The sequence below is a fragment of the Lissotriton helveticus genome, chromosome 5_1, assembly GCF_964261635.1.
Source record: "Lissotriton helveticus chromosome 5_1, aLisHel1.1, whole genome shotgun sequence".
Taxonomy (NCBI): domain Eukaryota; kingdom Metazoa; phylum Chordata; class Amphibia; order Caudata; family Salamandridae; genus Lissotriton; species Lissotriton helveticus.
The window spans coordinates 1578565175-1578637263 of record NC_136065.1 but is presented as its reverse complement, the minus strand read 5'-3'; the positions used below and the strand labels follow the sequence as shown (position 1 = coordinate 1578637263).

At 46.7% G+C, this 72089-nt stretch overlaps 1 protein-coding gene across 1 annotated transcript; it reads left to right on the top strand.

Moving 5' to 3' along the window:
* Nucleotides 1-37820: 37820 nt before the first annotated feature.
* LOC144755614 (gastricsin-like) lies at nucleotides 37821-67799 on the top strand. Its single transcript, XM_078644731.1, has 9 exons — nucleotides 37821-37954; nucleotides 50661-50808; nucleotides 51946-52063; nucleotides 52279-52409; nucleotides 62726-62925; nucleotides 64775-64882; nucleotides 65906-66053; nucleotides 66841-66939; nucleotides 67463-67799. The coding sequence occupies exons 1-9, from the start codon at nucleotides 37899-37901 to the stop codon at nucleotides 67613-67615; spliced, it is 1161 nt and encodes a 386-aa protein (XP_078500857.1). The 5' UTR covers nucleotides 37821-37898; the 3' UTR covers nucleotides 67616-67799.
* Nucleotides 67800-72089: the final 4290 nt, after the last annotated feature.

Here is a 72089-nt window from a genome sequence, read left to right as displayed (position 1 = left end):
CGGTCCAGTGGAGTTCGGTGGGGTGGTTGAAGGCGACGTGGTTGCCTGTGGAGAAGACGGGGGTCCAGCTTGTTGCCGGCGTGGGTGGGTGCGGTGATGAGTTGTCTGAGGCTGAGGTTGGTGATCAGGGTGGGGGAGTTGGCGTCGTTGTTGTTCTCGAGGTGGAAGTTCAGGTCCCCGAGGAGGATGTAGTCCATGGAGGCGAGCGCGTGGGTGCTGGCGAGGTCGACGATGGAGTCGCTGAACTGAGCTCGGGGCCCGGGGGGTCTGTAGATGAGTGTGCCTCTGAGGGTGATGTTGGGGTCGGTGTGGATCCGGAAGTGCAGGTGTTCGGCAGTGTTGAGGGTGTCGTCTACGTGGGTGGCGACCTTGAGGGTAGACTTGTGGACGATGGCTATTCCTCCTCCGATTCCGTTGGCGCGATCCGTGCGGGTGATCTTGTAGCCGTCCGGGATGGCTATGGCGATGTCGGGCGCCGAGGAGTCGTTCCACCAGGTCTCGGTCAGGAAGGCCACGTCTGGGGCGGAGGTGTCAAGCAGATCCCAGAGCTCCACGGCGTGTTTGCGTGCGGAGCGGGTGTTGAGGAGTATGCAGCGGAGGTGGTTGGGTTCAGTCCTTGGTGGTTTGGTGGCTCTGTTGCAGGTGAAGCTGCAGGTGTGGCAGGAGAAAGGTCCGTGGGTCCGTTTCGGGGTGGTCTGGAAGCAGGTGTGGTTTCGGCCGGCGTTGAGTGTGTAGAGGGTGCTGGTGTCGTAGCGGAGTCTGGTATTGTGGCGTTCACGGGGTCCAGGGGTTCTGGCACTGGGCACGGTCCAGGCGCGGACTGGCGCAGATGGGCTTGACTTTGGCGTGCCATCGGCGCACCAGCGGCACGCCCTCTGCGTGGTCGAGCAGCGGCCTCCATAAGAAGGTTAGGTGGGAGGTAGGAGCAGCTGGGAGGGGGGAGAGCGGCGAATGGGAGCGAGGGGGGCGGGGCCGCAAGGGACGCAGCGGCGGGAAATGGTGGAAGTGACTCGGGGCAAGGGGGCAGGGCAAGGGGGCAGTGGCAGGGTCACAGGGGACGCAGTGGCAGGTGAGCAGATGAGCAGATGGCAGGGGCAGCGAGGGGAACAGGGCACAAAAGAGGCAACAGTACTAACAAGGGCAAAGCAGTACAGTACCAGAACCAGTACACAAGGCAGGTGATAGGCAACCAGAACAGGTACAGCCGGGGCCGGACTGGGAACTAAAACCGGCCCTGGCAAAGTGCTCGGTCGACCCCCCCCTCCCCACTCGGGGGGGGGGGTGGAGGGTGGAGGTGTCGCCGAGCGCTTCGCTAGGGCCGGTTTTCGGCCGATTTTGTTGCAGGGCCAAAAATGGCCCTGTAACAATATCGGCCCCCAGTGGCTCAAAACCGGCCCCTACCCTTGCGGCGCACCGGGGGATTGCCCGGTGCCCGCTATGGCCAGTCCGGACCTGGGTACAGCAAGGCTAGTGAGCAGGAACAAGCAGGAACGAGCCTTCCCAGCAGCAGCGATCAGCTGGGAGAAGACACGGGCACAGTCAGGTGGAGCTGCGCGGCGTGGGGAGCGGCTGCCCTGGCAACGGGATCATGAAGTCACATTGTTATTTATCTTGTTCTTTCTAACTGCCTTTCTAATTTCTTTCCTTAATGTTAGTACATTATTTGACAGTTTCGCCGTCTCCCTACTTCTTTTATTTTATATGTGCTCCTGTTTGGGTGCGAGCCTCAGGAACTTTGTAGTGAAAGTTGCCTAGTTTCAACTTGGTTGTTTTCTGTAGCTGTGTTTGATTCTAATACCTCCTTTGCTAGCTTTGTTATCTCAACCAAATTTCCTGCCGAACATCTTATACGCTTCAAATTAGCTGTTGATAGATTACCTATCCTTGTGGGGGCTCACTGATGCTTATTAAAATTAATTATTATTTCCAGATGCTGAAATGAATGGTCACTTTGTGCTGTAAACTTATCCATGAATTTCCTCACTTCATTCCGTAAGGGTAAAGACAGAATTGTAAAGTCTGTTATTGACTGGGCATTTATTCCGTGACATGTCCAAGATGGAGGCCTGTCATCTTGCGTTCGTCCATTTATTATTCTTAGACCTAGATGTTCCAGGGCCATAACTGTTTTTGGCCAATTAAATCCCTGCATTTTGCCATTGAAGATGTTTGTGCTGGTACCGACCAGAAAACATTTTGAGCAGTTATTAACTCATCTTCCTCCAGGGTGTAAATAAGGTTGGTATTGAAATTCCCAGTTATTATGATTTCCCACTATGGGTGCCTCAGTCTGTATTCTGTGATTATCGAGAATAGTTTATCCAACTGCTGTTGTTTTTTCCTACATTTGGGTGCAAATAGACATTTATTTATAATATTGTTGTTAAATCATGTGTTGACAAATTGTCTAATTTGATAACCTGTATGTCTGGAGTGGTTGTATTAAGTTGCTCCGAACCTATGGCAAATGGCGATGAAATATATAGTGCTAGGCCTCCCTTTGCTCTCCCATAGCGTTTTGATCTTACAGCGTTGACGTAATGAAGTTTATAATTAGCTACTTCCTGTAGTATTAACAACCAGATCTCTTGTAATACAACAATAACATATTTACTTCAATATGTTGGTACAGCATCCCCCTGAATTTCAGTTTTAGCCCCCGCTAGATTCCAAGACAGAAGCTTTATACAATCGTGACGGAGACTATTATCTTGATTGACAAGTCATTCTCTTGTCGGAGCATTAAGTGTCGCTTCTAACCATCTCCATTGCATTGGACCCTGTCCCCGTGTTTGTTTAATAGTACCATTACTGAAGACATCCTTTTTACCTCTAGCATTTTGTAATACTGAAAACACCTGCCTTTTTTCACTCTACAGTGAACGACCCTTCATGAGCTTCATCAACGGTGATGGGTAACAAGGTCTTAGGGGTTTGTCCAATAAGATACCCCATGCTTCGAACTGATGTCTGGCATTTATAATGGCTTCCACTATTTCCTCATTTCTCCATGTCACAAGTGTTCTTTCCATCGGTTTCTTTTTGTTATACGTTCTTTCAATCTGGTTCTTTTCTTCTTGCCGAATAAATTTAATGGACAATAAGTCACATTGAGACAGGTTTTTTAGCGCCGGAATTTCCACCAGTAATGGCATTATATTTTCTCTATTGAGAATATCTTGCTGTCCTTGTGAGATGTATTTAGATGTTAGGATAATCTGCTTGCTCCAACTATCCTCTTGATTTGATTCTGTATATGATGACATATGGTTTGTTCTATGTTGTGGTACTGTTATTACCATTCTAGAACTTGCCCCTGCTTCATTTGTATTTTGTATATCAATTTTTATTTGCACTTGTTCTTTTGATTCATATTCCATTTGTATATACCTTTGTGAAACTTCAGCTGAAACTTTTAAATCTTGAGGATCATTGTTTGTTACCGACTGTGTTGATCTTGTATCTTGGGAGATAGGCGAGCCATTATTTTTTTCTGTCCTATCCTTATTAGTTGAACGTGGTTGGCCACTAGAGATGTTTAATTCTGGACTTAACTCTTGTCGGAGTTCCTGACCCATTCCTATACTGTCTTGTGAGGCTACCTGTAATTCTCTTTGATCTTTTTCTGCTTGTATTACCCTTTGATCTTTTTTTACAGTTGCTGTTACATTTTTGTGTGGGATGTCTGTATACTTTATTTGTTTTGTTAACTTCTTCTTTTTAATTATTGTAGTTTTTTTATTTAATATTTTCTGATTTGTTTTGCTTGAAATCGATGACTCCTCTAAATTTATACTATGACTCGTTGAACTGCACAAAGGGTGTGGCTCGTTGATTAAATCATTCCCATCTTCCCTTTCAAGGTTTGTAGATTTGTTTGTTTGTACTAATTGTTTTTTATCGAAGATGTGGAACAATATTTTTTCGCCGTTATTGTTCTTCCTGGCTTTCCTTGCCTGTTTTTTTTTTGCCTCTTTGTTGGTTTACTTAACTTTGAACCCTCTTGGACAATTGTCATTGATTTTTGTTGTTTTAAGTGTTTCATATTATTGTTTTTGACTTCTAGATCCCCCTCGGGGAACTTATGTACTTTATTTGATTCCCATGGTTTTGATTGCTAATCGATTGAAGTTCGCTGGATATCTTTAGCTGCTTATCTTTATGGATCACATTTTTCGGTTGCTCCAGGTCATTAGTTTGTTTTGCTATTAAGATGTTTTGTAAAATTGCTAGTACGGTGCTCAATTTGTCGCTTATGGGTCCACATGCACACTCGCTGAACATTGCTGCCTTTGAACTTTTTCCAGCAGTTATTAGATTTGTAAGATTTCCCAATTTGGAATTTATTCCAGTGATGTAGGTGGCTATTACATGCATTAAATCGATCTGAATGTCTAATTCGTCTGACTGCATGTTAAACGCAATTATTGCTGTTTCTAGCATTTTTAGCAGCGAGGCAGACACAGCTGTGTAGTCCCCTCTCTTTGTATCTCCCCTTTTTTCGGGGCGGTCCTCCCGAAGTTCTTGTATTGGTATTTCATTTTCCTTTATTTTTTCCGTTGTTTCTGACACTGTGTTACTTTTTTGCTTTACACTATAACACAGCTCTGTTGCTGCCTTAATTTCATTTTCCTATCGTTTTCTCTCTATCCCTTGTGCAAGATGCTCCAGCGTACTAGATATTTCTATTATCGGCTGACTATGTTCATGTGTTATAGTGCTCTTTGAATTTTCCATCTGTTTGTTTGATAGGTTTATGGTTTTTACCTCCAATGCTTGAAGGAGATCCCTATTTTCTGAAAGAGATAAAGAGTAAAGCCATGATTTGTTCTGCTCTTCCTGTGGGCCATGGGTAATATTTGAGACAATATTTGAGACGTCGCAATGATATTCCTCCTGTTTTTACAAGGTGCTAGAAGATCCCTCTCTTACTATACATTTGGGGGTTGAATGTGAGCGATCCGGGACATGTATTTGTGCTTGAATTGTTATCTGCCTACTGGTTAATGGATCTTTTTCCATATCCTGTGATTTTTTCATAATAGGATCCTGAAATTTAGATGCTCCTGTCTTTTGTGGGGTCAATGGATTTGGTAATCCCACTGTTTCACCTGTCTCTGAATAAATCGCTGCAGTGAGATTCTTTAGGAACCTACATTTTTTACTAGGCCAACCTTTACCAAAAATCGAATATGTTGGTGAAATTAGTGTACTTGTGGATGCTTGGCTACTTTTTCCTGGTGAATCCAATACCTTCTTGGTTTTCCTAATGAATTTTTTCCCCGTTTTTCCACCACTTGTTTACGGGGTCTACCTGTCTGAGGAACTGAAATCTGAATTAGGCCCTGTGAGTAAGTCGAAGACACACAGTATTATTTAGAAATTAGCGTGATGTACCTATTCAGTTCAGTATAGGTGTCTGTGCGTTAGTAGACTTTGCATACATAGTAACGTAGGGATTGCTACACACCCTATATGAATTTCTGTCTTCTGACGGGTATTATAATTTAACCCGACCAGCGCCATTTTGTGGCCTAGCCTGCTTGTAGCATTAGCAGAATCCAACCATTATAGTCGGTGAGAGTCATTCTCTCGAGAAATAGCATGACAACTGTAACAAGCCGCTGCTCCTGCATGTTAGGCCTGTCAAGGTTATAGGTGGGAGTAGGCCCGATAAGCACATTCCAGGAGGTGTTGTGCGAACCCTCCTAAGACAGGCAGAAAGGAGTTACCCTCATCGACATTGCTTTAACGAGCAGAGCTAAACTGAAGTTGCTTTGTTTGCCATATATGGTCTTTCCTTTGCAGCAACCTGTACCAACTTGTATTTTTCCTTCTTAGGTAACGGTTTCGAAATGTAACAGTGTATATGTGATCTCTTGATAATGTGCCAGCAGTCTTCTCGGCGGACCTCGAGGGGTTAGGCCGCGAGAGGCTCCTCTGGCAGAGTTGTTGTTTAATAAACGATTGAACCTTCTTCACTGCCAACTGACTGGTTATTGGTAATTGGTATTGGGGGCTATTAGTAAGTATAGCTCTATATGGTTTTATTTATTTTTTGGTACTTCAGTTGGCGACTCCGCCGGGACTCCGCGTTGGGGTCGTCCCTCCGTAATCGGAAAAGAACGGGAAATTGAGAGGGGTAATCTTGGTCAAGGGGGAGGACTGACCGAAGTTTGAGGGTTACTCCGCTCTCCCGATCAAGAGAGCCTCAGCTGCTAGTGACCCCACGCCAGAGTCCTACGGGTGTAACCCAGCAGCAGACCGTGTTGGTCTTCAGGAGTTGGCAGTGGGGAAACTTGCAATCGAACCTGAGTGCACCAGGTGAGTGATTCGTCTTGTTTTGTGTTGGATATCCTTTTGATTTTGGTTTGGAGTATTTGGTGGTTTGAGACCACGGAGAACTTGGAGGGGGTCTGACGGGGCAGTACTGAGACTGCACGGGCAGACGCTCCTGTTTTGGGCAAACTTGGTGAGTAATAGAGATATGAACCTGACGTGTGACTTGTGAACGAGTTCACATCCGGCCGGACTGCTCTCGGAAATGCTGGCAGTCACGATTGGGTAGCCCTTGGACAGATCTGGAGCAACGCTTGAAAAGCGGGCTAAGCCTGAATAGTCCGGGAGGTGAACCAGGAAGGCTGACGGATGGTCCGTAGGTCGGTCTGTGGTTTGAGAACCTGTGTGGCTATCTCTAGGTAGTCTAAGGACAAGACTACTTGATTTTGGACTTTTGTTAAAAACTTGGAAAGTACACGAGTTCTCCATAGGCAGGAGTCGAGGGCTCTTTTTTTTGTTTAGTACAAATTTGTTTTGTCCTTTATGTTCTCTGAAGATTGTTGTATGTTTATTGTATGTGCATAGTTTGAAGTCGTTTTGAACATGGCCATGTGTATGAGAGTATTGTAAATAACCTTTTCCCTTCCAGCCAAAGAAATTAGACTATAGAAAGATAATGCCGTGCTTCAGTAAGCTATGTTTCGGCTGTATTTGCCGGAGAGGTACGAGACTGGACGAAAGCCAACCGGCCCCTCCAGAAGGGAGCCATAGTCATGATATGTATTGCAAACACGGGATTGCACCACTTTTGTTTAATACCTTATGGCATAAATATACAGAGGATAATATAGAGCTACAATGGCCGTTTACAGGGTCTTTTGATGAAAAGAAGATCCAATATTTACAAGATCGTCTGTTAGCTAAACGCAGCAGACAAGCCATGTTTGACACCCTTAATACATGGCAGAAAGAAGCAAAGCAAAGACGCATCAGAGCAGAGAAATTAATAAAGATAAAACAAGGACACTGTTACTCAGAAAGCCGTCGCCTATGATAAAAATCAGACTGAACAGAATATTAATTGTTTGGATAGACAGTTTAGATTGCAGGTAGACAAAAGTTATGTTACTCGAAATGAAGCTGAAGATGAAATAGAGGATTTATTGGACGTTCGACCTTCCCCACCGTATGCACCGCAACGCATATACCCCGCTGTCCCCCTCCAGTCGGCCACTGCTCCCTTTGCCTCGGCCCCAGAGATAGCTGCGTCTCTAGCACCTGCAGGTACATCGAGTGCCACACCTACCTCACTAAGAGACACGGCTACCCTAATTCCTGATACACGGCAACCCATGAGGAGTTCTCATGTAATTTTGGCAACTCCGAGTCCCATATGGACCTCTCAATCGGCTGGTGCGACACCTGAAGCAAGGGACCGTACTCTGTTAGGGGATCCAAGTGGGCTAAACGCTAGGCGACTATTCACAAGGGCAGCATTGGGATATAGTGAAAAGGAAGCAATAGCAGAACAGGCGGTTAAATGGATGCGGAAAGATGTGTATACTGTGACTGACTTATGGAGTACCATAAGGGATCTTCAACCCGTTATGCAACAGCATGCATTGCATCAAATGTCTCGTTACCTTATTGGAATTTGGGAGAAATGCTTTCGAGACGGGTTGGCTCCTCAGATATTGTATGATATTTTGGATTGAACTCATAACTTCGATTTAAGTCCAGAAGAAGTGTATAAGAACGTAGAGACGTTGGTAAAATATCGAGGTAGAATGTTTTTGAAATGTCCCAATTGGGATTCTCAACATCCCATGAGGGAACTGCATCCCATTTTTCATCCTGAAATACCTGAACTACGCAATGCCCAGGATATAGTCACGAGAGACAGAGTAGAGGCTCGGTTTCAGGAGCAATGGGTATACACTCCATGGAAAAGAAGTGAAGTCCTAGCTCTAAAATCACAGCATTCTGATCCCCGTAAGAATCCCACAGCTTACTATAAGGAATTAACTGAAGCCGCGGCCTCAGCCGTAATGACATTAGCTGATGTTGAATTGTTTTTCGGGTTATTGGTCCCTGTGGATATATGGCGACAGGTACATGACACTGATCACGCGGCTGAATTAGGGGGAACATGGGAACAGCTGAAAGAATGGGATCAGGACCGCAAACTCGGGGACAAGCTGAGGAATGAAATTACTACCCTCCCAGCCAACATTATTGCTTACATGCATACCTTGATTCCCCCTCGTAAGGTCGATTGGGATAAACTGACCGCCTGTAAGCAAAAGAAAGATGAAAGTGTTTCCGATTTCTTCACTAGATTTGAAGGTACATTTATTGATTTTAGCGGACAGGACCTAGCTACAGAGGGTGAGATCCGGTTGTTTGTAAATCGTTTCATGACCAATCTATTACCAGAAGTCTCTACCCGGCTACAAGCCACCGAGAGCACTTGGACTACATCCACCCCTTCTGTTATACTGAGTATGGCCCAGTACTATGAGCATAGGGAAAATGAGAGTAAGGATAAAATAGAAAAGAAGGCTAAGGACCTCAAGACTCGGGTGTTATTACAGCAAGTTGTTAGAGGATGAGGAGGAGGAAGAGGCGTCCGAGGGCCCGTGTCCAGAGGGGTGGGGACAGGAAGGGGTGGAGGCCCAGTCCCGTCATTGGGGATAAATCAGTGTGCGTTTTGTAAACAGGAAGGACATTGGAGAGCCCAGTGTCCGCTACTGTTAGCACAAAACGGAGCTGTCCGAGGGCGGGGACGTAGTCGAGGCGGCCTAGACCGAAGTGACATGCGTAGAGAAGAAGCAGCGCAAGGACAATTCGAACGAAATCATTTTGATAATCCTCAAGGTAGGCAATACTTTAACGAGGACTACGCGTTTGGAGACCAAGATGGGTATGTTTATACATAGGACAGCCAAGGACATAGTGGGGGCCCAGTGTCGATACCAGTCAATCAACAAGGACCCTATGTGAAGGGGGAATTGATGGGGACTTCCGAAAATGTTCTAATTGACGCAGGAGCAATGAATAGTTCTGTTGCTCGATCATTGGTCCCAGAGGCTGCTCTGTCCGGGCAAAATAATGTTTCAGTGGGATTTTCAGGAGTTCCGGTGGTAAGCCCCATCTCTAGACCACTCCCATTCTCTATTGGTCCAGTTACTATTGACTCCCCCTTCCTGTTGACTTCGCATTGTGGTAAAAATCTATTGGGTCTGGATATGTTAAAGAAATTTAATGCGAAAATTCACTGCTCCCCGGATGGTGTTTACTTGACGATACAACCCCCTAATTTAGATATGAAACAGTACTTTGCTAAAAATGAACCTCTTCCACCCGAATTCGACACCGTCCCTTCTACGTTGTGGGCAACAGGGGATGCAGATGTCGGTAAGCTAGACATCCCACCCGTCCATATCACATTAAAACCTGGTGTAAATTTGCCACGGATACCTCAATATAAGATTTCGCCGGCTGGTGAGCGAGCTTTACTTTCCATTATACAGGACTTAATTGATAAGGGCGTAGTTGAGGAAACAGCTGCAAATGTCTGTAACAGCCCTATTCTCCCGATTTTGAAAAAAGGCTTCTGATTCTGGGAATTCAGAAAATGTCGATACATATCGTTTTGTAAACAACTTGCGGGAGGTTAATAAAATTGCAGTACCTCAGTATCCATTGGTATCTGACATAACTACCATACTTACTATGATCCCTCCAACTGCAAAGTATTTTTCGGTCATTGATCTGAAAAATGCTTTCTTCAGCATCCCAATCCATCCCGATAGCCGTCAGATCTTCGGCTTCTCGTTATCTGGCCGAAGCTTTAGATTTTGCCGCGCACCTCAAGGCTATACTGAGAGTCCTAGCATCTATAGTCAAGCCCTTAAAGCAGTTCTAGACGATTTCATTTTGCCTGTAGGTAATGTGCTCTTGCAATATGTAGACGATTTGTTAATTGCGTCAGACACCGAAGAGGGTTGTAAAGACGCCACTGTCAAATTGTTGCACTACCTAGCTGCAAAAGGTAATAAGGTATCCCTGTCTAAGTTTCAATATTGCCGACAGGAGGTGACCTACTTAGGTCATCTACTATCGAAGGAGGGGAGGCGTCTGACTCCTGAACGTATTACTACTATCTCTAACATGTCTGTGCCTTGCACCCAGCGTGAGTTTCGTGCTTTCCTTGGCATTACCTCCTACTGTCGCCAATGGATTCCTAATTTTTCTCTCCTTGCTAAACCTTTGTTACATTTAACCACTAAAGATGTGCATGAACCTCTTCCGTGGACTGATGAATGTCAGCATTCTTTTGACTCTCTGAAATCTGCTCTTTGTTCTGCACCCGTCTTGGGTACTCCTGATTACCGTAAACCTTTTGTACTGTACGTGCATGAGGTCGACGGTTGCTCGCTTTCAGTGTTAACACAAGGATTTGGTGGTAAGCAAATACCTTGTGCTTACTTCTCGGCCACATTGGATAATGTTGCCAGAGCGCTTCCTAGCTGTCTGAGGGCCACTGCGGCTCTGGCCATCTGACAGTCGGAGGGGCTCGTTCTAAATTCCAGCCTAACGGTAATGGTGCCTCATGCTGTGGATGCATTGTTAAATAAAACAAAAACACAGCATCTTACAAGTTCACGCCTTACTGGTTATGAATGAACTCTGTTTTCCCGCATATCACGATTAAGCGATGTGCCACTTTAAATCCTGCCACATTGCTACCTCTCTCTTCGGGTGAAACTAAAAACGATGTACATGATTGTATATTTCGGACAGAAGAAGAAACGAAGGGGAGAATTGACCTCACAGACATTCCTCTATCTGACCCCCAAGGGGAATTGTATGTGGATGGTTCTTGTTTCAAGTTAACAGATTGCACAACAACAGCTGCGTATGCAGTCACAACGCTAAAAACAGTAGTTGAGACTTCTCGAGTTCCCCATCGATCACCCCAGGCTGCTGAGCTAGTGGCATTATTACGAGCCTGTGAATTGAGCGAGGGGTTAGAGGTTTCATCTATACTGACAGCTAATACGCCTTCGGCGTGGCCCATAGCTTCGGGCGGCTGTGGAGAGAACGGGGTTTCCTTACCTCTTATGGTCAGAAGATACAGAATGGTCCCTTGGTATTGCGATTACTTACAGCCCTGACATTACCCAAGAAAGTAGCAATAATAAAATGCAGTGCACACAAGGCAGGACAGGAGATTCGTGAGCTGATGGCCATCGATGAGGAGGTTTTCCAGGATTAGTCCCTAATTAGTTAGCTACATCACGCTAAAAGGAGGGTTTGAGGAACTGAAATCTGAATTAGGCCCTGTGAGTAAGTCGAAGACACACACTATTATTTAGAAATTAGCGTGATGTACCTATTCAGTTCAGTATAGGTGTCTGTGCGTTAGTAGACTTTGCATACATAGTAACTTAGGGATTGCTACACACCCTATATGAATTTCTGTCTTCTGACGGGTATTATAATTTAACCCGACCAGCGCCATTTTGTGGCCTAGCCCGCTTGTAGCATTAGCAGAATCCAACCATTATAGTCTGTGAGAGTCGTTCTCTCGATAAATAGCATGACAACTGTAACCAACTGCTGCTCCTGCATGTTAGGCCTGTCAAGGTTATAGGTGGGGGTAGGCCGGATAAGCACATTCCAGGAGGTGCTGTGCGAACCCTCCTAAGACAGGCAGAAGGGAGTTACCCTCATCGACCTTGCTATAACGAGCAGAGCTAAACTGAAGTTGCTTTGTGTGCCAGATATGGTCTTTCCTTTGCAGCAACCTGTACCAACTTGTATTTTTCCTTCTTAGGTAACGGTTTCGAAATGTAACAGTATATATGTGATCTCTTGATAATGTGCCAGCAGTCTTCTCGGCGGACCTCGAGGGGTTAGGTCGCGAGAGGCTCCTCTGGCAGAGTTGTTTAATAAACGATTGAACCTTCTTCACTGCCAACTGACTGGTTATTGGTAATTGGTATTTGGGGCTATTAGTAAGTATAGCTCTATATGGTTTTATTTATTTTTCGGTACTTCATGTCCTCATATTACTGAATAATTTTTGCGTTCACTTAATTCCGTTATTTGTTTCTTACTGCCAGTTGTTCTTGCACCCTTAGTTGATGAGATGAGTTAAGCTAAAATCCTTCCTTAAAGTATAACCACCAGATAAATCACCTGTAATCCGGATCACTGCAACAGTTGAAATCCCCCACGGGAGGGAGCAAGGGAGCAAAAAGAAAGGCAAAAAGTCAATTAAACTGCAGTGCTCGGTATGTTGTGCTCCGTGGTGAGGTACGATACGTTACTTGATATTTCAGGGCTCCGTACTTAGTGATCTTGCACCTCACTTTTTCGCTCACTTGCACACTACAACCGAGAAACTGAGTGCAACTGTTGGTGTGGAAACATGGCACTGGATCAGTCACAAAATCAGCTACCAATTTCCACTGGCCAAATCCATGCAAAGAAATCCCCTGCTTTGCCCCATGCCCCAAACACAGACAAAAAAGCAGTCTCTAGTACATCTCACCGCAGGCTTGATTGCTTTGCAGCTTTTGTAGCACCTGTAGTGACTCCCAGTTCCTGCTTCTAACGCTGGTTCTGCACCGGTTCTGCGCCGGCCTGGAGACCGTTAATCAATCCAGACTCCACTCCACTCCATTTTACTCGCAAACTCTAGAGCTGGTTCTCCATGCCTTGCCTTATGAGTCCTCTGTGCCCCTAGCTCCTCCAGGGGCCATTCCCAGCTTCGGCTGCGGCTTCAGACGACAAGCTGGCTGGAAAACCCGTACTGGCTGAGCAACTGGGTCCAAACATAGACAAGTGGCAGCAAAAGTGCAGAAAAAAAAGAAAATAAAAGCCAGGGGGCAGTCTTTAGAAATGTTTAGAAGTACCAGGGGCAGTGAAATCGTGGCCGCTGCTGATTTGTCTGATTTAAACGTCTGCCCAGTTGCCCAAGTGAGAATAACCGCGAGGTTAGGCTAAAGAAGTAAGAAAGGCTACCTCAGAACTGAGCCAATTTCTCCAATGCCACCAGCCTCGAGGTCCGTCGCCTGCCTCTCCTCGGCTTTGAGCCTGGCGCCGTCCACTGGCGCCATCCACTGGTGCCGTCCACTGGCTGTAATGCCTTCCTTCAATCCTTCAATCAAGCATCAGCCGTGTGGCGGCCAGCTGAGCTGCTGGAACTGCTGAGCCGGGTCCGTGGGGAGGCGGGCCGGGTGCCGGGTGCCTGAGCCGGAGCAGCGACCTGCTGCAGCCTACTGGACAACGCCAATCATACCAACTCAGTACTCCCGCTGTGGCCTGCTCCCGCCGTACTTCTAGCTTCTGAGAGAACGAGCCAAACTGCCAACTGGCGGCATGCAGTAAGTCAAGAAACCTGCACTGGATCCTTCCTTCGATTGATCAATTTGGTGTCGTCGGCGTACGTCACCATATGGATTCCAAATGGGGCCATGATTGTTGCATGATGCTACAAGTACCTTTCAGCTAAAGCTATCAATTCTTTTCTCCTTGGGGCAGATCATAACCTTGAAAACCCACCGAGGCTCTCTGATCACCTTGTCTGATTATTAGGTCTAGCTACAGACAGCTTTAGCTGGATGCGAAAACTCAGGTCATCAATACACACAATAACACAGTGGACTACCCACAGATCTCCGACAAGAAAAAAATGCAGAAGGAATAAGGTGGCTGATGCAGCAGCCTCCAACATTAGGGAAACTGACTCTAAGTGGGGGTATCCTCAGTACACTAGATTTTGGGGTGAGGGGTGGTCACTGGATTTAAAGTTCCAAAACCGATGTATCAGAGGAATCATCAAGGTTACCCAGCTCAGAGAAAAGGGTAACGCCCACCAAGAGAAAATCCCAGACTGATAAAATATGTATATAGCACAAGAAGCCTTCACGCAGGCAAGAAAGAAGGGCATACCCTTCACCTATATACTGCTAAGCATGGCTAATGCTGTGTATAGTGGGCCGACGGGTCATGACCTAAACCAGAGATTTCTGCACATAGCTGAAAGTCATGCAAGGAGAGATGCGGTTCAGAGTGATTTCCTTCTGTGGTCCACGGATATTATTGTAAAAACTTAATTCATCAAAAAATCTTTGTGAAACAGAAGTTATAGTTCTTTAATTATGAGACAGATTCTTCAGGAAAAATCTACTGAAATGATGTTTTGTTTATAATGTACAATTTTAGCAAACAGTGGCAGAAGCCAACAGGTATTGCCCATGCACGAGCTATTGGCTTAGCCAATGTGTTTTAGCTATTTGGTACACCAGGGTGGCTACTGTTCAGCATGGCTAAACGTTTATGCGTAAAGGAGAGTGGTGTGGGGTGCCGTGGCATAGCGTGGCATAGAGTGGCGTGGCATAGAGTAGAGTGGAGCTTCATGTAGAGAGTTGAAAAGTGGAAGGGTTTAGAGTGTAGTAGATTGTTGCAGAGTAGAGTCACACAGAGTGTCGTAGAAAGGCATGAAGCAGAGTGCAGTGGCATAGAGTGGAGTAAAGTAACATTGAGTGGCGTAGAGTGAGTTGCGTAAAGTAGAGTAGATTGGAGTAGATTGTTATAGAGTGGAGTGGCATAGAGTGAAGTAGAATATTGTAGAGTGGAGTGGCCTAGAGTAGAGTGAAGCGAAGTAGTAGAATGGAGTAGAGTGGAGCAGTGTTTCATAGAATAGAGTGGAGTAAAGTGGCATAGAGTGGCATAGAGGGAGTTTAGTAGAGCATTCCAAAGTGGATTAAAGTGTCGTAGAGAAGCAGAGTGGAGTAGAGTTTAATGGAGTGGAGTGGAGTATGGTGAAGTATCATAGATTGTAATGTCATAGAGTGGAGTAGACCGGCCTAGAATAAAGTAGCATAGGGTACAGTGGTGCACAGTAGGCGGGCAGAGAGTCCCATTGCGTGGAATGTATAGGTTTTTAGTAAAGTGGTGTAAAGTGTATTGGCGTAGAGTGCAGTGGTGTAGAGTAGAGCAGCACAGAGTGCAGTAGTGCAGAGTGCAGTTGTGCAGGGTTGAGTGGAGTGGTGCAGGGTAAAGTGGAGTGGCGTAGAGTGCAGCAATGCAGAGTAGATTAGAGTGGTGTGGAGTGGAGTGGATTGGGTAACATGCAGTGGCATAGAGTGAATTTGTGTAGAGTGCAGCAGAGTGAATTGGTGTAGAGTGCAGCAGAGTGACATAGAGTTGAGTAGTGTACAGTAGAGTGTAGTGATACAGAGTAGAGTGGTATAGAGTTCAGTGGAATAGAGTTCAGTGGCAGAGTGAGTGCAGTGTTGCAGACTAATGTGACTTAGAGTGGCATTCCGTGTACTGGCATAGAGCGGTGTACAGTAAAGTAGCATAGAGAGCAGTGGCATAGAGTACAGTGGTGTAGAGTAGAATAGAGTGGTGTAGAGTGCAGTGGCCAAGAGTTCAGTGGCGAAGAACGCAGTGTTGCAGAGTAGAGTTTCATAGAGTGCAGTGATGTAGAGTAGGGTGGCCCAGAGTGCATTGACTTAGAGTGCAGTGGTGTAGAGTAGGATGGCCCAGAGTGCATTGACTTAGAGTGCAGTGGTGTAGAGTAGAGTGGTGTATAGAGCAGTGGCATAGAGTACAGTGGTGTAGAATAGAATATAGTGGCATAGAATGCAGTGGTTTAGAGTTCAATGGCAGAGAGTACAGTGTTGCAGAGTAGAGGGTCGTTGAACGCAGTCATATAGAGTGGCCAGGGCCACTGGAATTATGCGATTGTGCAGCAATTTTTGCATGATTATAGATTTGACGCATTTGCCACGTAATACATTGTCTGCTGCATAACCTGCAGATTTTAACACATTTTTTTTTCTAGCAAAAACGCAGGAACATGGGTTGCTGCTCAGTGGAAGGCCCTTTGCAAAACTGGTTACTTTCTGTTGCTTATTGCTTTATTGCTAATTTTGGGTGTTTAATTAAACTGGTACTAAGGTGTTCCACCCAATGCCCAAAGTAAAATAGTGTAGCGTAAAGTGCAGTGGCATAGAGTGTTACGGAGTAGAGTATAGTGGCGGAGAGTGCAGTGGTGCAGACTGGCATAGAGTACAGTGACATAATAGCAGAGCGGTACAAAGATGAGTATAGTAGCATAGAGGGCAGCAGCACATACTGCACTGGTGTAGAGTAGAGTGGGTCAGGGCAGATTTGAGTGGTGCAGAGTACATTGGAATGGAACAGGGTAGAGTGTCGTAGAGTGAAGGGTGCAGCTTAGAGTGAAGTGGCATAGAGTAGAGTTTTGAAAAGTGCAGTGGCATAGTGTAGAGTGTTGTATAGTGCAGTGTCATAGAGTGCACTGGTGCAGACTAAATTAGAGTTGCATAGAATACAGCGGTGTAGAGTGCAGTGGTGCAGAGTAGAGTTCAGAGGTGTAGAGTCCAGTGGCAGAGAGTGCAGTGTTGCAGAATGTAGTGTCATAAGACACCAGTCAATCAGGATAATCTGACTTCTTTTTCACGCTCAACCACACCAAGACAAAGTTTGTTCTTGTTTACAGTGGCACATGCCTACCTCAGGTCCGGAGATTGCCTGACAACAGTGGTGGCTCCTTCGCTAAGGCAGAGGAGCATTGCCCCGCTGAGCAATTCAAAACAGCAAAGTAAAATGATAATAACGCTACATTATTATGATTTTATTTAAATGTACTGGCTACATTGGTTGGGGAAGGGGTTGGGCTAGTTAGGGATGCGTGGTGAGCACTTCCTAAGTGCACATTACATTTGCAAACTGCGCGGATCTATGCCTTAATCAATGAGGATCTCACCCAAACCACATCAAACCGCACCAAAGAGCAATGTATCAAACAGTTACTATACCTATCAAAAAAGGAGATAAACCAAAAACTCCACGCAAACACCTTAATCAAGTACCACCGCGCGTCACGCATACCACGTGGACTCAGGATTTCACTCAAACCTTCATTATGCAAAAACTCAAAGGATTTCCAGGAAAGATGGAACGCTATTTTGAATAAATGTAGCCTAGACTTAATCCTATTAATTGTGGAAGAACTGTCATGCATACTCATCGACCTTTCTAAAGAAATTAAGGAACTTGAAAAGGAGCTAGAACAACCAATCCCGCTAGAAGACTTAACCAAAACACTAGAGGAAATCAAGACACAACTCGATAAACACACCAAAGACATCAATGAGAGAAAAATCCGCAAGTTTCGTCGGGACACTTTAGATTACAAATTAGGTGAGGTCTACACCTGGGCAGACATATATGCCCAACGACGTCGCAACAAGCCATATAGCCAACAAACGGACACTTCATCTTCAGGTAGTGAGACATCCAACCGTCCACCCAAACATACCACCTTTGCCGCCACACCAAGGAATACCCAGGAGACGAGTCTGAGCACAGATTCAACCACCCATAGCATTCCCACCAGGGAGCATTTTTTAGAGGAGGGCCCCGAGGATACCGAAGACCCCGGCGGGGCAAAAAAACAGGACACAAATCAGACCGAAACAAGAAGTTCAAAGAAAACCAACAAAAAGAAGAATCGTTAGTTATCAATATTTCAGATACTACATTGACACCATATGAAGTCAAACTCTTACAAAAAGGGACATCATTTGTCCCCACCAATCCTGGCAACTCTCTGGAATTAGAAATCAGTACATTCAAATTAACCAGAAAATTGAGACTAAGACATTTCTTCAGTAATGTGTTAACACCGACCACGGAAATCAAACCTGATCAACTACTTGGTCTACGTCCCAGGAGCACGTACATGCCACCATGCAGTCACAAAAGCATAGACGCCTTTGAAACGCTGGTCAAACAAGACATCGCCAAAATCAACTTTCATAAGAAGACACAATCGAACAGCACTCAAAAAGACAAGGACACCTTTAGAAAAATAGCCAACAACAACAAAATAAAGTGCCTCAAGGCAGACAAAGGTGGCGCATTAGTCATAGTCAACACTAGTATGTATACAGCAAAAATTAAGGAGCATATTTCTGACCGCAGTACATACATGCCACTTGAAGGGAACCCAACCTTGGAATACAAGAGTGAATTAACGAAACTTCTTCAAAAAGCCACCAATGAAGGTATTATCGATGACAGGACCCGCAAATATCTTACGGTTGAACATCCACGTAGTCCGACTACAACAATGCTTCCCAAGATACATAAAGACATGGTAGACTCGCCATTTAGACCAATAGTCTCCACTAGAGGTTCTATTCATGAACCAGTGGGTAAATTCCTGGACCGACACTTACAGCCACTGGTTAAAAACCAAAAGAGTTACATAAAGGCCACGACCGAATTTCTGGCTAAACTATCTGATGTACAAATAGAAGAAGGAGAAAACCTCATACTATGCACTGCCGATGTAAGTAGTTTATATACATCTATCCCGCACGGCGGAGGGATTGACGTAGTGGAGAAGGCAATTCTGAATAGTGACATCCCCACCAATCTACAACCATTCCTCATGGAATTGATGATTTACACGCTATATCACAGCTACTTCACCTATGACCTGCACTGGTATGCACAACTGTCCAGGATGTCTATGGGCAACTGTAGGGAAAACTGAGAGAAAAATCAAGATACGACTCAATGAGCACAAATCCAACATACCAATCAATCAATCAAAGCATATATATAGCGCACTACTCACCCAGGGGGTCTCAAGGCGCTAGGGTAGGGTTGGGTCCGCTACTGCTCGAACAGCCAGGTCTTGAGCTGCTTCCTGAAGGCAAGGTGGTCCTGGGTCAGGCGGAGGTGGGTCGGGAGGGAGTTCCAAGTCTTGGCGGCCAGGTAGGAGAAGGACCTTCCTCATGTTGTGGCTCTTCGGATGCGGGGGATGGCGGCGAGGGCGTGGCCGGTTGATCGGAGCTGGCGTGTGGGAGCGTAGAAGTTGAGGAGGCTGTTGAGGTATCCTGGGCCTTGGTTGTGTAGGGCTTTGTGTGCGTGGGTGAGGAGGCGGAAGGTGATTCTCTTGTTGACAGGGAGCCAGTGCAGATCCCTCAGGTGTCCGGCGATGTGGCTGCGGCGGGGGATGTCCAAGATGAGTCGTGCTGAGGCGTTCTGAATCCGCTGGAGTCTCTTCTGGAGTTTGGCGGTGGTTCCGGAGTAGAGGGAGTTGCCGTAGTCCAGACGGCTGGTGACGAGGGCCTGGGTGACTGTCTTCCTGGTCTCGTCCAACAACGAATGTTCTAGCATAGCCATGCACTTCCATGAACTGAGACATAATATTGCCCAACTCAAATTCATGGTATTAGAGTTGGTTGAAAAAAAAGAGGGCAGAGACAACAACAAAACCTTGTTGCAATGCGAGACCACTTGGATTTATCGCCTTCAATCTTTGAAACCATTCGGTCTTAATGACCGCATTGAACTTAGTTGCTACTTGTAAAGATCGTTTTGATATCATTGATGCATTGCAATTTAAGCGGTTTGTTTCAAGACCAGTATGATTTCAATTTATGTTTCATCCACCACGCAATACACACTTCCCACATATTGGTCCCTTTTCTTGGTTACACACTCAGCCAATATGGCTGCCACACTTTTTGCACTAGTCCACTTTGTTTATGAGTCCGCTTCCACTTCCGGGTCCCTGTCAGGTTTAAATCTGTTCACGCGCGCAAACACCTTTACTCGAGTTCCCCCGACGTCCTGGGACGAGGAGGATTTCAAACCCGGTTCCGCCAAGATTGCTAAACTCTATGGCCTCAGCTTAATTTTGAAGTAAGTTTAAGCGCAAGCCGGCTTGTATTTTTTCGGCTGACCTACCACCGTGTTAGTTGACCATTCTAATTTTCATTATTTTTCCAACAGCGTAAACCATTCATCATTTTACACCTCGGTAACAAAGAAACACCCGGTACGTTTCATTTTAGTTTTATTTCCATACACGCACATTGAGCATGTTTTCACGTTATCCCCACGTACTGACACAATTTGGTATGTTTCTGCATGTCATTTTAAGTGTGAAATTTGAGTGATGAACTGCATATTTTATTGCGTATTTCAATCGTATTATTTTCACCAACAGAGCTCCTTGAGAAAGGGCCATGCCCGAAATGCATTGGAGCATTTTTGTTTCTCATTACAAATGTGTATTGGAAATGACCAATTGAGGATATGAAATGAAATATCTACAAACAAACATGATATAAATGGAATACTTGAACTTGTTAAATCACGATTAAAAGAACCCAACTTAAAACACGGAGTCTGTCTTGTTTGACGAACCAAGCGGTGTGCCCAAAAGCAGGGACGCACTCACGACATTTGTGCGCTCAATAGTACACATTACATTTTGGCCAGCCAAACAGGCACACGCACCTTGCATGTCCTCCACCCAGACTGCATTACATCTCCTAAACATCGTCATGCTTTACTGCTGTGCCTACCCAACTTGGCCACATGGTTTCTGTATGAGGTGAATCTGCTTTACCAGTTTTATAAGTTGGAGGAGTTCACCTAATGGCTAGGGCAGTCGACCTCGAATATGGGGAACCGGGTTCGAATCTCAGCTAGGACCCGCAACATCCTGTGATTCTGGGCAAATCACTTAATCTCCCCGTGCCTAACAGAAATGAATGTGTCCTCATGTAGTGCAACTGGTGCATGTATAAGCGCTCTGATTCCCGATACCTTGGGGTCAAGTTCGCGCTATGTAAAACTCTGCAAAAAAAAAATATATATATAAAAGTTTCAGCATGTATTCTGCAAACGAACATGTGGGACTGATACTCCACTGCATACATTATGTAAAAGACCCCTTGCATCCCTTTGGGGCCAGTTCCACACTCTATAAATATGCCTAACAAGAGGCAACAGGCAGTAGCTTCTCTGGAAATGTCCGTATTTTTGACAGGAGATCTCAGCTGTGTGACAGATCTCACCTCAGCTTGAAGTGTTTAAGAAAAGCAACCTTTAAAAAGAAGAACATTCCAAGACCTTAAAAAAATTTGCACGAAGGCATCTGAAGGTCGTGGATGCTACACTAAATATTTGTTTAGTGAGATTATGTTAACACCAAATTTCTGTCTGGAACACATAACTTTGCGGGAAAAGAAAACCCTTATTTCTAGTCTTTGTTAGACTTGGCTTTACCTATGGAAAGAACTGATAAGATCCACAACACCTGATAGCGCAACCAAGAAAAGTACCTGAGTAAATGTTGGCATTCCATTAAATACTGATATGAGCACAAAATGGGACCAAATCGATGGGAGGGAACGCTGATAGGGAGATCTCCGTAGCTATAAAAAGCAATGACTGGGACTGGGGACTGGCGACTGGCGCTCTGAGTCGGGCCTAGATCCTGGAGTGGTGATCAACTAGTTCTCTTCCAGAAGCTGACCCATCGAGCTGAGCACCATGAAGTGGCTGATCCTGGCGATGGTCTGTCTCCAGCTGTCTGAGGGGATGGTGAGGTGAGTATTGCAGCTGGATGTTTATATTTGGGAGCAACCCTGTTCAGATGAACAATATCTGACCTAAGAGTTGAGTTATGAGGTGGCTGAGCTCTGCACTGGTCTGTCTCCAGCTTTCAGAGGGGTTGGTGAGCAGAACATTGTAGCTGAGCTGGAGTGACCTAGTAGACCTTTAGATGTGTGCGAGGAGGGCACTCCTTTGAAGAAGGTCCATCTCATAATCTTGAACATGGCCCTAGCAATTGAGTGCAGACTACTGTTGGACAGGCTGGTGAGGTGAGTTCTGCAGGTTAGGTTGGGACGCTCATCACTAAGGGCCTAATTACGAGTCTGGCGGTCGTCAGACTGCCGAACTCGTGGTGGGCGGAGTTGGCAGTCTTCGGACTGCCACATTACAACCCTGGCATTTGTACTGGCCGAGGACAGCAGCCGCCGCCAGAGAACCCCTGTTCCTGGTAGTGACACGGCAGTCTTGAGGCAGAAATATGCTTGACAGGACCACAGCGGTCCTGCCGAACATATTACAACTTTCCTCACCACCACTGATTTCATGAAGGTCTTTCCTCCATGAAAACAGTGGCAGTGAGGAAAAATAGGCGGCCTCACTCTATGTGGATGCTCCCCGGGCAGCACAACATTTTCCCTCCCGTGTGCATGCCTCCCAGTTCCAGCAGAACATGAACTTCACAGCCCATGCCATGCTGGAACTTCCTTTGATGTTCCCGTTGTGGCACCTATTTTATAGGCACCACCATGGAAACGCCAAAAAACTACTCGCCAGCGACTAAAAAAGTCATAATATGGCGGGCGGTTCTCACACAAGTTTGGCGGGGCCACCACCCCACAGTCAAACTCCTAATCAACCCCTAAGTGTGTTCTTGCCCAATGCTTTGTATCGAGTCTCAAGAAGTCTTCGCGTCTGTCAACATGCTTCATATAATTGCATAAAACACGATCAAAGGTATGCAGAATGCTGCCACGATTCTGGGGACAACAACTGTAGCAAGGAAGACATGCAGGACCCAACGGGCACATGCATCATTGTAAATTGCATTCGCAAACGGTGCGAATCGCAAAATCCGGCCATTTGCGAATGCAATTTACAATTTTGGGATGCATAATTTTTTTTATTTTTTCGCAATTTAAGAAATCGCAATTATGTAGCGATTTCTTAAATTGCGATTGCATTTAAGAAATCTCCATTTGCGATTTCTTAAATGCAATGCATGACACTGTAAAAATTGCGAATTCGCAAATAGGGAGAGGTAAATTACCATGAAGTTGACCTTCATGGTAATTTGCGAAAACTTTGAAATATGCACAAAAGTGCATTTTTCAAAGTTTCATTTTACAGTGTTGCAAAATGTACTTAAAGTCAATTTTCAGGGATGCAGCAGGGTGTCCTTTGGACCCCCCCTGCACCCTTGAAATTGCATTCTCATTTTGCGATTCGCAAATTGCTATTCGCAAAATGAGAATGACTTCCCATTCATTCCTATGGGCCTTGAGGCCCATAGGAATGAATGTAAAGGGATTCCTTATTTGCGATTCGCAAATTGTGAATCGCAAATAAGGAATTTTAAGAAATCGCAAAAATATTTGCGATTTTTTGATGCATTGCTTTTTGCGAATTCTTAATTGCGATTCCTTATTTTTCGCAAATAAGAATTCGCAAAAAGCAATATTGATGCATGTGGCCGCAAGTCTTGTAACTGCACGGCTGTTGACCTCTCACTCACTCACAAAGTACTAGCATACCGTCGAAGAGAGCTTTGAGGCAACCTGTGGCTGACAATGTGAATGGAGAGCAGATTCCTAGAGCACGTTCTGGGATTATGAAACAGGTTTGCACAGCGATTGGACGAGGGGTGCGCACCACTAGACCGCTAGAAAGACAAATAGAATACAGACATTGGGAGAGTGTTTCAAGACAAGGAATGGACAGAGCACTCGAATACCCTGAGAAAATACCCTGCAATGCCAGGCTTCGGTATATATTGTGTAACCACTTGCACAGGGCTTACTGTATCATACATATTGGGAACATGAGCCCTATGACCTCCTCATGTCTGTAAACATGATTTGGGGGTGCCCATTCATGGCCCTCTTTTGGCAGGTGGTGGGTGAACACCTTGAGAATATAATGGGGATAAAGCATTATGACAAACTATGTGCTGGGACTTGCCCCTAGGCCCAAAACCAGTAAAGCAAAAAGCGAGATTCGATGATCTGCAAGTACCAGCTACACACACCTTTACAATGAACTGTAAATGAGGAGTCTGCCCTCCTGTATGTCAATGGGTTAATGACACCGGACCTAGAAGTTTATCTTTGGGAGGGCCGTAAAGAAGCAATGGTGGGCCATGAAGATGATTGGGTACTGGCCAAAAAAATACCAAAGTATTTAATTGATCTAATATTTTAGGTATTGGCATCTGTCCACGTTTTTAACACAATAATTAGCACCCAAGGAGCAACATTCTACACTGTCTCTGGTGTGCTTCCAGCTTTGGGGAAGGGGAGGGACAATGTCAAATCTGTAGGAAGCAGAACTTTTAGCCTGCAGCACGCTCCTGCTCATGTACAGCAGCAGACATGTTTCTGCTGCCATACGGGGCCATTTTACAGCTTCTCATTTAAAAAAAAGACATTGGCAGCTTTTTACTTTGCAAAGCTTTGAAGATTAGATATACAATACAATAAGCCCAGAATCATGATTAAGGCTCCCGGTTTTCAGTTTAAACAGATTTTTGCATATAAGTACAAACGGAAAAATATTTTTCCTTTGTCTGTATTTCTAAATAGAAAAGGAAAAATGGCAGTAAACATGTTTAACAGAGAGATTTTTTCCTAGCTACAATAACGTAACGTGTTTGCCTGAGTGGATTGGTCAGCCAGGTTTCAGCTGCTTCAGAAGTTAGCTTTTAGAAAGGGAAAGGGAAGCGGTGGGCGCTGTTTGAAAATTGTAGGATGGAGTCTTTGGGGAGAGGATACATTGGAAGGTGGTGGGGCCTTATCATGCACGGATTGCAAGCATGGGGATCGCCTGTAAGCAAAAGAAAGATGAAAGTGTTTCCGATTTCTTCACTAGATTTGAAGGTACATTTATTGATTTTAGCGGACAGGACCTAGCTACAGAGGGTGAGATCCGGTTGTTTGTAAATCGTTTCATGACCAATCTATTACCAGAAGTCTCTACCCGGCTACAAGCCACCGAGAGCACTTGGACTACATCCACCCCTTCTGTTATACTGAGTATGGCCCAGTACTATGAGCATAGGGAAAATGAGAGTAAGGATAAAATAGAAAAGAAGGCTAAGGACCTCAAGACTCGGGTGTTATTACAGCAAGTTGTTAGAGGATGAGGAGGAGGAAGAGGCGTCCGAGGGCCCGTGTCCAGAGGGGTGGGGACAGGAAGGGGTGGAGGCCCAGTCCCGTCATTGGGGATAAATCAGTGTGCGTTTTGTAAACAGGAAGGACATTGGAGAGCCCAGTGTCCGCTACTGTTAGCACAAAACGGAGCTGTCCGAGGGCGGGGACGTAGTCGAGGCGGCCTAGACCGAAGTGACATGCGTAGAGAAGAAGCAGCGCAAGGACAATTCGAACGAAATCATTTTGATAATCCTCAAGGTAGGCAATACTTTAACGAGGACTACGCGTTTGGAGACCAAGATGGGTATGTTTATACATAGGACAGCCAAGGACATAGTGGGGGCCCAGTGTCGATACCAGTCAATCAACAAGGACCCTATGTGAAGGGGGAATTGATGGGGACTTCCGAAAATGTTCTAATTGACGCAGGAGCAATGAATAGTTCTGTTGCTCGATCATTGGTCCCAGAGGCTGCTCTGTCCGGGCAAAATAATGTTTCAGTGGGATTTTCAGGAGTTCCGGTGGTAAGCCCCATCTCTAGACCACTCCCATTCTCTATTGGTCCAGTTACTATTGACTCCCCCTTCCTGTTGACTTCGCATTGTGGTAAAAATCTATTGGGTCTGGATATGTTAAAGAAATTTAATGCGAAAATTCACTGCTCCCCGGATGGTGTTTACTTGACGATACAACCCCCTAATTTAGATATGAAACAGTACTTTGCTAAAAATGAACCTCTTCCACCCGAATTCGACACCGTCCCTTCTACGTTGTGGGCAACAGGGGATGCAGATGTCGGTAAGCTAGACATCCCACCCGTCCATATCACATTAAAACCTGGTGTAAATTTGCCACGGATACCTCAATATAAGATTTCGCCGGCTGGTGAGCGAGCTTTACTTTCCATTATACAGGACTTAATTGATAAGGGCGTAGTTGAGGAAACAGCTGCAAATGTCTGTAACAGCCCTATTCTCCCGATTTTGAAAAAAGGCTTCTGATTCTGGGAATTCAGAAAATGTCGATACATATCGTTTTGTAAACAACTTGCGGGAGGTTAATAAAATTGCAGTACCTCAGTATCCATTGGTATCTGACATAACTACCATACTTACTATGATCCCTCCAACTGCAAAGTATTTTTCGGTCATTGATCTGAAAAATGCTTTCTTCAGCATCCCAATCCATCCCGATAGCCGTCAGATCTTCGGCTTCTCGTTATCTGGCCGAAGCTTTAGATTTTGCCGCGCACCTCAAGGCTATACTGAGAGTCCTAGCATCTATAGTCAAGCCCTTAAAGCAGTTCTAGACGATTTCATTTTGCCTGTAGGTAATGTGCTCTTGCAATATGTAGACGATTTGTTAATTGCGTCAGACACCGAAGAGGGTTGTAAAGACGCCACTGTCAAATTGTTGCACTACCTAGCTGCAAAAGGTAATAAGGTATCCCTGTCTAAGTTTCAATATTGCCGACAGGAGGTGACCTACTTAGGTCATCTACTATCGAAGGAGGGGAGGCGTCTGACTCCTGAACGTATTACTACTATCTCTAACATGTCTGTGCCTTGCACCCAGCGTGAGTTTCGTGCTTTCCTTGGCATTACCTCCTACTGTCGCCAATGGATTCCTAATTTTTCTCTCCTTGCTAAACCTTTGTTACATTTAACCACTAAAGATGTGCATGAACCTCTTCCGTGGACTGATGAATGTCAGCATTCTTTTGACTCTCTGAAATCTGCTCTTTGTTCTGCACCCGTCTTGGGTACTCCTGATTACCGTAAACCTTTTGTACTGTACGTGCATGAGGTCGACGGTTGCTCGCTTTCAGTGTTAACACAAGGATTTGGTGGTAAGCAAATACCTTGTGCTTACTTCTCGGCCACATTGGATAATGTTGCCAGAGCGCTTCCTAGCTGTCTGAGGGCCACTGCGGCTCTGGCCATCTGACAGTCGGAGGGGCTCGTTCTAAATTCCAGCCTAACGGTAATGGTGCCTCATGCTGTGGATGCATTGTTAAATAAAACAAAAACACAGCATCTTACAAGTTCACGCCTTACTGGTTATGAATGAACTCTGTTTTCCCGCATATCACGATTAAGCGATGTGCCACTTTAAATCCTGCCACATTGCTACCTCTCTCTTCGGGTGAAACTAAAAACGATGTACATGATTGTATATTTCGGACAGAAGAAGAAACGAAGGGGAGAATTGACCTCACAGACATTCCTCTATCTGACCCCCAAGGGGAATTGTATGTGGATGGTTCTTGTTTCAAGTTAACAGATTGCACAACAACAGCTGCGTATGCAGTCACAACGCTAAAAACAGTAGTTGAGACTTCTCGAGTTCCCCATCGATCACCCCAGGCTGCTGAGCTAGTGGCATTATTACGAGCCTGTGAATTGAGCGAGGGGTTAGAGGTTTCATCTATACTGACAGCTAATACGCCTTCGGCGTGGCCCATAGCTTCGGGCGGCTGTGGAGAGAACGGGGTTTCCTTACCTCTTATGGTCAGAAGATACAGAATGGTCCCTTGGTATTGCGATTACTTACAGCCCTGACATTACCCAAGAAAGTAGCAATAATAAAATGCAGTGCACACAAGGCAGGACAGGAGATTCGTGAGCTGATGGCCATCGATGAGGAGGTTTTCCAGGATTAGTCCCTAATTAGTTAGCTACATCACGCTAAAAGGAGGGTTTGAGGAACTGAAATCTGAATTAGGCCCTGTGAGTAAGTCGAAGACACACACTATTATTTAGAAATTAGCGTGATGTACCTATTCAGTTCAGTATAGGTGTCTGTGCGTTAGTAGACTTTGCATACATAGTAACTTAGGGATTGCTACACACCCTATATGAATTTCTGTCTTCTGACGGGTATTATAATTTAACCCGACCAGCGCCATTTTGTGGCCTAGCCCGCTTGTAGCATTAGCAGAATCCAACCATTATAGTCTGTGAGAGTCGTTCTCTCGATAAATAGCATGACAACTGTAACCAACTGCTGCTCCTGCATGTTAGGCCTGTCAAGGTTATAGGTGGGGGTAGGCCGGATAAGCACATTCCAGGAGGTGCTGTGCGAACCCTCCTAAGACAGGCAGAAGGGAGTTACCCTCATCGACCTTGCTATAACGAGCAGAGCTAAACTGAAGTTGCTTTGTGTGCCAGATATGGTCTTTCCTTTGCAGCAACCTGTACCAACTTGTATTTTTCCTTCTTAGGTAACGGTTTCGAAATGTAACAGTATATATGTGATCTCTTGATAATGTGCCAGCAGTCTTCTCGGCGGACCTCGAGGGGTTAGGTCGCGAGAGGCTCCTCTGGCAGAGTTGTTTAATAAACGATTGAACCTTCTTCACTGCCAACTGACTGGTTATTGGTAATTGGTATTTGGGGCTATTAGTAAGTATAGCTCTATATGGTTTTATTTATTTTTCGGTACTTCATGTCCTCATATTACTGAATAATTTTTGCGTTCACTTAATTCCGTTATTTGTTTCTTACTGCCAGTTGTTCTTGCACCCTTAGTTGATGAGATGAGTTAAGCTAAAATCCTTCCTTAAAGTATAACCACCAGATAAATCACCTGTAATCCGGATCACTGCAACAGTTGAAATCCCCCACGGGAGGGAGCAAGGGAGCAAAAAGAAAGGCAAAAAGTCAATTAAACTGCAGTGCTCGGTATGTTGTGCTCCCTGGTGAGGTACGATACGTTACTTGATATTTCAGGGCTCCGTACTTAGTGATCTTGCACCTCACTTTTTCGCTCACTTGCACACTACAACCGAGAAACTGAGTGCAACTGTTGGTGTGGAAACATGGCACTGGATCAGTCACAAAATCAGCTACCAATTTCCACTGGCCAAATCCATGCAAAGAAATCCCCTGCTTTGCCCCATGCCCCAAACACAGACAAAAAAGCAGTCTCTAGTACATCTCACCGCAGGCTTGATTGCTTTGCAGCTTTTGTAGCACCTGTAGTGACTCCCAGTTCCTGCTTCTAACGCTGGTTCTGCACCGGTTCTGCGCCGGCCTGGAGACCGTTAATCAATCCAGACTCCACTCCACTCCATTTTACTCGCAAACTCTAGAGCTGGTTCTCCATGCCTTGCCTTATGAGTCCTCTGTGCCCCTAGCTCCTCCAGGGGCCATTCCCAGCTTCGGCTGCGGCTTCAGACGACAAGCTGGCTGGAAAACCCGTACTGGCTGAGCAACTGGGTCCAAACATAGACAAGTGGCAGCAAAAGTGCAGAAAAAAAAGAAAATAAAAGCCAGGGGGCAGTCTTTAGAAATGTTTAGAAGTACCAGGGGCAGTGAAATCGTGGCCGCTGCTGATTTGTCTGATTTAAACGTCTGCCCAGTTGCCCAAGTGAGAATAACCGCGAGGTTAGGCTAAAGAAGTAAGAAAGGCTACCTCAGAACTGAGCCAATTTCTCCAATGCCACCAGCCTCGAGGTCCGTCGCCTGCCTCTCCTCGGCTTTGAGCCTGGCGCCGTCCACTGGCGCCATCCACTGGTGCCGTCCACTGGCTGTAATGCCTTCCTTCAATCCTTCAATCAAGCATCAGCCGTGTGGCGGCCAGCTGAGCTGCTGGAACTGCTGAGCCGGGTCCGTGGGGAGGCGGGCCGGGTGCCGGGTGCCTGAGCCGGAGCAGCGACCTGCTGCAGCCTACTGGACAACGCCAATCATACCAACTCAGTACTCCCGCTGTGGCCTGCTCCCGCCGTACTTCTAGCTTCTGAGAGAACGAGCCAAACTGCCAACTGGCGGCATGCAGTAAGTCAAGAAACCTGCACTGGATCCTTCCTTCGATTGATCAATTTGGTGTCGTCGGCGTACGTCACCATATGGATTCCAAATGGGGCCATGATTGTTGCATGATGCTACAAGTACCTTTCAGCTAAAGCTATCAATTCTTTTCTCCTTGGGGCAGATCATAACCTTGAAAACCCACCGAGGCTCTCTGATCACCTTGTCTGATTATTAGGTCTAGCTACAGACAGCTTTAGCTGGATGCGAAAACTCAGGTCATCAATACACACAATAACACAGTGGACTACCCACAGATCTCCGACAAGAAAAAAATGCAGAAGGAATAAGGTGGCTGATGCAGCAGCCTCCAACATTAGGGAAACTGACTCTAAGTGGGGGTATCCTCAGTACACTAGATTTTGGGGTGAGGGGTGGTCACTGGATTTAAAGTTCCAAAACCGATGTATCAGAGGAATCATCAAGGTTACCCAGCTCAGAGAAAAGGGTAACGCCCACCAAGAGAAAATCCCAGACTGATAAAATATGTATATAGCACAAGAAGCCTTCACGCAGGCAAGAAAGAAGGGCATACCCTTCACCTATATACTGCTAAGCATGGCTAATGCTGTGTATAGTGGGCCGACGGGTCATGACCTAAACCAGAGATTTCTGCACATAGCTGAAAGTCATGCAAGGAGAGATGCGGTTCAGAGTGATTTCCTTCTGTGGTCCACGGATATTATTGTAAAAACTTAATTCATCAAAAAATCTTTGTGAAACAGAAGTTATAGTTCTTTAATTATGAGACAGATTCTTCAGGAAAAATCTACTGAAATGATGTTTTGTTTATAATGTACAATTTTAGCAAACAGTGGCAGAAGCCAACAGGTATTGCCCATGCACGAGCTATTGGCTTAGCCAATGTGTTTTAGCTATTTGGTACACCAGGGTGGCTACTGTTCAGCATGGCTAAACGTTTATGCGTAAAGGAGAGTGGTGTGGGGTGCCGTGGCATAGCGTGGCATAGAGTGGCGTGGCATAGAGTAGAGTGGAGCTTCATGTAGAGAGTTGAAAAGTGGAAGGGTTTAGAGTGTAGTAGATTGTTGCAGAGTAGAGTCACACAGAGTGTCGTAGAAAGGCATGAAGCAGAGTGCAGTGGCATAGAGTGGAGTAAAGTAACATTGAGTGGCGTAGAGTGAGTTGCGTAAAGTAGAGTAGATTGGAGTAGATTGTTATAGAGTGGAGTGGCATAGAGTGAAGTAGAATATTGTAGAGTGGAGTGGCCTAGAGTAGAGTGAAGCGAAGTAGTAGAATGGAGTAGAGTGGAGCAGTGTTTCATAGAATAGAGTGGAGTAAAGTGGCATAGAGTGGCATAGAGGGAGTTTAGTAGAGCATTCCAAAGTGGATTAAAGTGTCGTAGAGAAGCAGAGTGGAGTAGAGTTTAATGGAGTGGAGTGGAGTATGGTGAAGTATCATAGATTGTAATGTCATAGAGTGGAGTAGACCGGCCTAGAATAAAGTAGCATAGGGTACAGTGGTGCACAGTAGGCGGGCAGAGAGTCCCATTGCGTGGAATGTATAGGTTTTTAGTAAAGTGGTGTAAAGTGTATTGGCGTAGAGTGCAGTGGTGTAGAGTAGAGCAGCACAGAGTGCAGTAGTGCAGAGTGCAGTTGTGCAGGGTTGAGTGGAGTGGTGCAGGGTAAAGTGGAGTGGCGTAGAGTGCAGCAATGCAGAGTAGATTAGAGTGGTGTGGAGTGGAGTGGATTGGGTAACATGCAGTGGCATAGAGTGAATTTGTGTAGAGTGCAGCAGAGTGAATTGGTGTAGAGTGCAGCAGAGTGACATAGAGTTGAGTAGTGTACAGTAGAGTGTAGTGATACAGAGTAGAGTGGTATAGAGTTCAGTGGAATAGAGTTCAGTGGCAGAGTGAGTGCAGTGTTGCAGACTAATGTGACTTAGAGTGGCATTCCGTGTACTGGCATAGAGCGGTGTACAGTAAAGTAGCATAGAGAGCAGTGGCATAGAGTACAGTGGTGTAGAGTAGAATAGAGTGGTGTAGAGTGCAGTGGCCAAGAGTTCAGTGGCGAAGAACGCAGTGTTGCAGAGTAGAGTTTCATAGAGTGCAGTGATGTAGAGTAGGGTGGCCCAGAGTGCATTGACTTAGAGTGCAGTGGTGTAGAGTAGGATGGCCCAGAGTGCATTGACTTAGAGTGCAGTGGTGTAGAGTAGAGTGGTGTATAGAGCAGTGGCATAGAGTACAGTGGTGTAGAATAGAATATAGTGGCATAGAATGCAGTGGTTTAGAGTTCAATGGCAGAGAGTACAGTGTTGCAGAGTAGAGGGTCGTTGAACGCAGTCATATAGAGTGGCCAGGGCCACTGGAATTATGCGATTGTGCAGCAATTTTTGCATGATTATAGATTTGACGCATTTGCCACGTAATACATTGTCTGCTGCATAACCTGCAGATTTTAACACATTTTTTTTTCTAGCAAAAACGCAGGAACATGGGTTGCTGCTCAGTGGAAGGCCCTTTGCAAAACTGGTTACTTTCTGTTGCTTATTGCTTTATTGCTAATTTTGGGTGTTTAATTAAACTGGTACTAAGGTGTTCCACCCAATGCCCAAAGTAAAATAGTGTAGCGTAAAGTGCAGTGGCATAGAGTGTTACGGAGTAGAGTATAGTGGCGGAGAGTGCAGTGGTGCAGACTGGCATAGAGTACAGTGACATAATAGCAGAGCGGTACAAAGATGAGTATAGTAGCATAGAGGGCAGCAGCACATACTGCACTGGTGTAGAGTAGAGTGGGTCAGGGCAGATTTGAGTGGTGCAGAGTACATTGGAATGGAACAGGGTAGAGTGTCGTAGAGTGAAGGGTGCAGCTTAGAGTGAAGTGGCATAGAGTAGAGTTTTGAAAAGTGCAGTGGCATAGTGTAGAGTGTTGTATAGTGCAGTGTCATAGAGTGCACTGGTGCAGACTAAATTAGAGTTGCATAGAATACAGCGGTGTAGAGTGCAGTGGTGCAGAGTAGAGTTCAGAGGTGTAGAGTCCAGTGGCAGAGAGTGCAGTGTTGCAGAATGTAGTGTCATAAGACACCAGTCAATCAGGATAATCTGACTTCTTTTTCACGCTCAACCACACCAAGACAAAGTTTGTTCTTGTTTACAGTGGCACATGCCTACCTCAGGTCCGGAGATTGCCTGACAACAGTGGTGGCTCCTTCGCTAAGGCAGAGGAGCATTGCCCCGCTGAGCAATTCAAAACAGCAAAGTAAAATGATAATAACGCTACATTATTATGATTTTATTTAAATGTACTGGCTACATTGGTTGGGGAAGGGGTTGGGCTAGTTAGGGATGCGTGGTGAGCACTTCCTAAGTGCACATTACATTTGCAAACTGCGCGGATCTATGCCTTAATCAATGAGGATCTCACCCAAACCACATCAAACCGCACCAAAGAGCAATGTATCAAACAGTTACTATACCTATCAAAAAAGGAGATAAACCAAAAACTCCACGCAAACACCTTAATCAAGTACCACCGCGCGTCACGCATACCACGTGGACTCAGGATTTCACTCAAACCTTCATTATGCAAAAACTCAAAGGATTTCCAGGAAAGATGGAACGCTATTTTGAATAAATGTAGCCTAGACTTAATCCTATTAATTGTGGAAGAACTGTCATGCATACTCATCGACCTTTCTAAAGAAATTAAGGAACTTGAAAAGGAGCTAGAACAACCAATCCCGCTAGAAGACTTAACCAAAACACTAGAGGAAATCAAGACACAACTCGATAAACACACCAAAGACATCAATGAGAGAAAAATCCGCAAGTTTCGTCGGGACACTTTAGATTACAAATTAGGTGAGGTCTACACCTGGGCAGACATATATGCCCAACGACGTCGCAACAAGCCATATAGCCAACAAACGGACACTTCATCTTCAGGTAGTGAGACATCCAACCGTCCACCCAAACATACCACCTTTGCCGCCACACCAAGGAATACCCAGGAGACGAGTCTGAGCACAGATTCAACCACCCATAGCATTCCCACCAGGGAGCATTTTTTAGAGGAGGGCCCCGAGGATACCGAAGACCCCGGCGGGGCAAAAAAACAGGACACAAATCAGACCGAAACAAGAAGTTCAAAGAAAACCAACAAAAAGAAGAATCGTTAGTTATCAATATTTCAGATACTACATTGACACCATATGAAGTCAAACTCTTACAAAAAGGGACATCATTTGTCCCCACCAATCCTGGCAACTCTCTGGAATTAGAAATCAGTACATTCAAATTAACCAGAAAATTGAGACTAAGACATTTCTTCAGTAATGTGTTAACACCGACCACGGAAATCAAACCTGATCAACTACTTGGTCTACGTCCCAGGAGCACGTACATGCCACCATGCAGTCACAAAAGCATAGACGCCTTTGAAACGCTGGTCAAACAAGACATCGCCAAAATCAACTTTCATAAGAAGACACAATCGAACAGCACTCAAAAAGACAAGGACACCTTTAGAAAAATAGCCAACAACAACAAAATAAAGTGCCTCAAGGCAGACAAAGGTGGCGCATTAGTCATAGTCAACACTAGTATGTATACAGCAAAAATTAAGGAGCATATTTCTGACCGCAGTACATACATGCCACTTGAAGGGAACCCAACCTTGGAATACAAGAGTGAATTAACGAAACTTCTTCAAAAAGCCACCAATGAAGGTATTATCGATGACAGGACCCGCAAATATCTTACGGTTGAACATCCACGTAGTCCGACTACAACAATGCTTCCCAAGATACATAAAGACATGGTAGACTCGCCATTTAGACCAATAGTCTCCACTAGAGGTTCTATTCATGAACCAGTGGGTAAATTCCTGGACCGACACTTACAGCCACTGGTTAAAAACCAAAAGAGTTACATAAAGGCCACGACCGAATTTCTGGCTAAACTATCTGATGTACAAATAGAAGAAGGAGAAAACCTCATACTATGCACTGCCGATGTAAGTAGTTTATATACATCTATCCCGCACGGCGGAGGGATTGACGTAGTGGAGAAGGCAATTCTGAATAGTGACATCCCCACCAATCTACAACCATTCCTCATGGAATTGATGATTTACACGCTATATCACAGCTACTTCACCTATGACCTGCACTGGTATGCACAACTGTCCAGGATGTCTATGGGCAACTGTAGGGAAAACTGAGAGAAAAATCAAGATACGACTCAATGAGCACAAATCCAACATACCAATCAATCAATCAAAGCATATATATAGCGCACTACTCACCCAGGGGGTCTCAAGGCGCTAGGGTAGGGTTGGGTCCGCTACTGCTCGAACAGCCAGGTCTTGAGCTGCTTCCTGAAGGCAAGGTGGTCCTGGGTCAGGCGGAGGTGGGTCGGGAGGGAGTTCCAAGTCTTGGCGGCCAGGTAGGAGAAGGACCTTCCTCATGTTGTGGCTCTTCGGATGCGGGGGATGGCGGCGAGGGCGTGGCCGGTTGATCGGAGCTGGCGTGTGGGAGCGTAGAAGTTGAGGAGGCTGTTGAGGTATCCTGGGCCTTGGTTGTGTAGGGCTTTGTGTGCGTGGGTGAGGAGGCGGAAGGTGATTCTCTTGTTGACAGGGAGCCAGTGCAGATCCCTCAGGTGTCCGGCGATGTGGCTGCGGCGGGGGATGTCCAAGATGAGTCGTGCTGAGGCGTTCTGAATCCGCTGGAGTCTCTTCTGGAGTTTGGCGGTGGTTCCGGAGTAGAGGGAGTTGCCGTAGTCCAGACGGCTGGTGACGAGGGCCTGGGTGACTGTCTTCCTGGTCTCGTCCAACAACGAATGTTCTAGCATAGCCATGCACTTCCATGAACTGAGACATAATATTGCCCAACTCAAATTCATGGTATTAGAGTTGGTTGAAAAAAAAGAGGGCAGAGACAACAACAAAACCTTGTTGCAATGCGAGACCACTTGGATTTATCGCCTTCAATCTTTGAAACCATTCGGTCTTAATGACCGCATTGAACTTAGTTGCTACTTGTAAAGATCGTTTTGATATCATTGATGCATTGCAATTTAAGCGGTTTGTTTCAAGACCAGTATGATTTCAATTTATGTTTCATCCACCACGCAATACACACTTCCCACATATTGGTCCCTTTTCTTGGTTACACACTCAGCCAATATGGCTGCCACACTTTTTGCACTAGTCCACTTTGTTTATGAGTCCGCTTCCACTTCCGGGTCCCTGTCAGGTTTAAATCTGTTCACGCGCGCAAACACCTTTACTCGAGTTCCCCCGACGTCCTGGGACGAGGAGGATTTCAAACCCGGTTCCGCCAAGATTGCTAAACTCTATGGCCTCAGCTTAATTTTGAAGTAAGTTTAAGCGCAAGCCGGCTTGTATTTTTTCGGCTGACCTACCACCGTGTTAGTTGACCATTCTAATTTTCATTATTTTTCCAACAGCGTAAACCATTCATCATTTTACACCTCGGTAACAAAGAAACACCCGGTACGTTTCATTTTAGTTTTATTTCCATACACGCACATTGAGCATGTTTTCACGTTATCCCCACGTACTGACACAATTTGGTATGTTTCTGCATGTCATTTTAAGTGTGAAATTTGAGTGATGAACTGCATATTTTATTGCGTATTTCAATCGTATTATTTTCACCAACAGAGCTCCTTGAGAAAGGGCCATGCCCGAAATGCATTGGAGCATTTTTGTTTCTCATTACAAATGTGTATTGGAAATGACCAATTGAGGATATGAAATGAAATATCTACAAACAAACATGATATAAATGGAATACTTGAACTTGTTAAATCACGATTAAAAGAACCCAACTTAAAACACGGAGTCTGTCTTGTTTGACGAACCAAGCGGTGTGCCCAAAAGCAGGGACGCACTCACGACATTTGTGCGCTCAATAGTACACATTACATTTTGGCCAGCCAAACAGGCACACGCACCTTGCATGTCCTCCACCCAGACTGCATTACATCTCCTAAACATCGTCATGCTTTACTGCTGTGCCTACCCAACTTGGCCACATGGTTTCTGTATGAGGTGAATCTGCTTTACCAGTTTTATAAGTTGGAGGAGTTCACCTAATGGCTAGGGCAGTCGACCTCGAATATGGGGAACCGGGTTCGAATCTCAGCTAGGACCCGCAACATCCTGTGATTCTGGGCAAATCACTTAATCTCCCCGTGCCTAACAGAAATGAATGTGTCCTCATGTAGTGCAACTGGTGCATGTATAAGCGCTCTGATTCCCGATACCTTGGGGTCAAGTTCGCGCTATGTAAAACTCTGCAAAAAAAAAATATATATATAAAAGTTTCAGCATGTATTCTGCAAACGAACATGTGGGACTGATACTCCACTGCATACATTATGTAAAAGACCCCTTGCATCCCTTTGGGGCCAGTTCCACACTCTATAAATATGCCTAACAAGAGGCAACAGGCAGTAGCTTCTCTGGAAATGTCCGTATTTTTGACAGGAGATCTCAGCTGTGTGACAGATCTCACCTCAGCTTGAAGTGTTTAAGAAAAGCAACCTTTAAAAAGAAGAACATTCCAAGACCTTAAAAAAATTTGCACGAAGGCATCTGAAGGTCGTGGATGCTACACTAAATATTTGTTTAGTGAGATTATGTTAACACCAAATTTCTGTCTGGAACACATAACTTTGCGGGAAAAGAAAACCCTTATTTCTAGTCTTTGTTAGACTTGGCTTTACCTATGGAAAGAACTGATAAGATCCACAACACCTGATAGCGCAACCAAGAAAAGTACCTGAGTAAATGTTGGCATTCCATTAAATACTGATATGAGCACAAAATGGGACCAAATCGATGGGAGGGAACGCTGATAGGGAGATCTCCGTAGCTATAAAAAGCAATGACTGGGACTGGGGACTGGCGACTGGCGCTCTGAGTCGGGCCTAGATCCTGGAGTGGTGATCAACTAGTTCTCTTCCAGAAGCTGACCCATCGAGCTGAGCACCATGAAGTGGCTGATCCTGGCGATGGTCTGTCTCCAGCTGTCTGAGGGGATGGTGAGGTGAGTATTGCAGCTGGATGTTTATATTTGGGAGCAACCCTGTTCAGATGAACAATATCTGACCTAAGAGTTGAGTTATGAGGTGGCTGAGCTCTGCACTGGTCTGTCTCCAGCTTTCAGAGGGGTTGGTGAGCAGAACATTGTAGCTGAGCTGGAGTGACCTAGTAGACCTTTAGATGTGTGCGAGGAGGGCACTCCTTTGAAGAAGGTCCATCTCATAATCTTGAACATGGCCCTAGCAATTGAGTGCAGACTACTGTTGGACAGGCTGGTGAGGTGAGTTCTGCAGGTTAGGTTGGGACGCTCATCACTAAGGGCCTAATTACGAGTCTGGCGGTCGTCAGACTGCCGAACTCGTGGTGGGCGGAGTTGGCAGTCTTCGGACTGCCACATTACAACCCTGGCATTTGTACTGGCCGAGGACAGCAGCCGCCGCCAGAGAACCCCTGTTCCTGGTAGTGACACGGCAGTCTTGAGGCAGAAATATGCTTGACAGGACCACAGCGGTCCTGCCGAACATATTACAACTTTCCTCACCACCACTGATTTCATGAAGGTCTTTCCTCCATGAAAACAGTGGCAGTGAGGAAAAATAGGCGGCCTCACTCTATGTGGATGCTCCCCGGGCAGCACAACATTTTCCCTCCCGTGTGCATGCCTCCCAGTTCCAGCAGAACATGAACTTCACAGCCCATGCCATGCTGGAACTTCCTTTGATGTTCCCGTTGTGGCACCTATTTTATAGGCACCACCATGGAAACGCCAAAAAACTACTCGCCAGCGACTAAAAAAGTCATAATATGGCGGGCGGTTCTCACACAAGTTTGGCGGGGCCACCACCCCACAGTCAAACTCCTAATCAACCCCTAAGTGTGTTCTTGCCCAATGCTTTGTATCGAGTCTCAAGAAGTCTTCGCGTCTGTCAACATGCTTCATATAATTGCATAAAACACGATCAAAGGTATGCAGAATGCTGCCACGATTCTGGGGACAACAACTGTAGCAAGGAAGACATGCAGGACCCAACGGGCACATGCATCATTGTAAATTGCATTCGCAAACGGTGCGAATCGCAAAATCCGGCCGTTTGCGAATGCAATTTACAATTTTGGGATGCATAATTTTTTTTATTTTTTCGCAATTTAAGAAATCGCAATTATGTAGCGATTTCTTAAATTGCGATTGCATTTAAGAAATCTCCATTTGCGATTTCTTAAATGCAATGCATGACACTGTAAAAATTGCGAATTCGCAAATAGGGAGAGGTAAATTACCATGAAGTTGACCTTCATGGTAATTTGCGAAAACTTTGAAATATGCACAAAAGTGCATTTTTCAAAGTTTCATTTTACAGTGTTGCAAAATGTACTTAAAGTCAATTTTCAGGGATGCAGCAGGGTGTCCTTTGGACCCCCCCTGCACCCTTGAAATTGCATTCTCATTTTGCGATTCGCAAATTGCTATTCGCAAAATGAGAATGACTTCCCATTCATTCCTATGGGCCTTGAGGCCCATAGGAATGAATGTAAAGGGATTCCTTATTTGCGATTCGCAAATTGTGAATCGCAAATAAGGAATTTTAAGAAATCGCAAAAATATTTGCGATTTTTTGATGCATTGCTTTTTGCGAATTCTTAATTGCGATTCCTTATTTTTCGCAAATAAGAATTCGCAAAAAGCAATATTGATGCATGTGGCCGCAAGTCTTGTAACTGCACGGCTGTTGACCTCTCACTCACTCACAAAGTACTAGCATACCGTCGAAGAGAGCTTTGAGGCAACCTGTGGCTGACAATGTGAATGGAGAGCAGATTCCTAGAGCACGTTCTGGGATTATGAAACAGGTTTGCACAGCGATTGGACGAGGGGTGCGCACCACTAGACCGCTAGAAAGACAAATAGAATACAGACATTGGGAGAGTGTTTCAAGACAAGGAATGGACAGAGCACTCGAATACCCTGAGAAAATACCCTGCAATGCCAGGCTTCGGTATATATTGTGTAACCACTTGCACAGGGCTTACTGTATCATACATATTGGGAACATGAGCCCTATGACCTCCTCATGTCTGTAAACATGATTTGGGGGTGCCCATTCATGGCCCTCTTTTGGCAGGTGGTGGGTGAACACCTTGAGAATATAATGGGGATAAAGCATTATGACAAACTATGTGCTGGGACTTGCCCCTAGGCCCAAAACCAGTAAAGCAAAAAGCGAGATTCGATGATCTGCAAGTACCAGCTACACACACCTTTACAATGAACTGTAAATGAGGAGTCTGCCCTCCTGTATGTCAATGGGTTAATGACACCGGACCTAGAAGTTTATCTTTGGGAGGGCCGTAAAGAAGCAATGGTGGGCCATGAAGATGATTGGGTACTGGCCAAAAAAATACCAAAGTATTTAATTGATCTAATATTTTAGGTATTGGCATCTGTCCACGTTTTTAACACAATAATTAGCACCCAAGGAGCAACATTCTACACTGTCTCTGGTGTGCTTCCAGCTTTGGGGAAGGGGAGGGACAATGTCAAATCTGTAGGAAGCAGAACTTTTAGCCTGCAGCACGCTCCTGCTCATGTACAGCAGCAGACATGTTTCTGCTGCCATACGGGGCCATTTTACAGCTTCTCATTTAAAAAAAAGACATTGGCAGCTTTTTACTTTGCAAAGCTTTGAAGATTAGATATACAATACAATAAGCCCAGAATCATGATTAAGGCTCCCGGTTTTCAGTTTAAACAGATTTTTGCATATAAGTACAAACGGAAAAATATTTTTCCTTTGTCTGTATTTCTAAATAGAAAAGGAAAAATGGCAGTAAACATGTTTAACAGAGAGATTTTTTCCTAGCTACAATAACGTAACGTGTTTGCCTGAGTGGATTGGTCAGCCAGGTTTCAGCTGCTTCAGAAGTTAGCTTTTAGAAAGGGAAAGGGAAGCGGTGGGCGCTGTTTGAAAATTGTAGGATGGAGTCTTTGGGGAGAGGATACATTGGAAGGTGGTGGGGCCTTATCATGCACGGATTGCAAGCATGGGGATCCCTTGGGCTTCCTAAAACTGGTACGTCCAGGGGAAGGGGCCACAAGACAGACCCAGGGAGGTCGACGGGGTTGACGGCAGGACGGGTAAAGTGAGCTGCAAGTCTTCATGTGCGTTACCACCTTTGCTATAAAACATCTGAAACAGCATCTTTCAGTACCAAAATTAGTAAGCTAAGACAGAGAAATAAAAACAGTCCTTACTAAATGTCCTGTTTTTTTTTTAAATCATAGCTGGTCACACCTGGCCCCCACCATTGGTTAGCATCCTCAGTAATCGCTGGGCAGCGCCCAGCACAGGTGTGTACCTGGGTCGAACAGACCTGGCTGCCAGGTGTATTTAACAGAGCTCTATTTTAAGTCCTACACCTGGCACTTTGCTACTGCTTGCGACGAAGCCCTGCTCCCATCAGATAAAATTAATTATGCGGCATTGACCTCTGTCGCATGCTTTTTACCTAGACAAACCTGTCCGGTGCAGGCGGGGAGAAGGCTTATCAGATTCCAGCAGGGTCCACTGCAAAGGCCGACGTTAAGGGGCCATCAGGCCTTCTTCTGTTGGAATATCCTCACTGGGAGCTATTGGGGGGGAGGGAGAGACATACTTACAAGTAATGGAGGGAAGACAAATGTACACAGCTTACCACTTCACAGCTATTTAAAGGAGGTATACTTTTGACTTTGTTCAGTCCCTGAATACAAGAGATGTGCATGCACTGTAAGAATGTTAGAGGTGTTGGTCCATCCTAGTATTTACACAAATAAGAATTTAAATACTACTATTTTGTATTATTTCTTTTATAGCCTTACTCATCCTTATGCAGGGTGTCAGAGCACTTTACATCACACGTACACATTATACATTGGCAATAAATCATATATGTGTAAATCATAATGTAGGATGTGCTACAAAGGCAGTGAGGGTTACAATGTGTAGGAGCCATATGTCCTTCATCGCTCACTGTGCTATATTAGAAGGATTGCAATTTATGAACTGCAATTAACAAAAGGAACTCTTTGTTAAAAGCAGTAATCCATTTACCCATCTACTTAAATCTATCTAACAACCAAGTGAGCATTGTCTATTTAAATAAATTTGAAAAATACTAGCTGCAGCGTCTTTTTTTGCTTGTGACAAATATAAATGTGGATGCAGATAGATAAAATGACCAAAAAATAAATATGTAGAAATTCAGAGGGAAATGTTAAAACAATACATACCATAAACCTGGAGCCCTAATAATAATTCATTTTTCACTATATCCATGCTGGTCATTCATGAATCATAGAAGCTAATAAACTCTGCTGACTTCACACCTCTCCCCAGACCTTAAAGTATTCTCTGTCAATAGTGTTAATCAGTAAAATAAACGATAAGGGAGCGCTCACGTGGCTACATGCCACTGTGAAATAAAAAGGTGAAAAACACTTGAGCTTCAGTACTGAATTGCCTTGGATGGACCTGAGTATTCCTTTGGGAGAGTGAGCCTGGCCCACCCATCCCACCCTCTAGAAACACTCCTGTAATGATTTCAAAAGGTTTACATCCAAAGAAAGTCAAGCTCTGCATAAAGAGGAGACAAGGGGACTCTGGGAGTACCAGAAACCTAAATATGGGAAAAACGGTCCCAGGGGAATTAATATTTATAGACCTGCTTGTATCTTGTCCCCCAACTCAACAGTACAATAACACACGAAAGATACCAAGGGTCTTATGAAATTTTTCTATGGTCGGTACCTAATTGTGATATACAGACTCAAATACCAAGAGGTTATCAAGGTGACATAGGAGAGAGAAATGGGTGATCAAAACAGAAGAAAGAAACCCATCAGCCCACCTGTTGGCGGAGCTTCATCATCTGTTTTTTTTTAAAAAAAGATGGTATCCGCTAGACACCTCCTCAGAGAGTTCCTTGAGGACTGCTAGTATCGGATCATAAGAAAAAACCATCAACCAGAAGATGAGATTTTTAGGCTGAAAGGGTAAGTTGCAGTGCTCAAAAAGTGTAAAGAATATAGACAAAATTAGTGGTGATATAAAAATGCCTGTTTTGATGTCCTTGGGAGAGTGAGCCTGGCCCACCCATCCCACCCTCTAGAAACACTCCTGTAATGATTTCAAAAGGTTTACATCCAAAGAAAGTCAAGCTCTGCATAAAGAGGAGACAAGGGGACTCTGGGAGTATCCAACAGTCCAGGCTTGGGACCAGCTGATGTTATCCTCCCCCAGGCAGGCAAAAATAATGATAGACCCTGCCTTCCTCAGCACCCCATAGAGGGCATATCCCAGGAATGGCCTCCTGCTGGGCTGATATCTGGAAGTTTTCATACTGGGGAAAGGAAAATAACTAACATCGACAGCACTATACAATACACACAAGCACACCATGTGGGGTGCTTCTTTGAATAGAAAGTAGAAGTGCACCACTCCCCAATCCAGAAGGAACATATTACTAGGGCTGGTCTGACCAAAATTCCACATGCTTGTTCCGAGCAATTAGATGTTGCCAGGGCCGGACTGGGAACCCCGAGCAGCCCTGGCAATTGGTAGGACTGCCCCCCCCCTCCCCAGGCAGGGGCAAGTGGGGTGCAAGAGTAAAGCACTGTTGTTTTTGTACTGGTGACCAATATTGCAGCAACAATGCAAAACTAGCCCCAGTAACAAACAAATGCCCCTTACTGCTGCAATAGAGGCCTCCCGGGAAAACTCCTGATGCCTGCTACAGCCAGTCCAGCCGTGGATGTTGCTGTATCAGAGGAAGAGGTAAAATATGCTAATTCCCAACTCAAAATAGGCAAGGCACCAGGCGGCTTTACAGGTGCATCCCACGAGGCATTCATGCACAATGTGTTCCACAGATTATCATCCTTTTTTAACACATTCAACACCACTAGGACAGGAAGCATTATCACTATGATACTAAATCCTGCTACAGATCAACAGAAGTGTGCCTCATCAAATCAAATGGGATTTGTAGAGCACTGCTTATCACCTGTGAGAGTATCCAGGTGCTGTGGGTTTCTGCTGCTGGCTAATCAGTTGAACAGCCATGTCTTCATATCCTTCTTCCTATAGGCGTTATATCACCCACAAGGCACGTCACAAAGAAGGGCAAAAATTCCTATGGGACCTTTTTAGATGGTATTCCCCTAAGAGACCTCTGCGTTCGGCCAATGCCAATCTGATGCCTATGGTCAGAATTAAAAAGACAAACTGGGGGGGAGGAGTTTCAGTTACAATACCATCAAGGAATGGAATTCCCTTCCTCTATATCTTAGAAAAATTCCTTCCCTTCATGAGTTCAGAAAACATCTGAAGACCTGGCTTTTCTAGAAGCAGTAGTCCATAGTACAGTATGTAGCACTCGAAGCGCCTAAGGGTATACGTGCACTGTATACATTTAATTAACATAACATAACAATGGCATTGCTAAATCTTGATGTCAAGCTGTATTGAACAAATCCTAGTGTATAGACCGGAAGACACACTCCCTGGGATCCTCGATTAAGACCGGCAATTGTTTATGAAGAGGAGACAGACACACAACAATACCAACAGGCTAGTCCACCTGGTGGAAAAAGATGTAAAGATAAAGATACCAGCAATGCTGGTCTCTCACGATGCACAGAAAGCATTCAAATGGATAGACTGGCACTTTTTGAGACTAGTCCTGGAGAAGATAGGCATGGCCCCTAAATGTATATAGATGATCATGGACAATTAAACGGTACTTATAGTCAGGATAACACTCAAGGGCCAGTCTTCTCAGCTTTTTCAACTAACATGGGGTATGCACCAGGGATGCCCTTAGCCCCCGTTGTTATTTGCTCTTAGTATAGAAAACTTGCCTTTCCAATTTTGGGGTGTGAATGATATGCAGGGAACATCCTTTGGGGAAGAAACACACAAAGTGGCCCTGTTTGTGGACGACCATTGTCCTGACATTGAGTGATCTGTATCACTCGCTTGGGGAAGATCTTCAACACTCAACAGATTTTTAACATTTGACAGGTTACACAATCAATATATTCAAGTCAGAAATCCCGAATTTAAACCTTCCATGCCCTAAAACGGAGGTTCTGCAAAGTAGATGACCTACGCCTCATCAAATATATAGGGGATAAAATCATCCTATAGGTGCAGGATTCATATTCGACAAATTGCCCCCTCTCACGGGCACATTTACAAGCCCCTTGCTCCACATTTGCGTCACTTTTAACATGGGAAAAGTGGCGCAAAAGTGGCACAAGGGGCTTGTACATCTGCCCCTCAGTGTTTAAATTGATTGAGTCAGTGGTTTCCACTGGCACTTAGGGGCTTATTTATGAGCCCGTGCGTCACTTTTGTGCCGCCGGTGCGTCACTTTTTGTCACGCACCAGCAGGGTAAAAAAATGGGCCATGTTGCATCATATTTACAAAGTGACGCATCTCGGTATATGTGTCACTTTGTAAAACCCTGTGCCACATTATACCTGCGCCAGGTATAATATATGCAGGGTGGGCGTTCTGACGCAAGTAAGCCTCGTAGAAGTGATGCAGTGAAATCTATGAGATTTCACTGCGTTACTTCTAGTACACAAATGCGTCTATATCTTACGCCTACCTCACAGCAGGCATAAGACTGACGCAGGCACATTTGAAATGGGACTTGCCCATTTGAAATGACCCATTGATGGAGTTGCGTTACTTTGGTGACACACTCCAGCAATGCGTAATTTTTGCACCTACAGATACGTCAGAAATACTGACGTATCTGTAACTCCTTGCAACATGATGCATCATACTGTAAATATGATGGGCCTCATTTATGAAAAGTGACGCATCGCTGCGTGAAAACAGCGATGCGTCACTTTTCATTGCGCCCTCCTTGCGACACCAATGATGCGTCATATTTACAGTATGACGCATCATTGCGCAAGGAATTACCTAGTCGTCAGTATTTCTGACATATCTGTAAGCGCAAAAGTGATGCATTGATGGAGTGTGTCACAAAAGTGACGCAACTCCAGCAATGCGTCCTTTCACATGGGGTAAGCCCCATGTGAAAGGGCCTGCGTCAGTCTTACGCCTGCTGTGAGGCATGCGCAAGATTTTGACGCAATGGTGTCCTAGAAGTGACGCAGTGAAATCTCATAGATTTCACTGCGTCACTTCTACGACCCTTTCTTGCGTCAATACACCCCCCTTGCATACTTTATACCTGGCGCAGGTATAATGTGGCGTAGGGGTTTACAAAGTGACGCATCTAACTAGATGCGTCACTTTGTAAATATGGCGCAACGTGGCGCATTTTTTACACCACTGGTGCGTCACAAAAAGTGACGTACCAGCAGCGTAAAAGTGACGCACAGCCTCATAAATGAGGCCCGATGCATCCAGCATGTCGCAAGGAGGGCGCAATAAAAAGTGATGCATCGCTGTTATAACGCAGCAATGTGTCACTTTTCCTAAATGAGGCCCTTAATTGTTAACACCGGCACCTCTGACAGTCTGCCACATCGTTGCGCTGTTTATCTTATTTAGAGACGAGCACAACAACAGTTGTTCATAACTTCCATAGCATTGGAGTCCTGCAGTAGTCTGTATTGTACACCTATAGGAGTATGATAGTTAGTAGCTGTGTTTGTATTGTCATTGCCACGCTGGCAGGGGTTATAGGGCAGTGCAAGCTCAAGTGACCTCCTAACAACGGCCCTGGCACGCATTTTTCCAAAAAGTAGGCACTGGCGCCTCTCTTCTATCTTAAATTAGGCACAACTTGCATCGGTGGTCTACCATTTTTCTTTCGATATTGTGGTAAAAATGAACGTCCTGTCCAGAGTTCTCTATCTGTTACAGACACTTCCAACTTTGAGAGGAGAGCTTTTTACTTCCCTATAAAAAGCGATCCATGTTTATCTGGAGTGGATCTAGACCGCAAGTCCACAAAAACCTTTGCACCAAAGTAAATGCAGAGGAGGCGGAGCTCTCCCAGTGTTTAGATTGTACTACAGGGCGGCACAGTTGCAAATTACACTAAAGTGATCTAAAGATGAGACATTCGTTGGCACACATGGAACGGGAATCTACAATGTGCTCTTCACAGGAGATTGAATGGTGAAGTAAGTCTCAAAGGTCATTCAATGCCTATTAAAGCATTCTCGTTAACACAACACAACAACTCTCTCACTTGGAAGAGATACCCGACTTCCTATCAGTCACCATATACCTACCACAATATATGCTAACCCGGAATTCTCTCCATCACTAAACCATGGGACCTTTGGCAGATGGCGAGATGGAAGATGTAGATACAATGCAGAAATGTTTCATAATGGGATAATCAAATCTTTTACACAATGCAAACTGAACTGCATTATGCTCAGCTCAGACACCGGTTAGCGTATTCAGAAGTTAGAATAGCTGCTCCCAGAGAAAACATCACATTCATTGAGAAGCTTTTGACAATCTTTTCATCTCAGAAAGGTCCTGTCACTAAATTGTATGCAATACTGTTGGTTATTAAGGCTGATCCTATAAGAACAAATGGTATAAGGTGGGATAGAGAAACTTCACTTACACAATCGGAAAACTCTGGATTGGTATCCCGAAATGTTCGATATTTAAAAAAACAAAGGGAATCCATTACGAACTACTTTACGCTTGGCACTTCCTCCGTACTAAAGTTCATAACATGTTCCCAACTGCTGGTCCCCCATGCTGGAGACGCGAACAAAGAGGCTCTTTCATCCACATCTGGGGTAAAGTCCACATATACAACCCTTCTGAAAGAGGGAGCGAAAACTTTCAGACATTTGGGGATTCGTCTGACCATTTACTCAAACACTGTTTTTGCTTGGTCTTTGAAAGCGAGAGTTTAAATATGTGTCAAATGATAAGGCAAGCTATCTGGAGCTTTCTTGGAGGGTGAAATTAGCGATAACTATATGGTGGAAGAGAAAGGACCCTCCTTCAGATTTCCAGTGGTCTGTGCACTTGTGGGATCTAGTGACTATGGGGCATCTTGTAAGTAAGGGTGGCGAGAACATTCGAATTTCGAAGAGTCAATGTTGATTCGGCAACTAGCCCCTTTGCTCAGCTCTAAACTCCTTTAGGTCAGGGACCTCTCTGGCTCAACTATAGAAATTGCGGCTTTAAACAGGATCAAGGCTCAGGTGTAGAAAGTGTGTCTCTAAACAGGAACAAGATCAGGTTATCAAAATTGAACTCTTTTGCATTAGTGTCAACTTGACGCACTTGGAATTACGTCAACATGAGTAGGATGTGATTCAGCCATTATTCTCTTAGGGGTACTTGGATGCGTTGGACATTTTGGGATTCATGAACCAATGATATATGAAGCTTTGAATAATTGTTTTAAATATTAAACTAAAAAATCATATTTTTAAATTTTAAATTATTTTTCTTTTCTTAAAGAAGTTGTAAAGTTGTAAAAAAAAAAAAATATATATGATTTTCCCTTTCATATATTTTTGTACAGTACTAAAAAACACGAGAGTCCCCTCTTTTGATTTTTTTGTTGCTTTCTCTTCTTCAGAATGTTTGACTATAAGATTTGTTGTTATACGTTTCTCCCCTTTTGCTGATTATATGAATTTTGATACACGTTGGACTCCCTTTGGAAGAAGATCGGTATTGGTAAATGAGTCATTTGAATACAGTGTGTCTGCCACAGTTAAGAGCTTTACAAGTCTTTTAATACACTAATTTGATTTTATGACATTATGGACATACCAGTATGACATCGTCCAAAGGTTGAAAGAATGTTCTTTGTGGTGTTGTGTTTGACGACATTTTACAGCTGATAACGGATAGGTTTGTGATTGTGGTCAGATGAGGAGTGTGAGTGAGGGAGGGGGAAGTCAGGGTTAATCTGTTTGCTCTTCTTATGCCCTGAAAAGGCTCACATTGTCATTTTAATTAATGAGAATGCTATTATCTGGCATACAAGATTCAGTCCATGTGATTGCCAATAAAAATTTCTGTTCATAAAAAAGGCGGGTATGTTAAGTGATTTGCCCAGAATTACAGGAAGCTGAGCCGACGCCAGGCTCAAACCTGGTTCCCCTGCTCCAAAGTCGGTAGCTCTGGCTGCAAGGCAACAGCCTCTCCCTAGTTGAGGGAATTGATGGGTTATATGCTTGGAAATATCCTGGCCTCTAGTTTTCAAGAAAGGCACACAGCTGGAACTAAATCAAAAGCATAAGATATGCATTCTTTTTATGTTTGTGACAGCTGCTGACTGCAAACTGCAAACTGTAGCATGATGATGGTGCCAATACACACACACATTAATAAAATGGTCATAAATACCACTTTATTATAATGTGCCTCAGGCGTGCGCAGTTACAGCGCGAGGGCAGGGGGCAGAGCCGATTAGTGCAATTGCACTACTAATGCAGCCCCTGCCAGTGAGCATAGCAGAATGGCTGTCTAGAGCCGACCAAATTTGACATGTGCACTTCAGCACCTGCAATCCCAGGACTGAGAAACAGCCGAGGGATTGCAGCCACCGGCCCCCAATCTCAAAATGAGTGCTGGGTTAGCTTGCTCCAACCAATCCTGCAACTGCTGTGCACTTCCAGGATTGGTTGGTTCGTCATTGTATAAGGGAGGAAGTCCTTCCCTTTCCATCCGAGTCAGTGCTGAGGAGAGTGCCAGGAGGACGAAGAATACTGCGTCCACAGCCTGCAATTCAGAGTCTGCGTGCCAGCAAGTCCAACATGAATAATGAGTGTTTTGGGCATTGCGTCTCACCTTATTGTAATGTTGCCAGCCATCGCTGGCTTTTATAGTGGCAAATAAACTGATGCAAAGTTTTGCACCACTGTAAGCACCTGTACGAATCTGAAAGGTGCATATTTACTAAAAATTAACACAACACAAGGGCGAACAAACTTGCTGTGCTACGTAGCATGAATGGAACAGAGCTCAACAGCTCTAAATCTACTAAGATATAAAGCTCTTCGGCTCTCTACCTGCGCTGGCACACTTGAGACTACCTAGCGCCAACGCAGGGTGCTTGCATTACACGCAGGATTGTTTTTGGGCAGGAAGGGACCCTTTCCTGCACAAAAACAATACTAAGAGGTGCATGAGATGGGATGCATCACGCATAGAATGAGGAAGTAACAAATAGAAATAAACATACCATTTTGGTGCAATCCCAGGTTTACTGAGCAACACACACACACCTCTGCAGTTAAAAATACTTCGTTCAACTGAAAGAAGCCTATACTCAGTAGGTTAGGTATATTTTTGTGGAAATGCCCTATTGGCTTCGGCACCATAAAAGCAGCACGTTGTGTCCATGTCTTACATGACAAAACAGTTATTCCCAACTCTGCATGGGAGATGGGAGACCTGAGAGATGGAGTGTGTTGGGGTGCACGGCGTGGCTGAGAGGAGGATTAGCCTAGGAGAACATGTCCATAATCCAATTGGACTTTCAGTGACACCCGTCTGCCGGCAAATGTAATTCTAAGGAATATCCCAATAGGCCAGTCCAGCGTTGGTTGCTCTGCTCGATATGGATCCGAGCTCTAGGTTTGCCAAACATCATTGTGTTTCTATAAATGATTCTGAGCTTTCCCAGGCTCTCATGCTGAGGCAATGAGACATTGGAAGCTCAGATACTGAAACGTTCTCTCTCTCCTACCCAGGGTCCCCCTGAAGAAGTACAAGTCCATTCGGGAGAACATGAGGGAGCATGGGGTGCTGGACGAGTTCCTGAGAACGCACAAACCCAACCCAGCCAGCAAGTACACCTTCAGCAACTACGCTGTCGCTGATGAATATATGTACTTTGACGTAAGTGCAGTGCAGGGGTATCCAGGCTGGCTCGCGTTCCGTCACTCATTCAGGCTCTTTTTGGTTCCTTTTCTTTCTCTGCCTTCACTCATTCCAAAGTTACCTCTTTCTTATTTCTCTTGATTCCTGTGTTTCTAGTTGTCCAAATTTCTCCCACTCCTTTCTGTTTCTTTCTCTTTTTACTCTCATCCCACTTCACCATGGTTCTCTCTTTCGATCCATTTCTTTTTTGCCTTTCCACTTCCTCCCTGCCTTATTTATGGCACTCCTTTTTATGCACCTCAATTTCAAATGCTCTTCCGGTCACCCCCTTTTCACCCCTCATCTTCCTGTTTCGTCTCACAAGCCCTTTCTATCCCTCATTCCCCTGCCTATTTTATGATGTTCACAAATGTATTTACATCTTTGTTGTCTTTTTTCTCCTTTTGTCATTCTTCTTTTTCTCTTTTCTTTTCTTGTCCACACCTTCCATCTTTTTATATCCTTACTGCCTTTCCCTCTCACTCTCATTGTCTCATCCATTCCTCATTCTGCCTTGTTTCTTCATCTTTGCTTTTCTTTAATCTCACACCTCTGCTTTCTCTTTGTATAAGAACAATGCCAGTGTTTACCATTGCCTTACCAGACGTGCATTAATTAATAACTCAATTACATTCAAACATACGATTTGTGACAGTAAGTCAAATTGTATGCAAAACAAAAGATAACCACTGTTCATTAATTCTGTTTGTTAAGTATTGTGACAGGCAGTTTAATTAGACGAAAGGCTAAGTTTACATGACAATTGATCAAAGTAACTGTAGCAATGTTCATTAGGAGTCTTGACCTAAAGACATACTGGGGTGAATGTTTGACATTGTTCAGCATTCTGTCAATTAATTGTTCTTTTTGCACTAAAGACAAACTGCAACACAGGTTTTTCGCACATCATAGTATAACTTGACCATTCCTCACTCTCGGCTGGCTGCTGGCATACACAACCAAGTAATCAAACACATCCATGCATCTTTTATTGTAGAGCTCATAAAATCGTTAAAGCTTTTGGTCTATTCTCCCAGTTTCCATAAGTTGCTGTTCTCTTAGTACCCAACGACGAAAGATAACCGGGACCCACTGTGTGCTCCTCTCTCCCCCTAGACGTACTACTATGGCGAGATCAGCATTGGCACCCCGGGCCAGAACTTCCTGGTGCTCTTCGACACTGGCTCCTCCAACCTGTGGGTCCCCTCCACCTACTGCTCCAGCTCGGCCTGCAGTGAGTGTTGAGTAGAGGGGTTCATAGGGCAATGCGTGCTGGTTGGTGGGGGCATGCCACGGTTATCATGGGGTTGTGGGGAGGGTGTGGGGGGAGGTGCCGAGTTTAAATTCAAAGCAGTATTATGCGAATATGTCCAGTTTCACCATCTATCTTTGCCGCCATTAGCGTGCAGTCTACCCCGATTCATGTTGACCATGCTTCTCTCTCCTCAGCCAACCATCCAACATTCAACCCCAGCCAGTCCTCCACCTATACTTCAAATGGGCAGCGCTTCACCATGGGCTACGGCGGCGGCAACGTGGGCAGCAGTGTCACCGGGCTCTTCGGCTATGACACTGTCACAGTAAGTACCAGCTGAACCTTCCCAGCACGCAAACTGTACCGTCTGGAAGTGTATGGCACAGACAAGCTGTCTGGGAGGGTATTACATCAAAACTACACAACCATCACTTAGAAAGGAAACATTTCCAAAAAAGACCGTTTCTAAAGAAAAAAAAGGATTAGAAAAGACAGTGGGTTTGTCACTCGCAATTGTGCGGTGGCAAACATAATAAATATACTTGATGCAGTACAGGACAATTTAAAAAGGGTCTGTTTGTACATTCAGCACATAGATAAAACAAGCACGGTATACGAAAGTGAAAGCGACTGCGTTTGGAACTGAAAGTGCACGCTGTGCTTAATGAGCCATGACGAGGGAGGAAAGCCACGCTCCTTCCTGTGGACCCTAGGACAGTGCAGAGAGAAGGCGGGACATGCACCCGCCTTTGGCAAATTGTGTGCTGTCTTTCTTAGAAAGACTCATGCAAAGGCCAATAGCGGGTGAAAAAAACCAAAGCACACACACAAGCATGTGTTCCAAAGTTTAAAGGCCTTCCTAAATGGCTCGCCTGAGCAGCGCATGTGCGCTGGCTCAGGCGAGTCCTATAAAATGATTAACTGTGTGAACACTGTGTATTTTTCAGAAGTAAAATAGTCCTTAAAGCACTCCAATGAAAGCATTAGGGTGCACACAAACATATAGAAAGAAAGCTAGATTAAAAAACTCCGATTGGCTGATCCAAGAAGTGACTGACCATATCTCAAGTGAATGGCTAAAGGTTTTTGAGCCAAATAAGCCAATGGCATAACGAGGGTGGGCCAAAGTTCCTTACAGTTATATGCATAGAATACATTATGCTCCACTTGAATGGTGCAAGTGCCATTACAAGTCAAGTAAAAAAAAAACAAATATTAATAATCTAGATGGAAGGGGGAAATCATGAAAACGATTAAAAAAAGAGGGTGATGGGGAGTAGGAAACAATGGGGAGTTTGGGTGGATCTAATTTCTCACCTACGTGTTTGGAAAAAAGAAAGGAAAAAAACGAAAAATAAAATAAAAAGGGCGCATTGCCATATAAGTTCTTAGAACTGAAGGGAACTACTTTGTGTGTGGGTGTGCTCCTTCTGAATGTGCAGCATGCCACCAGTCACAGGGAAGTCAGCCAATGGATGGCTGAGGTGGGCTGACACACTGTGGTGGAACATAAATGGAAATGGCAGTACAGACCAATGGATGAAGAGGGCTGGCTGAAAGCTCCTACACGTATATTATACATTTAATTTTTATTAAAACAAAGGGTTTTGGCTGAAGTCTAACTTAAAAAAAGAGAAGCGAGTAAAGGAAAATGTGGATAAAATTGTTTAGAAGGGCTTACCCCTCCTGTGTAAGAAAAAAAAAACAAGGGGTTAAAAAACAAAAACAAAGGGAAGGTGAGACAAGGAAGAGAAATAACAAGCAAAGGATATACATTTAGATTAACAACATACAAATTAAGAAGCGAAATAATTTGAAGTAAAGAGAAAATCAAAAAAGTGGGAGGACACATTCAAAGTTAACAATTTAAATATCTGAGGTACATTTATTTTGAAAAACTTAGACTGGACGGATTATCTGCCAGTGATTAGACTGGGCCGCTGGTTGGGAGTATAGACAGAATGGACAGACTAACGGAGAGAGATCTGACTCGCCAGGGTGTCTGGACACGGTCTGACTGAAAGTCCTCAACTCGATGGCCCACCAGAAAATGGTCAGACCGGTCCTGGTCAGCCTGTACTTGCAGCCTGGGATTATTTGGCCTGGACAATCTGTATGGGAGTGTCAGACAGGGCAGGCTGGCTCAAAGCAGTCATACTGGACAAGCTGTCTGCGAGAGGTGGGAGGACACTTTGTGATCTAGATCTGGGCCATAAGCATGAGTCAGCTGGAGTTTTTCCATCCATGCACACACACCTGTTTTACGTAAGGGGTTGAATTCCAAGTTATTCAGAGCTTACCATCCTAGGATGCTTGTTTCCAGTCCAGGGAGGACCTGGCCTGGCAGTTTGTGCTGGACTGTTCCCATTGGGCGCAGGGTCAAGACTGATTTGCGTATGGCTGGGTCCAAACTGGAATGGCATGGGGAGCAAAAACACAATGGATTTAGGCCCAGATCTCTGTACTGGGATGAATGTATGACATTGTTCTGCATTCTGTCCATCAATAGTTCTTTAAGCCTGCATGTTATTCACAAAAACTCCAAACATGTGCAGTTTACTGCAACCCAAAGATCCTTAACTTGGATTGTATGGGATGAGACACACAACACGTGTAATTCTGAAGTGTGATGGAAACAAAGATTTTTATAGGTTCGAACCAACTCAACAGACTTTACTTTGCAATGTGCAAATGGTAAATATTCGCTGAAACCCGATGTCCACACATGATCGTTGTTGGACCCGGCCTCGTGGCGTGGTCCTACCCCTCCCGCATGGCGGGCCCCGGACGACATCGTCCCTCCATCCAGCCCGGGTCGGCCTCGGGCACACCTCTGCACGCCCTCCAAACCACCAGATCCGCCACCCAGCGGCCCACAACCACTGACACGGCACACTCTGGCCGCCCCAGCACTACCGGTCCGGTGCCCCCCGGTCCCTCATTCCAGGCCCGATGCCATCTTGGGCCCATCACGTCACAGATACGTGGTCCCGGACCAGCCACGGCCACGGCCCCAGCGAGCCCGCCATCGAGGCACCAAGAACCCTCCGGGTGGTAGAGTGGCCACTCCACCAGAGACAAGGAGAGGGGAGTCTCGATGGCTCTCCAATCATCCCCGGATGCCTGGTTTCGATCACCCTCCGGCCTCCCTGGGCTCCGGCTCCACCCCCCTGCTGGGTGTCTGGACACCATCATCCCGGCCCCTCTGACCCCCAGGCGAGAGGGTCCGGACATCAAAGGACTCCAGACCTATATCTGGGCTAGCCCCGGAGTAGGAATTAGTTGTATCCCGGAGTCAAGAAGCCCTGCTGACGCTGTCGCGGCTGACCCTGAGACGAACTCCCCTTGCTGCTCCCCGGAACCTGCTGGCGCTGCCGCGGTCCATCTTTGCTGTAACCACCTTGGAGCCTGCTGGCGCTGCCGCGGTCCATCTTCGCTGTAACCACCTTGGAGCCTGCTGGCGCTGCCGCGGTCCATCTTCGCTGTAACCAGCTTGGAGCCTGCTGGCGCTGCCGCGGTCCATCTTCGCTGTAACCACCTTGGAGCCTGCTGGCGCTGCCGCGGTCCATCTTCGCTGTAACCACCTTGGAGCCTGCTGGCGCTGCCGCGGTCCATCTTTGCTGTAACCATCTTGGAGCCTGCTGGCGCTGCCGCGGTCCATCTTTGCTGCGACCATCTTGGAACCTGCTGGCGCTGCCGCGATCCACACTCGCTGAATCATCTTGGAGCCTGCTGGCGCTGCCGCGGCCCAACCTTCTGGAACCCCCCCAGCTCGAGGATTGAGAGCTGTGCGTAGGGTCCCCTTGCAACCGACCATCTATAAGACTGTCCCGCTACCTCGCCCCTTGCCACGAGACTTTCCAGGTCCCTGGACCTGCTGTATATATTGAAACGATACTTATTGCCCGATAAAGATTGAAAACCCTATCTACGTGTGGTGTCCATTTGTAGTGGTGTGGTTACTCTGCTGTACAATTCTAGGAGAGGGCCCTCCCGTCGGAGGCCTCTCGACATCGCTCGGTCCCTTCTCTGAAGGAGGGGTAGACCTAGGGGTGGTCAGTCAGACACCTTCTGCCTCCCCCGGGTTCGCCTTTCTAACATTGGTGGCAGGCGCTGCGATCCGAGCCAACGCAAAATCGTACAGAGAGTGATCTACCCGCTAGGACGGAAAAACACACAGAGACCATGACGACCCAAGGAACCAACCTACCTGCCGAATTCCAGAAAGAGAAGATAGAAGAATACAGCCACAAAGAACTAAAACAATTCTGTAAAGACATGGGTATCGCTACCACTGGCCTGAGCACAAAAGAGGACTTCAAATCGGCCCTACAAGCCTGGGTGGAAACCCGAGACAGACCACCCCAAGAGGAGAATGGCCCGACCGGGCAACCGGAAACCAGCGTACCCTCGACAGGGGAAAGAACCGCAACACTAAACGTGGACCTCATCTATGAAGACGCTCGAGAACGAGAGCGCAACCGGCTACACGAAGTGGAGCTTGCACGACTCCGGCTAGACGGAGAACTCTAGCTAGCGGAGAAAAATATAGCCCTCGAGCAACTACGGCTGGAGGGAGATCTAGAAGAGAAACGGAGACAACGTGACCTCGAAGAAAAACGACTAGCATATGAACACGAACGAGGCCTGAGAGAACTAGAAATCAAGGCCAAGATAAACGAAGATAGCGCGGCCGGGGCCAAGACCTCGGCCCCTCCCGTGGACACCAAGGTTCACCTACCGAAAGATGTAGTCAAAGAATACTACAAGAACGATGATATCCAACAGTGGTTCAAAGCCTACGAGGTGGCCATGACCGCCCATCGGGTGCCCCTGAAGGATTGGGGCGCCGGCCTGTGGGGAAAGTTCATCAACGAAGGGAGGGACGCCCTGCTAGAACTCCCTGACACCGAAATGACCTCCTATGAACACATGAAAACGGCCTTATTCACGCGCTATGGACTCACCCCCGAAATGTACCGGCAGAGGTTCCGAGACTGTAAAAAAATCCCCGGTACCACTTGGGTAGAATACGTGAATTTTTTTAGCAGAGCCTTCGAGGGGTGGGTCAAAGGCAGTCAGGTCACTACCTACCAGCAGTTGGTCGACCTGATGTTATGGGAGCACCTCTCCAACAACTGCTTCATTGAACTACGACAGCACCTCCTCGACAGCAAGTTGACCGAGCCGCGAAAGCTAGCGGTCGAAGCAGATCGGTGGGCGAGCAACCGCGTCCACCGGAACACCACAGGAGAATACGGACAAGGGTCCCCGGGGAACCATCGGCCGCGAGGCGGCGGGTCGGGCATCAGCCGAGGCCGAGACCTCCCGCCGGGGTCTTCGCCCGCCTCCTCTACACCATCCTCCAGCCCGAGGGGGGCCCATCCAGCCCGACCGGGGCCACGCTCCAACATTACGTGCCACAGATGCCAGCGGCTGGGTCACTATGCCAATGATCCTCTCTGCCCCATGAACCAGCGGCCCTGCCCCACCGGGCCCCCCGGTCGACAAATCACTGCCGCTGCTCTGAGCGAAGAAAAGGATGAAGAAGAAGAGGTCCCTATGGAACCAGAAGAATGGGAGTCCGCGGCCATGTGCCTCGCTTCCCTGGGCGACAAAGACATGATCCCCCGAGTCCAGATTCCGATCAACACCCAGAAGTACCGCCAGTGGGTCACCATCAACGGACGCCGGGCCGAGGCACTCCGTGACACGGGGGCCAGCATAACCGCCGTCCGCTGCCATCTGGTGACCCCGGAACAAATCTTGCCCCACGTTCTGTGCCCTGTCCGGTCAGCGGACAATTCCGAGAGCCTGTGCCAGATGGCTCGCATCCCCTTCGAGTGGGGAGGAGTATCCGGCATGCTGAAGGTCACCGTCCGAGACGATGCCCCGGTGGACTGCCTCCTAGGGAACGACCTGGAAAGTTCACCCTGGGCACAGATCGAGCGAAGAGAGCATCTGGGGATGCTAGGCCTTCCTGAATGGGTTTGCGTAACAACCAGATCCATGTCCACTCGGGACGCCGTCCCAACCGAAGACGATCTGCCCAAAGAACCTGAATGGCCGGCACCTCCGCCACCCGCCACTGCCACGGCCGAACCCGAACTAGGGCCGCAGGGCCCCAGCCATGAAGAACTTACCGAGCTCGGGCCCCTTCCGGAACTAGCCCAGTGGCGCCAAGAAGGGGGCCCCACCCGCGAGCAGTTCCGTCGAGAACAAAAGACCTGTCCTTCCCTTGAGGGACTCCGACAACAAGCCACCACGCAAGCCACAGGAGACTCCTCGGGGTCCCACTGGATCTATTGGGACCAGGACCTCTTGTACAGTGAACGAAAGATCGCCGAGCTGGGGGCCGGTCGAGTGCTAGTCGTCCCCCTCCACTTCAGAGACTTTCTCTTAAACCTGGCACATGATGTGCCCCTCGCCGGGCACCTGGGGCAGGACAAAACCTACAACCGCCTGGTGACCCACTTTTATTGGCGGAAGATGCGCCGCGATGTGTACAACCACTGCCGAACCTGTCCGACCTGCCAAGCCAGCGGAAAGAGTGGGGGGAAAATCAAGGCCCCACTCCAACCGTTTCCCGTGGTGACCACTCCCTTCGAGCGAGTAGGGATCGACATCGTGGGGCCCCTGGATCCTCCAACCTCTCAGGGGCACCGCTTCATCCTCGTCCTGGTGGACCATGCCACCCGCTACCCAGAAGCTATCCCCCTCCGGACTATCACAGCCCCCGTAGTGGGTCGAGCGCTAATGGGGATCTTCTCCAGAGTCGGCTTCCCCCGCGAGGTCGTCAGTGCTCGGGGCACAAACTTTAAATCGAAATATATGCGGTCCCTGTGGCAACAGTGCGGGGTCACCACCCCGTATCACCCACAAGGGAATGGACTAGTGGAGCGATTTAATAAGACCCTGAAAGGAATGATCAAGGGCCTAGAAGAGCCCCTCCGGCGCAAATGGGACGTTCTGCTGCCATGCCTCCTGTTCGCCTACCGGGAGGTACCCCAGAAGTCCCTGGGGTTCAGCCCCTTTGAACTATTATATGGACACCCGATGCAAGGGCCCCTCAGCCTGGTCAAGGAAGGCTGGGAGCTGGCCGCCTCCGATACTCCGCCCGATGTTTTCCGATACCTCTTGACTCTCCGCAACCAGACTCGGAAGTTCCGGGAACTGGCCGAAACCAACCTGAAGGCCAGTCAAGAGGAGATGAAGCGCTGGTATGATGAAAATGCCTCGTCCATTGAATTCGAGCCGGGCCAGCAGGTCTGGGTCATGTCCCCGGTCGACCCCGGCGCCCTCCAAGACAAATGGACGGGGCCCTTCAACGTGGTGGAGCGCAAGAGCCCCGTCACCTACCTAGTGGACATGGAGTCCCCCCAGAACCCCCTCCGGGTCCTACACGCCAATCGGCTCAAGCCCCACTTTGTCCGCACCGAACTGAGCCTGTTGTTGGCTACCGATGACGGAGCATAGGACGACTCCGAGCCTCTACCAGACCTCCTGAGCACCTCCGAGAAAGATGGCTCAGTCGAGGGAGTCTCCCTCTCTCCCGCGCTGACACCCAAACAGCGCCAGGACTGCCAGAAACTGCTGGGTCAATTCGCGAACTTATTTTCCCTCACCCCCGGAGTCACCCAGTGGTGTGTTCACGACGTCGACACCGGGGACAGTCCGCCCGTGCGGCACCGAGCCTACCGAGTCCCCGACCGAGTCCGGGCCTGCATCCAAGCCGAAGTTTCCAAGATGCTAGCCCTAGGGGTAGTCGAGCCCTCAGACAGTCCATGGGCCAGTCCCGTCGTCCTGGTCCCTAAGGCCGCCGCCCCCGGGGTGCCCCCGGAGCGGCGGTTCTGTGTCGACTACCGGGGACTGAATGCCGTCACCAGGACCGACGCCCATCCCATTCCCCGAGCAGATGAACTGATCGATCGCCTGGGAGCCGCCAGGTACCTCAGCACCTTCGACCTCACGGCCGGATACTGGCAAATCGGCCTCACGCCAGGGGCACAAGAACGATCCGCTTTCTCGACCCCCGATGGCCACTTCCACTTCAACGTGATGCCCTTCGGCATGAAGAATGCTCCGGCCACCTTCCAGAGACTAGTGAATCGGGTGCTGGCAGGGCTGGAAGAGTTCAGTGCCGCCTATCTGGACGATATTGCGGTGTACAGCCTCTGTTGGGACGAGCACCTGACCCACCTCTGGAAGGTCCTGAAGGCCCTCCAACGGGCCGGACTAACAATAAAAGCCAGCAAGTGCCAGATCGGTCAAGGGTCCGTGACCTATCTGGGACACCAAGTGGGGAGCGGCCAAGTGGCTCCCCTTCAACCCAAGATCGACGCCATCCAGGCCTGGGAGCCCCCCGTCACCCAGACCGCCGTCCGAGCCTTCCTGGGGCTCACTGGATACTATCGGCGGTTCATAAAGGATTATGGGAGCATTGTGGGGCCCCTCACAGAACTAACCTCCAAGAGACTAGCCCCGAAGGTGCACTGGACCCCCGAGTGCCAAGTAGCCTTTGAGACACTAAAGACTGCCATGTGCACCGCCCCGGTGCTCCAGGCCCCCGACTACAGCCGAGAGTTCATCGTCCAAACTGACGCCTCGGAACACGGCATTGGGGCCGTACTGTCCCAAATGAACTCTGACGGAGTCGACCTTCCTGTGGCCTTCATCAGTCGGCGCCTACTGGCCCGAGAACAACGATGGAGCACCATCGAGAGGGAAGCATTCGCCATCGTATGGGCCCTGAAGAAGCTCCGGCCCTACCTCTTCGGCACCCACTTCCGAGTACAGACCGACCACCGGCCCCTGCGGTGGTTGATGCAGATGCGAGGCGAGAACCCGACGTTGCTACGTTGGTCCATCTCCCTCCAAGGGATGAACTTCACCGTGGAGCATCGCCCTGGCAACGACCACGCCAACGCCGACGGCCTCTCCAGGTTCTTCCGCCTTGGCGAGGAGAATCCCCAAGAAGATGGGTGACTCTCCCCTGCCTTCAGCTGGAGGGGACGTGTGTTGGACCCGGCCTCGTGGCGTGGTCCTACCCCTCCCGCATGGCGGGCCCCGGACGACATCGGCCCTCCATCCAGCCCGGGTCGGCCTCGGGCACACCTCTGCACGCCCTCCAAACCACCAGATCCGCCACCCGGCGGCCCACAACCACTGACACGGTACACTCTGGCCGCCCCAGCACTACCGGTCCGGTGCCCTCCGGACCCTCATTCCAGGCCCGATGCCATCTTGGGCCCATCACGTCACAGACACGTGGTCCCGGACCAGCCGCGGCCACGGCCCCAGCGAGCCCGCCATCGAGGCACCAAGAACCCTCCGGGTGGTAGAGTGGCCACTCCACCAGAGACAAGAGAGGGGAGTCTCGATGGCTCTCCAATCATCCCCGGATGCCTGGTTTCGATCACCCTCCGGCCTCCCTGGGCTCCGGCTCCACCCCCCTGCTGGGTGTCTGGACACCATCATCCCGGCCCCTCTGACCCCAAGGCGAGAGGGTCCGGACATCAAAGGACTCCAGACCTATATCTGGGCCAGCCCCGGAGTAGGAGTTAGTTGTATCCCGGAGTCAAGAAGCCCTGCTGACGCTGTCGCGGCTGACCCTGAGACGAACTCCCCTTGCTGCTCCCCGGAACCTGCTGGCGCTGCCGCGGTCCATCTTCGCTGTAACCACCTTGGAGCCTGCTGGCGCTGCCGCGGTCCATCTTCGCTGTAACCAGCTTGGAGCCTGCTGGCGCTGCCGCGGTCCATCTTCGCTGTAACCACCTTGGAGCCTGCTGGCGCGGCCGCGGTCCATCTTCGCTGTAACCACCTTGGAGCCTGCTGGCGCTGCCGCGGTCCATCTTTGCTGTAACCATCTTGGAGCCTGCTGGCGCTGCCGCGGTCCATCTTTGCTGCGACCATCTTGGAACCTGCTGGCGCTGCCGCGGTCCACACTCGCTGAATCATCTTGGAGCCTGCTGGCGCTGCCGCGGCCCAACCTTCTGGAACCCCCCCAGCTCGAGGATTGAGAGCTGTGCGTAGGGTCCCCTTGCAACCGACCATCTATAAGACTGTCCTGCTACCTCGCCCCTTGCCACGAGACTTTCCAGGTCCCTGGACCTGCTGTATATATTGAAACGATACTTATTGCCAGATAAAGATTGAAAACCCTATCTACGTGTGGTGTCCATTTGTAGTGGTGTGGTTACTCTGCTGTGCGATTCTAGGAGAGGGCCCTCCCGTCGGAGGCCTCTCGACATCGCTCGGTCCCTTCTCTGAAGGAGGGGTAGACCTAGGGGTGGTCAGTCAGACACCTTCTGCCTCCCCCGGGTTCGCCTTTCTAACAATCGTTTTGACCCTGTATAGTTTTACCAGTGAAACAGAATGTCTAATCAAATTTAGTGGCCACTTCAACGTAAAATGTTCTGTGTGTTCGGCTCCATACCACCTCCTTACCACTCTCCTGCTGAAAGGGCGTGGCACATTTGCTACACTTGTTTTTTTGGCTGATGCTTGGCTTTTTCATAGTCTCTTTAACTTCAGTGACATAACATTAACGGCAGCGCTCACACTCTGAAAATTGTTCCAGCACCACTGTTGTTCGTGTGACAGTGCTGCTGTCTCAGACAATGACTCACTTGTCTTCCACAGGTCCAGGGCATCTCCATCACCAACCAAGAGTTCGGTCTGACCATCACCGAGCCCAGCTCCAACTTTTACTACTCCAAGTTTGATGGAATCTTTGGAATGGCCTACCCAGGCCTGTCAGTGGGTGGAGCGACTACCCCGATGCAAGGCATGCTGCAGCAGAACCTGCTGACGGAGCCCGTCTTCAGCGTGTATATGGGCAGGTAAGGACGATGGCACAATGCAGGCCTGATGGACCGCAGGAGGCACCTTTCGCTTCACCACTTTAGGGCCTTGTACTACCCCATTGTGAGGTGCCATCTCCACACATGGGCACACTGGGAGGTTGCCCGGAGACCTCACGAGGATAAGGGCCCCATGCAGACCAGAATTTAACACAAATTTTTCGTTAAACACATTTGTATTTCTGTGAGTGGTTGTGTAGGCAGAGCCCAGTGCACACCTTTGCCCGGGGGCCTATAATGCTGTTAAGACGGCCATGTCAGTGTAGCATTTGGCTACTACACGAGGTTTGGAGTCACATATGTCTGCTTGGACCCCTATTTCTCATGTCTCCGCGTGTGCAAGAATAGACTCCAGCATCTAACCTCTACTATAATAAGCTTACACTACCTATTTCGCCCATTGAACCGTTTTTCTTTTGCAATGTGACTTTCTGTTATACCACTATCCTAACTTTCAACAATTATGTCAACCATTTCGTGTTATCATAAAGATTACTTTGCTGTAAATATACTTTTCACCCTTTAGTGTCTCGTTTTAGTTTCGACGTCTGCAAACGTCGAAATCTATCTGTTGGAGTGGTTTCAACAATAAACAGGAAGTGACTTCCTATAGTCAGGTAACAAATGAGATGAGAGATACCAGACCTCTGACAGGAAGTGATCACATAGATGCTTAGGGAAAGTATCGCATTCTAAGAGGGGCAGGTCACAGAGAAGGATAGCACAGGAACAAACATAGTGCCAATATCGGCAACACTCCTCAGTTTTCATACAGCAACATACATAAATAAACCACAAGACACCTTGTTAGTGGAGAATATTGCTGCAGGTTTATTTGCATAACAAATATGTCTCGGCCGACTGAGCCCCTGGTCCCTAGACCGGGGGCACTAGTGTGCTAACTAGTGTGCCTTCCTGTGGCACTAAGGCGGCCGCCCTGTTTGAGGGTCACCTACGTGGCCCCCCCGGGCAGCCTTTGCAAGAAATGGGGGCCGTAGACGAAAGGTTCCATCACAGGGTCACATGACAAACAGGGAATAACATGATAAGATGGAAATTCAAAGCTACCAGTCCAGACAGGAAATTATATGACATGGATGCAAGGAAATCACAGGAAATTAGCAGGGGCACAGAGTGACAGCAGAGGAGCACTATCAGACGATACAGAGGTGACATCACTTAGTCAAGTAGGCTGTGACAGCAGCTGAGGTTCACTAAGCAGCAGCGATGAGGCAACACTGAAGTCACATTGGATCGGACTGAATTTAAAGCCCTTCTGGTCCCAGAGGGATATAATACAGAAACACAGGTGCTCGCTGATGAAGGCTGCCAGGCCACAACTAGCAAGCGGCAGTACACATCACACTTGGCAGCATAGGTGTGTGCCAAGACACGATCACGAAGTGGCACCAGAGGGGCACACAGGGGGTAGCAATAAAGGAGGCTGGCAGATCACAGGCGGAAAGTGACATCACTAACTGATAGGCAAAGTCAAATATGCACAGTAGGCCTCAGACCGGAAGTGAAAGAGGAAACAAGGACCAGAAATGTTTTTACGATAAAAATGAACAACATTCTCTCAGGAAGGCAGGCTTGGTAGATGTTGTAATCGATACTCCAAAGGAGAACCAGGCTCATGTATTTAACGAATAACTCACAGAGCGTAGAAGCTAATTATTTTTTTTGTACAAAATATGTCCTCAGGCTTTACAGTCTTAAGTCTCCTAATAAGCTTAGCGTTTTCTTATCGAATCCTCAAAGTTTCTTGTGTGGCGTGAATCTAAGTGTACTGTGAGTAACCATCCTTTCTCATCCATTGAAATTGCAGCCAGTCTGGTGAAGTCATCTTCGGGGGCATCGACAGCAGCCTGTACACTGGCCAGCTCTACTGGGCCCCGCTGAGTGCAGAGCTGTACTGGCAGATCGCGCTGCAGGAGTAAGTATGCCACCCACGTCACCGGGCAGGCCTCTGGGGTGCATCTAGCCTCATGGTATTGCCAATTGAGTAATCAACTCCCATTTGCAAAAGGCCACGCCCAGCAAGGGACATGTCCTTTTCAAGCCACTTTTGGAAAAGTCTTGCTGTTCCTGACACGATCCAGTTGTGGTGGAACCAACACCCTTCTTTGTATGAACTCGTGGCCTGGACAAGCAGTCACTGACGCAGCTCAAAGCATTCGTTTCTGCACCCTGTCCTCCTCACATTCACCTGCCCCACTGAATGACCATTAATGAAGAGCCCTGAAAATGTCCAGGCTGGGTGTGAGCTGTCCTCAAGCACCCGCCTCTAGCCTTCCTTAATTCGGAGACGCTTTAAGGCATAAGCAAAGTGGGCTCTGGCCCGGGGTCCCAGCCTTTTATGGGTGGGGGTCCCTGATAGAGCCAGTTTTGTTTTTGCAGAGCGCCTTGCCATAATGACTCTGAATTATTCTGGAACATATTGTTTTAAATATCATTTTCCTTAAAAAAAAAAAATAATGTTGGATGATGTGTAAGACTATTACAGACATTTAGCGACAAATATTATGTTTATGTTTCATGCAAAATCCTTTAAAAGTGCTTCTCTTAGACCAAACCAGGACCTCACATATGAGAAATGGGAAGGTGCCACAGAGATTACTTGCAGTAATATTAGTGAACACATCACTATTCCTGAATAATATATGCAAACACATTTAGAATTTGGACCAATGTGCTTGTGCGGTCAGTGGCCTGGCCAAAGGGGGTATGAAAGAGTTGAAACTGGATTATACACTCAAAGCTGTTCTGAACTATTGCCCCAAAAATACATTTGAGCTGATATTGGATTATAAATTCATAGCTGTTCCGAACCAGGGCCCCCAAAATACGGTTAGCCGAGGTCCCCCAAAATCCTTAGCATGTCCCTGCCTTCATTCGTTCATCCAGGAGCTGGGGGAAATCTCCATAGATGATCTTTCATTGTTTGTTTCCCTTTCAGTTTCTCTATCAATGGTCAAGCCACTGGTTGGTGCAGCCAAGGCTGCCAAGCGATCGTAGACACTGGCACCACCCAGCTCAACATCCCAGAGCCCTACATGGGCCAGCTTCTGCCCTACCTGGGGGTCCAAGCCAACTCAAACGGCGTGGTAGGTGGCTCTCCACTGGCTTTTTGTTGAGGCTAGATAGATATCTTTGAATACCTAGGGAAAGCAAACACCAAGAGAGCAGGTTGATGGTGATGAGGAACATCAACAGGTTGATGTCACTAGATGCTAGACTCGTGAGTTTTGAGTGATTTGCTGACTGGGAGACAAGGTCATACTGTTCCTCCAGAGGTCAGAGGTATGCACCTTTGATGGAGAGGCTTTGCCATCATTTTTATATTTGCTGGGTTCCACAATTGTAATGTTTTGAAAAGTATGCTTCATGGGGGACTGTGATTGGCCTCTTTGATTAGACAAGTGAGAGGAACTCATGGGCCCTCCCTACAAGTAAAATCCCCTTTATTTCCTCACCTTGGAATTAGTGTTACGAGAGGTCCCAGGAATGCTGGGGTGGGTTAAATAATGGGGATTACAAATTTGGGGGAAATAACATGTAGAAATTGGTGTTTCTGTGCTGATTCGCACGTTTCGTGCAAGGGTTTCTGTTGCTCTCTGTGAAAAAAACACAAACGCTTAATTGCGATGAACCAGGTATTTATGCTATGGGCCCATCAGAATTTAGGGATCACTGTTACTGAGCGCCATAGTAGATGTCTTCATGAGCACTATCATAGTTCAACAGAGACAGGAAATAGGCCGCAGTGGAGCAGACAAGAAGCAGGAGATGATATCATAAACGTGTGACGGTGTGCATTGTGGGATGGGAGATGTTAAGCTGGTGTACAGTGTTGTCTTTCCTATTTATAATCATTGGGCTCTTTTTCTGTAGTATCCAGTAAACTGCAACAACATCCAGAGTTTGCCAACTCTCGACTTCGTCATTAATGGCATCTCCTTCCCTGTCCCACCGTCGGCTTACGTGCTACAGGTATGAAAGTAATTCCAGGTAGATTTCCACACTGAGTAGTTTGCCTCACCACTGAGCATCTTTAAATGTGTTTACACTACTGTAAAACCAGGGACATTAAGCTTTCATAAACGCACTCTACTCAACTATCCCTGCATCCAGTGTCTCCATCTGCCTTGAAATATCCTAAAACAAGGATCCTCACTACAATCCCCTCTCACATTCAATTTCAAATAATCAAGGCACTTCAAGATCCCTAAACCCAGTAACTCACAAGTTCCCTACAGAAAGGCCTTCCACCTTTCACTGGCCGCATGTTCCGAGATTGCAAGTGGCCTTTAAAAGGTAACAACGTTTCGCAAATCTCAATTTGTCCTAATATAAATGTCCAGCTCTGTAGTAGAGTCACATAGTCTGCACATTTCCCTTCCTATCTTCAGCACACAGGTCATGCAGGCTCTCTAGCATTACCCCGACCCTTATTCTGCTTTTAATATGAAATGATGCGCTGTGTACCTGATGCTGTGTTTCCTTTTCCTTCCAGTCCAATGGTTATTGCACTGCAAACCTCCTGAGCATCAACCTCAACGCACAGAACGGAGAGCCGCTCTGGATCCTGGGAGATGTCTTCATCCGCCTCTACTACTCCGTCTTCGACTTCGGAAACAGCAGAGTTGGTTTCGCTTCCAGGGCATAGACTCCTTCAGCATAGGTCCCAGGAGGGTCCCCCTGGCAGCCGGGGTACTCTACTTCGTGCCAATACCAGGATGTACCATTGATTCACTGCTCTACTTTGTTCCTGCACATTTCGACCTCCAGTTCATGCAATCAAGATATCCAGCTCTGTGTTCTGCAAATTAAACTGCTCAAATCGAAAACAAGTTTCTTAAAAAATGATTCAATTAAGAGAGAGAGAGATGTGTGTGTATGTGTGCACTTGTGTGTGTGCGTGCATGTTCGTATGAGCGGGAGGGGGGCAGTGGTCTGTTGTATTTCAGTTTATAACTTCGCTCCTTCCTCAAAGGGAAAATTCAACCTGAAATGCTAAGCCATGACTCCTCTGTGTAGAAGCAATTGCAACATCTTATATGTTTCATACTTGTTGGATCTTAGCAATGAAACACAGTCTAGGGGGCATATTTACAAGCCCCTATCACCAACACATCACTTTTAGTGACGTTGTGGTGGCGATAGGGGCTTTGCCTTATTTACAAGGGAGCGTTAAGCTACTGAACGTGGCTTAACGCTGCCTTTTAAATAAGGCAACCTTTCATGCTGTACTTAGTGTGAAAGGGGTGGGCAATGGGTGTTGCAGTGTATTTCACAGCAACACCCATTGATTTTGACGGCTGTCCCCTTTTTACAAGGGTGATGTAAATAGGGGGCAGAGACAAAATTAAGACCAAGGAAAACCTGTTCTTAAACAGGCGAAACAAGGAAAAATGCTTTATTTCGCCTCGTTTTTGCTGTTTCCATGTGTGCTGCGTTGTGCAGTACACATAGAAACATCAAATTGCAATTGATTGTTTATGTGCAGGAATGTGACCCTTCCTGCACATAAACAATAAAAACAAATGACGTTTTCCAACTTCTATGTGTGCTGCATCAAGCAGCACACATAAAAGTTACAAAACACCATTTAAAGATTGTTTAAGATTGTAAACAATCTTACCCTCAATGCAGACACCCTTGCCCTATGGTGCAAGGATGCCTGCGTTGGCGCGAGGCTGCTAAGTTTAACGTTATTGTTGTAAATACGGTGCAGCCCTTCGTTTCTGATGTGGGGGAGTGCGGCATTAAGCAAAGGAGGCTAATGTTGTGTTCCGCCACTTCGTTGTGAATATGCTCTTAGGTTCCAATGTTCAGACACATACGCAACCCACAGAGCATTACCCACTAAGGGTTACTCACTAAGAACAAAAAGCATTGGCTAAGCCAATAGTTTTTGCCATAGGGATCTATTGACTTTGCCAATGCATTTTAGTCATGCTGTACAACATGGCTAAAGGCAATCAATGTAAAAAAGGTGCTATAACATACCAGTTGCTTATTTTGAAGGCGTGCCCAACACACATGCATGCTCTAACAAAATGACACAATCAATTTTTTTTAAACGCAAGCACCGGAGGGGGGCCGAGCAGCACAGAGGGCTGGATTGGGGAAGCATTGAAAGATGGGGAGGGAGAAGCAACAAGAGAGAGAGAAGGAGGGCATGGGTAAGGGGAAGCAACATAGGGAGTGGGAAGGAAAAGCAACAGAAGAGACCGCAGGGCGCAGGTGTGGGCAAACAACACAGTGCATGGGTCGGGAAGTGAAGCAATAGGCAAGAGATAGACCTTCCAGGATTTTGCGATTTGCAATAAAATTGCAAAATCTGCACTTTTGTAAAAAAGGCAGCACTTTTTACAAAAGTGCCCGCAAAATTGAAGGAATGAGGTCTAGTGCCTCTCGCATTCCGATGTGCATTGTGTATAACTGGTGGCCTTTTGAGTACTCAGTACAGAATGTATGTACAGTGTCGTGGATAAGGTACAGTGTGCGCAAATAGCCTTGTGATAATGGGTGCAATATAAGAGTGAAAAAAATCACTCCTCCTTTTTATCTTAGAAACTAGCGAACACGCAGTAGTAATTCTGAACAAGCATTTGCAATGCAATAGGTCTCGCATTAGTAAAAGTTTGAGCTTTTGGCATTGCAAATAATAATGCAACACCAATAGCTCTAATTTTTAGTAATGTGAGACCTATTGCCAACAGACAGCTACACATAAATAACGATCAACACAAAAATCACTCTCAATTGAAAGCAACAAATACAAATATAGAGCAACATAAAAGTAAAGACGCTCTTAGAGCAATATAACAAATTTGAGCTATTGACATTGCAAATATCGATGCCTTTTATTTTTGTTTGTAAAACATAAATAAAAGGCATTGTAATTTACAATGCCAATAGCTTAAACTCATGTAAATGCAAGACCTATTGCATTGCAAAAGTCCTCAAAGAGCAGTGGAAATGATGGCATTTCAACGAGAAGGCAGTACCTTTAATTAGACATAATGTGGCAGGCAGGCTGCTAGAAGGATAACACGAGACAGAGCAGCCCTGCAGATTAGATCACAAGCTCTGCAGTGCCGCGTGCACGCTGCTGTGACAAAGAGGTATCATATATGACAACAGCACTACTATCACCAGTGGGCTGCCTGACCAACCGAGCAGCCGGCCCGCAATTTAGATAATCAAATGCATCAGATCTGGAGTGTGCCACGTGTGCGTGCGTGCTGCTGTGAAGGTAACAACACTTCAGTGGCAGGCAGCGGCTGCCTGCAGACCCAAAAAGGATGACGAGACAGAGCAGCCCTGCAGATTAGATCATGACACATCATGCAGCAGGATCAAAGATCTGCAGTGCCACGTGTGTGTGTCTGCCGTGCTGCTGCTGACATTATCAAGTTGTAATGCGCACAGAGCAGTAAACAACAACACTGTATGAAGCTGCCTGACCAAAGAAAAGTACTCAAATCACAGAGATCTGCAGTGCTGCATCACCGTGTGACCGCGCGGTGCGTGCAGGTGCTGCCTGCTGTGAACAACACTAAAGCCTGTGGCAGGCTGCGGCGGCCATGGCGGACGGGACCCGTCCTACTAGTTTATTATTGCCTCGAGTCGAGTCAGTCGTCCTCCTGTGCAGGGAGCTGCAGCGCTGCATGATTGTGCCAGTCAGGCACACAACTCACTCACACTGACTGTGAGTCGTGGAGTCGAGTCCGATCCCGTCGACCCTGCCGCTTTTTCTCCGGGTCATCTGACCGAGATGAGTTGCACACGCCCCCCACTGGGCAGACTAGCAGCAGCTGCTGCCTGGTTACCGGCGCAACAACTCTGGGCGGCAGGCACTGCCCGGGGTCTCTCAGACACTGCAGGCAGGCTGCAGAATTGTTACAAGTTAGTTACATTGTAGCATATACTAAGAGCTGCGCACGGGCTGGCACTCTGACTCAGAGCAGCTACACTCTGAATGAAAGGTTTGTCACGAACAGGAAGACGCGGCCCGTCTAGTGCCGAGCGAAATAAATAGGGGCAAATTAATACCGCAGCGATAAAAGATGTGGCGGGCCATTAATTGCAGGAAGCAGCAAAACAGCGTTCTAGTCTCCTTGCATTGCACAAAGTCATATTTATAAAGGAAACATCAACAGTTTTAAAACGGATGCCCCGTAGAGTGAAAAAAATCCAGTCAACAAGGCATTTATTCAGTTTATTTATGTACGTGGTTTGTCACGGCACGCTAAAGAGTTAATTGTCTTGTCTAGAGATGCAAAGTTATCCTCGTTGGAGCTGGTTGAGGAGAGACGATAGCTTGCATCACGTGTGGGCATTCACAGTTCTGTCTGGTGGAAGATCAATCTTCAAATTAGTTCTTAGGCATTTGCAGAAGAAATGATTAGCGCTCCTCTGTAGTTTGGAATGAGAACAGGGGCACCAGAGTATTGGGTATGTATAGAGCGGAAACGAAAAATATGATACAAACTGGTTTTTTTCTCATCTTTTTCATGGTGGGTACCTTTTCACTCTAGTTTGCTGTGCTGCAGCCCGGGCCGCCATGGGCACACACGGCACGTCACCAGAGTGCCGGCGGTCAGTAGAAAACACGCATTACATGGATGAAACACTCACACCTTTCACAGAGACAAATGGAAACAAGCCCGCGAGTGTCGCACGTGAGCAGCCCACCTCTCTTTTCTTCTTTCATTTAGTTGCTTCCCCATGAAATGGATCCAAAAAAGAAGAAGCCTGCGAGTGGTGCGCGCGCGCCACAGCGAGCCATGTGGTTTCCATTATTGCACCCGTGTCTGGGCACGATAATTGAAACCACATGACCATTGGTGCGTGTAATAGACACTAATAGGCCATGGGCGGAGCAATGCGCCCGCCTTTGGCGAATTGCATGCAGTCTTTCATACAAAGACGCATGCAAAGGCCAATAGCGTGGCCCAAAAGGAATCGCACACGCACGAGCGTGTGCGATTCCTAGACCTGTTTTCAAACCCCCCTACAAAAAGTCTATTGCTGTGCGACAGTGCTGCGCACTGCACAGCTAGACGCGAGACCTAAAAATGAGGAGGGACCATTTTAACAATGGATACGAGCCAGTTTTGTCTGTATGTACA

Coding starts and splice junctions, on each gene's coding strand:
- LOC144755614 (XM_078644731.1), top strand. CDS start 37,899: ATGAAGTGGCTGATCCTGGCGATGGTCTGTCTCCAGCTGTCTGAGGGG. Junction 52,064..52,278: donor CTGCTCCAGCTCGGCCTGCA/GTGAGTGTTGAG, acceptor CTCTCTCCTCAG/CCAACCATCCAACATTCAAC. Junction 52,410..62,725: donor TCGGCTATGACACTGTCACA/GTAAGTACCAGC, acceptor TGTCTTCCACAG/GTCCAGGGCATCTCCATCAC.